This window comes from Gorilla gorilla, chromosome 5 (genome assembly GCF_029281585.2).
Source record: "Gorilla gorilla gorilla isolate KB3781 chromosome 5, NHGRI_mGorGor1-v2.1_pri, whole genome shotgun sequence".
NCBI lineage: Eukaryota > Metazoa > Chordata > Mammalia > Primates > Hominidae > Gorilla > Gorilla gorilla.
The window spans coordinates 51,602,153-51,663,100 of record NC_073229.2 but is presented as its reverse complement, the minus strand read 5'-3'; the positions used below and the strand labels follow the sequence as shown (position 1 = coordinate 51,663,100).

The 60,948-nt window shown below is 51.1% G+C and overlaps 2 long non-coding RNA genes across 3 annotated transcripts; one reads left to right on the top strand and one right to left on the bottom strand.

Annotated features, from left to right (window-relative positions):
* Positions 1–6,631: 6,631 nt before the first annotated feature.
* Positions 6,632–31,678, bottom strand: LOC101128105 (uncharacterized). Its single transcript, XR_008680608.2, has 2 exons — positions 31,585–31,678; positions 6,632–10,740 (listed from the first exon to the last, which is right to left on the bottom strand). It is a non-coding gene; the product is annotated as an uncharacterized lncRNA (long non-coding RNA).
* A 172-nt stretch (positions 31,679–31,850) lies between these two features.
* On the top strand, positions 31,851–35,308 carry LOC101127628 (uncharacterized). Of its 2 annotated transcripts, none has more exons than XR_002006597.3 (2): positions 31,851–32,115; positions 32,372–35,308. It is a non-coding gene; the product is annotated as an uncharacterized lncRNA (long non-coding RNA). The 2 variants fall into 2 exon arrangements; XR_008680607.2 differs by having other exon boundaries at positions 31,851–32,127.
* The last annotated feature ends 25,640 nt before the right edge of the window (positions 35,309–60,948 follow it).

Here is a 60,948-nt window from a genome sequence, read left to right as displayed (position 1 = left end):
GAGGACTGGGTTGGGGGGCTCCTGGGGTAGTGGGCAGGCCCAAATCATGGCTGTCAGGTTCTGCTGCCCGAGCTCCTGGGAAGGCTCTGCCTGTCAGCCCTGCACTAATGAGTCCTCCCCAGGCTCTGTCCTCATGCCTCTGTCCTAGCCACCTTCATTGCCTTGTTCCCGGGTGTCCTCGTCCTTTTCAAATCACCTCCAGCGGCCTGTGTGTCCCTCCTCTATCCTCTCTGCATAGTAGGTCTTCGTTGGCACTGGGAGGGAAGGGAGAGGAGGAGGCAGGGTCGTGGTGCTGTGTGTTAGGATCAGGTTTGCTGCACGAGAATGACGGTGGCTCCCATAAGACGTTTCTCTCTCTCCTTACCATGGGAAGTCCAGGGCTGGGATTGGTGGTGCCATCGCTATCTGGTTGCTCTGCCATTCTCATAACATGGCTCCCACATCATGGTCCAAGGTGGCAGCCATCGGTCCTGTCTGCCTCCGGCCAGCAAAGCAAAGGAGGAAAGGGCAAGAAGAGGAGCATGCTGGTCCCTTTGAGGCACTTCCTGAAATCCACAGGTGGCAACTATTCTGGCTCTCATGTTCTTGTACCTGAGCTGTGGCCCCCCTGCACTCAGAGAGGAACTTCCTTTGCCTCCAGGTCCAGCCTTTGTCCCAAGAAGGCAGCACTCCACCGGCAGGGGACCCCAGCAAGCCTTGTCCAGGTGCTAGGGGTACACGGCTGTGGGCTCACCTTCCTGCCTGTGGCCCAGGAAGCACTCCCATGTGACCACAGCCTCTGTGGCAGGACCCCGAGGAGCACACCAGATGCTGGAATTGCCGTGGAGCCCACCTCTCCATGGGGGGGACTTTCACATGTGCAGGCTGCCCAGGGCTGGGGGTGTGGAGGGAGCAGGACACAGTGCCCACCATCCCGTGGGCTGGGTCTTGTGCCCTTAGCAGTCAGCCAGATTGTGCCTGGTAAACCATCTCTACTTCTTTGCTTTCTTCTTTCTAATTTCCTCCAGGAAACTCTCTGAGTGTTTGCTGGGCTAAAACTTGAGGAACTGGGGAGGTGATTAGAAGAGTTTCAGGAGCCAGGCACCCAGGCAGGCAGGGCAGATGGTGACCTCCTTACAAGGCCAACAAGACTCCCCCACCTTCTAGGGCTGGGACTCAGCATGGTTCTCCCCAGCTCTGCAGATCTCGGGAGCATCCACTCAGGAGCCGGCCCACCCAGGGTTAGCCCTCCCAGTGGCTCGGCCTCTCGTGTGACTCTTTTTTTTTTTTTTTTTTTTTTTTGAGAGAGGGAGTCTTGCTCTGTCACCCAGGCTGGAGTAAAGTGGAGCAATCTCGGCTCACTGCAACCTCTGCCTACTGGGTTCAAGCAATTCTCCTGCTTCAGCCTCACGAGTAGCTGGGATAACAGGCGCCCGCCACCAGGCCCAGCTAATTTTTGTATTTTGGTAGAGGTGGGGTTTCACTATGTAGGTCAAGCTGGTCTCAAACTCCTGACCTCAAATGATCCGCCCACCTGGGCCTCCCAAAGTGCTGGGATTACAGGCATGAGCCACCGTGCCCAGCCGAGACTCTTCTTCAGGCCCCATTTCTACCTCCCCCAGCTACCCTTTCTCTTCCCTCCCAAGTAGCCCTTGCCAGCCATCAGGGCTGGTGTCAGGGGCCTCTGTGGATTAGGAATGAGGGCAGCAGCGGGATCATGTCTCTGGGACCCCAGGTGGGCTCACATAGGCTCCCTGGCCTCCTGCTGCTTTTTTGCTTCCTCCACCTCCGCTCCCCAGGCTCGGCTCTACGGGGGCTCAGTAGGCAGTTCAAGGAGGGATGCCACCAGGACTGTGCCTCCACCCCGGTCCCAGTGGGGGTTGTGTCTCTGGGCAGAGAGCTTCCCCAGTGGCTGTCCCCATGGGCCCACCAAGCTGTCTCATTCAGAGAGGCTGAGAACTGGCAAGGAGGAGACAGGCTGTCACTTCTCACCGGTTGGAGAAGGCACACAGTAGGCATTAAATAAATGCTATTCTTCCCAGCTTTCTCTTCCCCTGCATAACATGAAGTGCTTCATGAAAATTTCTGGTTACTCATAAAAATCTTAAATAGCTCTCACTTTATAAGTGTTTAAACAACTTAAAAATGTAACTACCCCATCACCCAGTTTCCTTTTCGTGTGCTAGTTGGGGCTGTGTTTATATACACGGTTATGCCGCTGAAAGAAAGGGTCTCGGTGGCCAAGACGCTACAAAGCCGGATGCCTGGGGTTTTGGTAATTGTCTTAGTGTATTTTGTGTTGCTTATAATACAATACCTGAAACTGGGTAATTTATAAAGATAAAGAATGTATTTCTTACAGTTATGGCAGCTGGGAAGTCCCAGGTCAAGGGGCCACATCTGCTGAGGGCCTTCCTGGGGCAGGGCCTCTGCAGAGTTCCCAGGCAGGCCGGCTCAGGTCTCTCTCCCTTTTATTATAAAGCCACCAATCCCACTCCAGTGAAAACCCATTCATCTACTAACCCATTAATCTGTTAATACATGAGTGGATCGATCCTTTCATAAGGGCAGAGACCTCATGACCCAATCACCTCTTAAAAGCCCACCTCCCGATACTGCAGCACTGGGGATTCAGTTTCAACAGGAGTTTCGGCGGTGATCAACATTCCAGCTATAGCAGTAAGGGTAGCTGGTGCAGTGATGTGCTTCCTCTCTTCTTGGGCTGGCCTCCATGTCAACCCCCACTGCTGAGGCCACTCCCTGGGGCTCCTCCACTCCCTGATTCTGTCCCACCAGAAAGCGACCCACATCCACCCTTCCTCCTGGGTCCTTCCTCTTTCTCTTGACTGGGGCTCCTGACCTCGCTCTGGTCCTCTGTGCTTCGGGCTGTTGGGCCTGCCTCACCTCCACCCCGCTTGGCCATAGCCCCACATCCATCACCTCCATAGTCCGGCTACCCAATGAGCTGCCTCCATGGCCCGTTCCCATAGCTGCTGGGCACATAACATATCCTAGCTGGAGCAGGCCTATGGGCACCTAGCTGTCCTCTTGTTAGCCCCTTCTCATCCTCAGAGCCCTCTGCCTCTTGGCAGAAACCACACCTCCTATTTCACAGATAAAGAGAAGCTACAGGAGAGGAACCCTGACCTCCCTCCCATTATTGCCCCTCTTCCTCTCCCCCACCTGCCGTTCCCACCAGCATTTAAACACCTGAGGCCTCCCTTCCAAATGGGAGCACCTCTCCCAGCCCTCACAGGGCCTAGACGTCAGGGCCGTACTGAAGTCTAATTCTGCCATCTCCCCCACCTCCTCAGGGCCCATGCGACCGAGGCAGCGAGGCCTTGGCTGGCCGTGCCTCTGCTCTGCTGGGATTTCCCCCCTTCGTACCCACACGGCTCCCTCTTCCTCATGGTCCAGCTCAGCTCTGCCTCCTCCTGCTTCCTTCTGCAGCTCTGTCCAATTTTCCTCTGGTTTAATTTCCTTTGCTGCACCTGCAGCTCTTGGACATAATTTTAACTTGTCGTGCGTTTGTTTTGGGTCTCACCCTTTCAGCAGAACATCAGGTCCAGGAAGGCGAGTGCCTGTCTGTCTTGTACACAGATGTATTCCCAAGGCCTTGGGTGCGTGATTGTGCATCACAAAAGACTTACTCCACGAATGAATGCATGAATAAGTGAATGATCATTATTCTGATTCTATAGGTAAGGAAACTAAAACAGCCCCTCCCTGGCCACTCAAGCCTTCCTGCTTCTACCTGGCACACCCTTCTTCCATCCTGGGCTGCTCTCCTGCCTCTGTCTGCACTCCAGCCCTGGGAAGCCCTGCCCGCACTGGGCTTATCTCCTTTCACTGAGCTCTTCATCCATAGGCTAGCTGGGATTCTTCCTCTGCACAGTCCCTGTTACCGGGCACGGTTCATACCAAAGCTCCTTGAGTTGGTGAAAGAGAAAAGGGGATTTATTAAAACAAACCCCAGTAGCTCACCTGCCTTCAGGAACAGGCCAGAGGTGTCTCAAATGGGCTTGTGAGGTGTCTCAGGACAAGCCATGTGCTGCACCCACCCAGAAGCAGGGCTTAACCCTGCCCCTCTCCTCTCTTGGTACCTGGGACAACCCAGGCTGAACTCCTAAAACTCTTAATGGCCGCCTCTCAATGATTCAAAGGTCCTGCATTTTCTGATTCCTCCACCCAGTTCTGCAGGAGCCCAGTGAGAGAGTTTTCTGGGTTAGCCCTGGGGGTGGCTGAACTCATGTGGGAAATGATCCCTAGAGGGGGATGTGTCTGTGATGGGTCAGGGCACTGCCCCAAGCTCATTATTGAGGAGAGCCTGAAAGGGTCCAAGATTCCATCACCTCCTTCCCTGCTAGCCTCAAAACCTCCCAACCAGAGTCTGCTCACAATGAAGCCAGGATGGGCTGGGAGTCAGGAAGGTGCAGGGGGTCAAGGAGATGGGATGGGGCCAAGGAGGCGGTTCCTAGGGAGGGGCTCCAGACAGCCACCTGCCACTGGACTCTACCAGGGCCGGAAGGTGTCTCAAAGGAGAGCTGAGACTCATTTTGCATATTCCTTGCCTTTCACCCGTCTTCCTGGTTCCCAGTGGCAGGATGGTTTCCTCCCTTGCAATGGCCCCTGTACAAACAGCATAACTAGGCGGTGGCTGGATCTTCAGGGACCCTTCCATGCTTTTGGGCCAGATACCCACATCTTCCATCTCTCTTCCTCAGGGGCCTCCAGGGTCTTGCACGCAATCTTTGCAAATGGACATGGCCTCTTCTGCCTATAATTTGCCCCCTTCTTCCATCCTCTCCCTCCACACAAGCTACCACTGTGCACCTGGCTGCCCCAGGCTTGCATTCTCTCTGTCTCTGTCCATCTCTCTCCCTATGTCTGTCTGTCTGTCTGTCTTTCACTAGCCACCTCTACCCCTTCATCAGTCTTTAAGCCTTGTGTTTTCCAAGTCTCTGTCTCCATCAGTTTCCCGAGCCCAGCTTCTGTCATCCCTGCTTTATAACCGAAATGGTCTCCTAAACAGCCCTCTGCCTCCAGCCTGGCCTGTGCCACCTGCAGGCCAAGGCCTTTCTCCAGCCCACACCAGATCCTGCCTCTGGTCACTCCTCTTTGCTGGGCCCACAGAGCCCTGTGTACACTGGCCTACCTGCCCCCAACTTCTTCAGGCAACACCCCAGCTAGTTCCTCCCAGCTCCTAATGTCATCCGCTGCCCTCCCAGATCCTTTCACTTGGCTTGCTCCTGTCCACCCTTGAGGTCTTAGTTTAGACATCTCTACTTCCTGGAAGCTCCCTCTGCCTGTTGCCCCCTCTAGGCTGGGATTTGCTCCTCTCCTTTGTGCTTTCCAATGCTCTGTGTGGCCCCATCCTGAAACACTGCACTGCAGGGCCCTCTCGTAATGGCAGGGACCATCCTTCTTACCCTCCACCGACTCTGCAGTAACAGCCCAATCGGCAGGAAGGTTGGTGAAGCCACGACTCTGCTCTCAACATGAGGGGCCTTTTCAGGGAGGTAGGAGGGGACAAGGAGGCCTGGGGAAAAGCTGATGGCAGAGGCAGCTATGTCAAGACATGGTCAGGATGCTGTGCCCAGGACCCCTCCTCCCTGGCCATCAGTAGTGACTGCGCTCAGGGAATGTCCAAGGTGGCACTGCTGGAGGAGATGTGAGCAAAAGGTGTGAGGCCTAAACAGGCCCAGCCTGCCTTTTGGTCTCTATCTCTTTCCTCTGGGCATGGGGCCTTGAGGAACATCAGCACTTGTGACCATGAAGATGGAGGTGACACACTAAGGATAGCAGAAAGATGGATGGGGTCCCGATGGCCTGGGCCCCAGCCCTGGACTGCCTACCTCCACATAGCAGTGGGCATGGCTGCTATGCCTGGCCCATGGAGCAAGTCCCAGGGGAGATTTTCCACTCTCCTGGGATGTCGTGGCTCCTCACTGCGGACATGAGGCATCTCCTCCCCACCGCCCCCACCCCCCAACCTGTGCCATCATCCCTGCTCTGGAGACCCCACTCTAGGCACAGTCCTAGGCCGGGAGCACAGTCAGGAGGTCCCCAGGCTCTATCAGTGTCTGTTAATTTATGGTGTAACCTTCAGTCTGGGTTGAGGCTCCCTTAGTTCTCCCCAGCCCTGGAGGAGGGGTTAGTGTGTGATCGCTGACTCTTGTCTGGCCCTACTCCCCTTGGTTGTGGGCTGCCATGGAAACCCACTGACCACAAGGCTTGTCCCCTGACCCTGAGGAGGCAGTCCCCTGACCCAGCCTCCTGAGGTCATCTGGAACCCGAGCTGGGGGCCGTGAGCTGGGGGGTGTGAGCTGGTGGTCGTGAGCCAGGCTCAGCCTCTGAAGTCCAAGCCCAAAGGTGCACATTTGGCTGATCCACCAGACTGTTGGGTCCTAGCCTGTCTGGCAGGACACGGGACTTACAGCCCAAGGCCTGGCTGGGGCTGGGCCCCGTTTTTCAATGTCAGCAATTTGCTCCCTGTTTCTCAACACTAAAGACCCTGTCAACACCTTGGAAAAGACCAGGGGATGCTGGCAGCCAAGGAAGCCTCTTGGAGCTTGAAGAGCTACATCCCCTGATAATGATGGTGGGCACGGGGCAGCCAGGTCTGCAACCTTTAACCAACACAATGACTGGGTAAAGAAAATGGCATTCCTTTATTTGGTTGACTGCTTTTAAAAAATTGCTCACATGCCCAGTCTGGCTTAAAGTTCATTTGGAATCAGGAAGAGTCTCCCCAGACCCCAGGTGTGGCTGGCTCCTGTCTGCAGAGAGGGGCTCATTGTCCTCCTGGGTGTGGGTCGTGGCTCCTCCTTCTGGCCGGAACAGCACTCTGGCTGGTGCTCTGAGCTGGTTGTAGTTCCACGCGGTCCAGTCTAGTGTCCACACTGAAGTGACCCCCACCATGCTGGGCACCTCTGTAGCCACACAGCCTCCTGGGTCCTGCTTACAGCACATGGAATCAGGGCAGGTCAGGAAAACCAAGCCTTAGTGACCTCCTCAGCCTGCCTATGCAAGGTGGCCAAGGGGCAGGTGTGTGCCCAGGTGGCCATAGGGCCACTCGCCCTTCATTGACTTTACTTAGCTTGTGATGGTTCTCCTGCTCTGAAGCAGAAACATGAAGAAGGGTTTTTCTCTTTATTCTCCTTCCCAGAATCCTTTGGTGCAGGCTGGGTCAAGTTTTTCCCTTCTCTTTTCCTACCCAGACCTCACTTAAATAAAAATTCTTTACAGAGTCCAACTCACCAAGCCTGGCCATCAGCAGACTCCTAAAAATGATTCAGGAAGGTAGACTCTCTTCTTTCAGAACCAAAGCCTAGGTTGCTACCTCCTGGGATTGCAGCAAAAGCCTTGCTACAGAACCAGGAGCTGATGATTACCTGCACCACCTCTTTCATTTTTTCTAGAACAAACCAGAATGCTTCCATATCAACTTAGCCATAATGTCAGGCCACCTCTCTCTCCACTTGTGTTGTGGGAAGTCAGGAACCCCAAATGGAGGGACCGGCTGAAGCCATGGCAGAATAATTGTGGATTGTGAAGATTTCATGGACATTTATTAGTTCCCCAAATTAATACTTTTATAATTTCTTATGCCTGTCTTTACTGCAATCTCTGAACATAAATTGTGAAGATTTCATGGACACTTATCACTTCCCCAATCAATACCCTTGTGATTTCCTATGCCTGTCTTTACTTTAATCTCTTAATCCCATCATCTTTGTAAGCTGAGGAGGATGTATGCCGCCTCAGGACCCTGTGATGATTGAGTTAACTGCACAAATTGTTTGTAGAGCATGTGTGTTTGAACAATATGAAATCTGGGCACCTTGAAAAAAGAACAGGATAACAGCAATGTTCAGGGAGCAAGAGAGATAGCCTTAAACTCTGACCGCCAGTGAGCCAGGCGGAACAGAACCATATTTCTCTTCTTTCAAAAGCAAATGGGAGAAATATCACTAAATTTTTTTTCTCAGCAAGGAACATCCCTGAGAAAGAGAATGCGTCCCTGAGGGTAGGCCTCCGAAATGGCCACTTTGGGGGGCGGCCGTCTTTTATGGTCAAAGCTGTAGGGATGAAATAAGCCCCAGTCTCCCATAGTGCTCCCAGGCTTATTAGGACGAGGAAATTCCCGCCTAATAAATTTTGGTCAGACCGGTTGTCTGCTCTCAGACCCTGTCTCCTGATAAGATGTTATCAATGAAAATGCATGCCCGAAACTTCATTAATTTTAATTTCGCCCCGGTCCTGTGGTCCTGTGATCTCGCCCTGCCTCCATTTGCCTTGTGATATCTTATTATCTTGTGAAGCATGTGATCTCTGTGACCCACACCCTATTCATACACTCCCCCTCCCCTTTTGAAAATCACTAATAGAAACTTGCTGGTTTTACGGCTCGGGGGGCATCACGGAACCTGCCGACATGTGATGTCTCCCCCAGACACCCAGCTTTAAAATTTCTCTCTTTTGTACTCTGTCCCTTTATTTCTCAGACCGGCCGACACTTACGGAAAATAGAAAAGAACCTACGTGAAATATTGGGGGTGAATTTTGCCCTATATCTGGCTGAATTTCCCCCAATACAGTTGTATTCCTGGGTTTGTTCCCTTGCTCCCAGATGGCTTTTTCACATGGAAACTGGCTGGTCCGAGACCTTTGTGTGAATTCTCCTCTGTGGAATTCACCATGGTGGTGAATGTTACCCTAAGTCCATGAAGACATCAAAGCCCTATCCCACCTTGAAACCACTGGTCCTTGCTCTTGTGTATGGATTCAGAGCCCTGCCACCAGCTCCTCTATACCTCCACACTCTTCAGCCAGGGACAGCATTTTAGTCCCCTTCCTGTTCCCAGCCCAGTCTCCTGGGAAGCAATTCTTGCCCTCTCTGTTACCCCATTCTGCTAATAGGGTGCCCAAGTCCCCACAGTTACTCCTCTGCCTTCCCCACTGTCAGGGTCCCAAGTGCCTGGGTTTCTGCATTGGTGACTATTTTGAGCTAATTCTTAGTTCCCATCCCCCTTAACTTCACCTGCTCTAACTTCCTAGGTCTATGTATCCCCAGAAACCTAAACAGCTTAAGGATGCTTTAACCCCTTAACAAGGATGTTTTGCATCTCAGAAAACCCAATCCCTGATTCTTACAAAAGTGGCATTTCTGAAAACTTTTGAAGTCAGACACCTTAGCTTGGATTCCATTACCCCACCCAGGGGAACCTGTGAACCAGACCATAAAGAGGCAGGATTGTCCCAAGCAGGGCCCTCCTTTGAAGGCCTTTTTTGTTGGCATTCCTGCTCAGAAAACTCCCTCCTGCATCACCCACTGAGGTTTGCATAAGGCCCTCCACCAGCTCTTCTCTGACCTGTGGGAGTCGAGTCCTGAGGCTGCTGGGGAGTCTGAATGACCAATACATGGACCCTGTCACTGCCTCCACCCATCCCCAGCTCTACACCCCAGCTTCCAACTGGGACAGCTGGCCTCACTTTCAATGGGGCCCAGCTGTGCTGCTTGAGTCTCTGATTTTGGCTCCCGTCCAGCCCCACTGACTTCTTGCAGCTTGTGACTCCACATACAATATTCAGGACCAACAAGATTTCAGGTAACCTTCAGGAGACTCCAGAAAATCCAAAGTGAAAACAGAGCCTGAAGACCCATGAAGAATTCAGCTAGAGGAAATGCCCTTCTCACCCATCGATGTTTCTGGTTGGTCAGAGACAAATGTTTTGTGATCACTTTTGAGATTTCTTGAATCTTTTGAATATCCTTATGCTGTCCCCTTCTCTGTTCTTAGCTGAGAAGCATTTAAATTGCACAGGGACTCTGCACTTGACTGGGAGATAGTGAAAACGCAGGGAGCCAGAGCTCCCATCAGCAGCCACTGTGGAGGGGCAGGGAGAGGAACCGCAGAAGGTTGAGTAGGCGGTTGCAGCTGTGAACAGAAGAGGAAGCTGTGATGCAAGGGCAGGCGAGCCCCAAAACTGGGGCTTAGCCCAGGGAGGTTCTTGAGTTCGCTCAGGAAATAATTTGAAGGTGAGCCGGTGGTAGAAGAAAACAGCTTCATTAGGCAGCAGTTTTTCAGCTCCGTGACTGTCCCTGCAGAGCCGGGCTACCCTGTAACCAGCATGTCAAGAGTAGCAGCTCAGGGACAGTTCCACAGTCATTTTGACACCCACTTTTGATCACATGCCAATTGAGGGGTAGATTATGCAGAAATGTCTGGAAAAGGGGTGAGAACTTCTGGGCATTGCCATAGCAATGGTAAACTGCCGTGGCACTGGTGGGCATGTCTTATGGAGAGAGAGGTGCTTTTGGTGCCTCTTCTGTGTCAGCCAGTCTTCAATCTGGTCTGAAGTTGAGTCCTGCCTCCTACTTCAACAGGCCTGAGATCCCAAGGCACAAGCAAGAAAGGGACCATGGGGAATGGACCCAAGATCAGAAACAGGGACAGGACCTAACTGGCAAGAGTCCTGTCACTCAGGGGGACAGGGGACAAGGAGTGAGAAGTGACTGCGATGGGGAGCTGGGGTGACATGGGGGCAGATTTGGAGAATGGCTGGTCCATGCAGAGGAAATGTCCAATGGGGCACCTTGTTCCGTTGGAGACGGTAATGTGGGAGATGCTCACCAATTCCGAGCCTGATGGTCAAGGGTGAAGCATCCAAAGTCACGGCTCATTCTCCATTTCCTGGATCTAGACACCAAGTCCCAGAGGCTCCTTGAGGCTCAGACTTGAATGTTCTTTGGGGATGCTATAGGATGAGGATGGAAATTCCATTAGTGTTGTGGGGCCCAGCTAAGGCTGGGCAGGCAAAGAAGACGCAGAGGTAGGTGAAGGGCAATCTGCCCTCCTCCACCCTTTCTCTCCTTTGTGGAATTTTGCTCAGCATTGCCCAGCAGACACATTTTCAAGGGAAGGACTTCAGCCCCAAATTTTCCCACTCAGACCAGTGTCAGCTTGAGGCTCCTCTTTCCCAAGCCCAGAAATTTTCTCTCTTAAAAAGAAAAGATTCAAGCTCCCTAGCAAGCATAGAAAAAGGATAGGCACCCCTTAGAAGAAAGACACCAGTGTCATCAGCTAATTCCATGGTGAAGTTCTTAAGATCTTCCCCCGAGGATCCCTGCCCCACTCCTGCCTCCATTTACCAATACTTCCTGAACTCTGAGGTGGGGGAACCATGTGGGCTGGCGGGTAGAGGGGGATCTCAAGGTAGCCTCTTTTCCTTTAACTCCTCATTGTATTGGGGGCCCTGATGTGGCAGTGATGGTGTAGTTAGCTAGGAAAGAAAATGGGGCTGGGACTCTCGTGCTAAAGCTGGAAAGAGGTCAGGGTGAGCCTCCATCCAAAATCCCCAAAATGCTCGGGGGCCGGGGCAGACAGGTGTGACAGCCCTGCCTGTGCCTGGGCACCTAACTAAAGGCCTGTCTGGAAACCCTGCTCTCTCCCTGCTGCCCATTGCTAGACTGGCCGCTGTCTAGTAAACCCCATAGGTTCACTGTGCACAGCACCACACTTCCCACTCCATCAGAGGCCGGGGACCACGCCTCTCTCTCCCCGACCCTCAGAGTCCCCTCTGCACTGTCTGGCCCTCGAGGGCAGCAGGCCTGTGCCTGGGTAGGGGAGCAGGACTACACATTTTTGGTTCTTCTCCCTGCCTCTGGGGGTTCAGGCTCAAATGAAACTTGTGTTGCATCCCATTTCACAGATTGCTTAGCATACCATCTGTCAGGGGGCAAGCAGTGGCCGGCCCAGGCCCAGAATGGATTTTCTACCAGGGCCCAACAGGCCCTCTCCCCAGTGAGCAGCTCCCCGACAGGACAGCTCTATTCTGTCCTGGATGAGAGACAAGGAGGTTTGCTAGGACCCCACCCCAATCCCACCCCACTCGAGACTTGGTGCCTTCCCAAGTGCTGTCATCCACCCACTCATCCATTCAACAAATACTCACTGGCCACTGTCTATGTGGGCCCTGTTCCAGAAGCTGGGGCACAACATGGTCGAGAATGACCACAACCCTGCATGGAGCTTCCCTTCTAAGGAAGCAAGAGAGATACCCAACAAAGAGAAGAGGTGGATGAGATAAATTCAGACAATGATAAGTGCTGTGAAGAAAATACGGGGACCAGTGTGACGGGGCAGCCTTGGGCATGGGCCCAGGAGCCACAGGAACTCAGAGAAGACTTTTTCCAGGGGGATGTCTAAGCTGAGCTGGAGGCATGAGGATTAGCCAGTAGTGCACAGGAGAAAAAGTGTTTCAGGAGCAGCCAGACAGTTTTTGTTCTGGGAATGGATCTATACCTCCTGTGGCTGGAGTAGCAGAAGATCTCACAGGGAGAAAGGGAGAGAGGCCCAGGGGAGGAGGAATGGAGGGTGGAGCAGAGGCCTCCTCCTTAAGGAGAAGCAGCTGGCTGTCCTGGCCTCCTGAGAGGCCTCTCTGGACAGTGTCTGCCTGGCTTGTCTCTGATGGGATCCCTGCCCACGTCCTCTCACCAGGAGCAGCCCCTGCTGCCCTTGGCTCAAACTAGTATCACAAGAGAAGAAGCACAACAGCTTAAACCAAGCCCTGGCTAAAATCACATCTGAGTTCCTGTCCCCTACTTCCTACTCTGTTCTGTTCCCTCCTTAAACCATAAGACAATTTTAAGAAGAATCTATTAATCCCTCATTGTTCAGTTCAATCCCACGTGTCTTTACCGACCACCTGGGATGTGCCCTGTTTTCAGGCATGCCAGAGCCTGGCTGTGGGCCCCAGCTCTAGGCCCTGGAGGGGACGTCCTACCTTCTCTCCCTGTACCCTAAACCTGACCACTTCCCTCCTCAGTTCTGACCTCTGAGCTGAGCTGGCAGGGATAATGACGGATTCTATGTCCCCATGGTCTCGTATGCAAAGCAGTGACTCCAAAGCTCTCAGCCCATCCAATTTAGACAAGAGGTCTGACTTAGGAAGCCTCTTGGATCTGTCTCCTACAGTGTCCGAGCCTACACCCTTCCTGAGCGGACTTTCTCTTCCTGGTCCCCTCACCCCTGACCCTGGGTTGCCTGAGGCTTCTCTACATTCCCTTGAGGTCCCTTGAGGGCCCTAAGCACCCAGTCTAACCCCTTCATCACCCCTGGAGAACTCATCGCTTCCACCCAGAGATGCCTGCCATCAATCACCCTGTCATCTGCTGTGAGAGCAAATGTCATCGCTGCCTCCAGCAGGTGCCAGGCTTATTCAGTATCCATTAATATTGAACCATCAGCCACCATTACATACACAGGCAAGCAGCATGTAGGCCAGCTTCCCTGATTGCTACCAAAACCCTTCATTTATCCCCCCAGGTCAGGAGGGGGGTGGTGGGGCAGAAGGCCTTGTCCTCAAGAAGTTTATCATCTTGCTAGAAAGAAAAAGAATGCCTAGGGAACTCTTAGAGAGTAAAACAGAGTGACGCCTAAACAGAGCATAATAAAGGCTAAATGAATCTGGGCTGCAAAAAAAGTGGACTGGGGAGACTGTGTGGGCTGGAGTGGACAAAAGGGGTTTCGTGAAGGGGAAGGGCTCCAGCCAGGCCTTAAAGAGTGGACAGAGAACGAGAAAGAAAAGTGGGAAGTCGCAGATTCCTAGATACCAAAGAATAAAAAATGTCGCAGCACTCTTGAATGACACCATGGAATCCCTAGCACCGGGCAGAGGACAATCCTGCGGGAAATGAGGCTCTGCCTCTGGGGTCCTCTGTGTGCCTCCAAAGCCTGTGGTGGTTGGCCTGTGAGTCCACACCAGCTGAGAGCTGCTGGGATAAGGAACAGGTCAGGAGAGGCTCTGGCTGCAGGAGCTCAGGTCACTGGATTTGGGGACAGGCAGAGGGAGACAGGCAGTGTGTGTCCACCTTAGTTTCCAGGGAAGAGGTGCTTACCGCCTGCCTGGGAATGGGCTGACATGGACTGTGGTTGGTGCAGGCAGGCAGGCAGCAGGTAGGGAGGGGAGGGCAGGAGTTGGAGCCACAGCCAGAGACAAGGCCCCCAGAGTAGGCAGCCTGCAGAGCTACAAAACAGTGGCTGCAGAAGACAGGTTTCTACTGGATTGCTGATCCTTTGGTCACATGTGGTCCAAAAGTGTGGCCTCATCTCCCAGGCATCCTTCCCCGCTGCCCCCCAGGCCCAATGCCTGTCCCTCAGCCTCCCTGAGCTGGCCTGAACCGCCATGGAGGTCTGCATCTTCTCAGGCTGCTTCTCTCGGCCTCCCCCTCGCTATCTCCTTAGCCCCTTTATTCACTTGCTCCTGGATTCCAGGATCTCCAGCTCCAAATCAATCCATACTTAGCAAGCGTCCACTGCCGCCCTCTCCACAGGCCTGAGGCTGTTTCAGGTCACACAGCAGTTCCATTCTATCCCTCCCACCCCATGCCTGGAGATGTGCATTTCAGCCCCAGTGTTTTCATCCTACTCTCCTGTACATCCTCATTTCCATTGCAAGCTGCAAGACACAGTGGGGCTCTGAGACCAAACGCAAAGGCTGGACGAATGGCTCTAAGCTGCTGGGAGTGAAGCGTGAATCAGGGCAGTTTTTCAACCAAAATAGGAAAAAAATACAAATCAGCATCAAACTGCATGAGATTCTGATGGCCACCAACCCTGTGACAATCAGTGATCAGGAAGACATGGAAAGGCATTCAAAAAGAGGGAGGCAACAACAAAATTGATCTGCCTAATCTGACAACTGACAGGCCTGGGGCGTGGCAGAAAAGCCAAGTATGTAATAATCTCTCCACAAGTGCCACCAGACTAGAAAAGCGAGTGTTGACACGGAGTGGTTGGCGTGGAGTATCGATGAAGGCGAGTGGAAGAACTCAGGCGTTGGCCTTGGTGAGTGGTGAGGGGCCACGACAGAGTAAAAACTCTGCAGCAAGATAAGAGACTAGGAGGTGCCCACGGGTCGGTTAAACACACAGTTCTACTGTACGTAGATAAGCAAACAGCTGCAGCAAAGCTGTGTCCTCCTTAATCACGATATCCCATCTTATTAATTGCCCTGAAATGTCCCCAAAGCTTCCTAGAAGGCTGCCCTTCCAGGGGCATCACTTTTCTGGGTGATTAGTTCAATGCGTCGTCCCTGAGCATGGCCACTCCCACCCACCCTCGGGATGAAATGTCCTTCTCTTGGCTCCGACTGCCAACTCTCTCATCTGGATGAGACACCGAGGTGCGGCTCTTTGTTAAGACACCTGGCAGCGTCCTCAAATATAGAGTTTTCAAATCCACAGAGAGAGGAAAGGAACTGGGCTCATTCTCCAAAGTGACAGACCCTGGAGTAGGTGGGCTCTGTGATGGGGCATTGAGGCTCCCGATACCCACATAATAATATTTAATGCTGTGGTGGCAGAGTGGGCCCCAAATATACCCCTAAAATACCTCATTTCAGGAAGAGGAATGATGATGAAATGTGGTCATTGGTAAGGAAAAATATCAAAAGGAACTGTTTAAAGAGCAAAAACTCCACAGGAAGCCTTGGAGAATATTTGAAAATGAAAAAAACAAAACAAAGCAAAACAAAACAAAAAGCGTCCTGCAGAACAAAAAGACTAGGCCCATAACTGGATGTCACAGGCAGCTAAATGCAGAGCCTTAGAGGCCACTGGGAGCAGGGAGCCTGCTGGGAAAGAGGGCTGGAGAGGGGGCCTCATTCCCCACCCACACCTGAGGGGCTCCTCACAGACCTCAGAAGCAGGAATTAAAGAATGTTCAGGGCTACAGAAGAGTTCCATCAGCCTAGAATGAGAGCGGGACACACAGAACCCCAGACACACACATTTTGCAAATGAATGACAGACGTCCATCCAGTCTGCCGATGACACACAGAGGTGAGGGAGAAGCAACATGGAGCACCCTGTCCAAATCGGCCTTCTCACATCCAGAGCCTGGCCACCCCGGGTTGTCTTCCAGAAACCTTAGACACTTTAGCCAGGAGTGATGCCTCTACCCTTCTTGCCAGAACTTGGGCAAAGCCCTGGTCACAGATGATGTACACCCAAGAACTTTGAGCACTAGAACCCTCTTTACCCACCATAGGCACTGTGACTATTGTTAATTTAACACTGTTATGAAAGCCTCAGAATCCTTTTTCTGGTCCAGACATTGCAAGGCCTCAGGAACATTTGCCCCCAAAACCCACAGCAGGGCTGTTTTGAATCCACTGCACATCTCTGCGTATATTACAAAAAGGTATCCCCCTCTGGGTGGATCCAGGGCAGCTGGCACCCTGCTCAGCCTGCTGCTTGGGGCTGGGTCTCTGCCCCACAGATGAGCCCCCCAGTGCAGGGTGCAACTTGCAGAGCCATGGGTGGAGAGCAGAGGCTTCCGGAAGGGAAATGGCCTTCCATGTTTACGGTGTGGTTGACCATCTGGATGGAGGGCAGGGGACCGGGACAGAGGCGGAGGCTCTTTCCCCTGAGCAGGGGACAGGAAGGATCACCACCACTTTGACAGTTGCCGTTTCTGGCTGACCACAGGGTGGACCAACATCTATTACAGGTAACTGCAGAAGTGACTGGCCTTGAACCCCAGTGGAATTGCTTCATGTTAGTCTTTTTGGTTTTAAGTCAATTTTTGATGCAAGTAGAACAAACACACAGAAAAATGCACACACGTGTCATAAATTTCCAGGCCAGTGCATTTCAACGACTGACTGGACCCATGTGACTAGCATCTAGGTCAGCAATCAGAATAGTACCAGCCTCCCTCCCTGGACTTTCCTGTGACCTCCCTCCCCAAACATAATCATTAACCTGGAATCTAACCCCACAGATTATGTTTGCCTGTTTTTTGAACCTTACACAAATGATTGCTAATAATATTTAGCCCTTTTATGTGAGACAGTTAGGTTTGGAAGCCGTGTCATGCAGTTGTATTCCATTGTAGAAATACACAATTTATTTATCCATTATACTGTTAACGGGCATTCAGGCAGTTTGACTTTTCAACTTTTTTTTTCTGATTACAAAGATAATCAAATAGTCATTGTAAAAAAAAAAAAAAGAAAAAAGTTCCCATTTTCCAACCTCATGGAGGGCTCCAGGGTCTCTCTGGATTCTCAACATCCAGGCTTCCCTTCCTTCTTTCACTTCTTGGAGCTACTCTCGCCAGCATCCACATCGCTGGGCCTTTGTCCCTACAGCTCAGCTCAGCCTCCTTACAATCCCCAACCCAGGCTAGTGTCCGCTCTGCCTTCCCACCCCAGCTCCACAGGCACTCAGGCTGCAGGAAAGCTGCTTCCGCACAGCCACAGCGCCAAGAACCTCTGCCTCCCTCTCCAGCTGGGCCTCGGGGCCTACCCTTCCACTTGCTTTGATCAGCTGCCTCACCTCTTGCAACCTCCTCTGGGGTTTTTGCAACCACTAGCCAGACACTCAGAAAATATCCTCAGCAGCTATTTCACTGAGGAAAGTAGGGCCCAGAGCCCAGCGGCCTTCGCCTGCCTCCTGACCTTCCCATGTACCAGTTGACAGGGCCTCCTCTCTCCCAAGGTCTGGCCCTGGACCCTCCTCCCCAGCCTCTCCAGGATTTCAGCCCTGCAGTCTTCTCCCTCGATCCAGAAATCCTCAACCCCTCTCCTCTCTAGGGCATCTTCCACTAAGGCTGCTAGTGGGCCACTCCTTCCTTCCCTCCTGGGGGCAACAATGTGCCCTCCACTCACCCCACAGCAGCAGCTTGTGCTGAGCTCACCAGCAGCCTTGCTAAATCCACGGGACACTGCTCAGGCCTCCAGCACATAATATTTAGGTGGCATTTGACATTGCCACCCATGCTGTCTGTTGAGACTTGTCCCTTAACTTCCTGGAGTGCCACTTTTCCTAATTGCTCCCTTTCTACACCCGACCCCACCATTTTTTTACCCTTTTTTAACCAGTCCCTCCACCTGCCTCTTAATGACAACTTTCTCCAAAATTCTGGGTTAATCTCTTTCCTTCTGGGGCTTCTCTCTTAAGACAGAATGTGGGAAACTCTCACACCTCTCCCATCCCTGGTCCCACTCTTCTCCCAGAATTCAGGCCTCCTATCCAGCCATTCTACCTAGAGGTCTCAGAAGGGCCTCAGAATCTCAGGGAGTTTCCTTTTGAATCAAAGCATATTAGAATTTTGCATTTAGGAAATAAGCCAACAAGTGTTTTCGCAATACAAGCTACCCAACGTAGAGCTCGGCAAAACCTTGGCAGACGGGCTGCAGAGCAAACAGTCTGTCCTTCCCGAGCCTCCAGGGCGCGAGTCATCCTAGGTGAGGTGCGCTTCCCAAAGTGCCTGAAAGGTGCATTAGAATTGCTGGCAGAGCATGAGGTTTTTCCATTTACGGAGAGGAAACCTGGATTTAAGAGGTTGAGAAACGACACTGGAGAGAAGGACTGTATCCGCCAGGGAGCCAGCAGGAGCCGAAACCCTACCAAACCAGGTATTTTCGGCAGAGCTCAGTGATCTGACTCTTTATCATGACAAAAGTTTGGACCTTCTGCCGTGAGTAGAAGACAACCTGAAAGAGCAAGGGTGTGCAAGGTGGGTAAAGAAGGTTCCATATACAATGAACAGACTCAGAGAGGGCAGCCAGGCCAGAGCCATGCCTTCCCCTGAGGGATGCAGGCAGCCCACGCTAGCCAGCAGGGAGATGCCTGAAGAGATGTCTCTCCGACTTCATTTTCCTGGCGCAGCCAGTGCCTCTCCAATGCAAATGCAAGATATTGGGCACAGGGATCTTGCTGGGAACAGGCCCTGGAGAAGAATGTGAGAAAGAGCAGAAACAGGGGGACTACATCAGCACCATTCAAGACATCCAAGACAGACTGAGGATCGTCATGGACACTGCAGTAGGGACCAGGAAGTAAACTAGAAGGACCCAGTGACCTTCCTGGAGCCTTCGTCCCTTCCCCTTATTGACTCTCCTTTTGTATTGTCTGGACGAATTGCCAATGAAGCCCTCACTTGAAAGGGTCTGTGTGTTTGTACCACTGCAGGGAAGGCTAAGGGAAAGGCAGGGGTGGGCAGGATCCAGACAGCCTGCCTTCCTCCCACCTCAGTGCCGTCCCTAAACTGTCTGAAAAGTGTCACCTGGCTAAGCAAGAAAGCCACTAGAGGCATGGGGTAAAGATGAAACAGGCAGGTCCCTGGGGGCTGGGTTTTTAAGGAGGAAGAAATCTGAGACAGAAAGATGATGTTTCAAAAATTTGTAAGGATAAGAGAAATGGTTTACCAAAAGCAAAACCCCAAAGCAGGGCTGAGCATGTGTGTTTCTGAGTGCAGAACTGTTACCAGTGGGGTGGTCAGAGGAGGCATGCTGGAACCTGTCTTATTGAATGCTATTTTCAATGGGGAAATGGGATACACAAAAGAGAAATGACAACAGTGGGTGGTTAGATTTTCAACCACAGGGAGAGAAGCTGCAGAAGGACCAGCCCAGGGCGCAGGGAAGTAGATGACAGATTCCGAGTGGACAAGTGTAAGGTGTGGCCCTGAGATAAGGAGGAGGATCCGGGTGCCGCTGAGCACAGGAGGCCAATAGAACGATGGAGGACGAACAACCAAGCAAAATATAGCCTCATCTGACACTTCACCCAAGCAAGGTGTTTCCTCACAGGAAACCCACTCACTCTGTTGTCGGTGAAGCAAGATGTTACAAGGCTTTTTCTAGTCCAGAGAAGGGTGTCAGGCAGCTGGGGATGGGGGTGTTCTAGAAAGAAGAGGGCTGGGCTGAGCTGTGTGTAGCATCTATCCAGTCTTTTAAGGATATGTCAGCAGGGATCATGAATCAGCCTACGAATACTACGATATCAGGGCTAATGCATCCCTTGGGCTGCAAGAACCCATTGAATAAAGCAGGTAAGCTCTTCTGTCTGTAGAGTATTCTATGCTAAAAATAAATTTGAAGAAGGGTTTAGATCCACTCAGAGAGAGCCCTATAAGGATAATGGAGGGAGCAGTGGGACCCTGCTGGGAGCTCAGCAGCAGAGAGGCCTAGTCCTGTGGCTGAACTGCAAGTCTGTCCTTAGTGCCCCTGCCCTGGCAGAAGCTCTAGCTATGGCCTTTCTTACAGTTCAGGCCACACAGTGTGCATAGCATTGCTAGCTGCAGGCTCTTCCTGTGTGTGGTGAATGAAAGGCAGGCAAAGGTTTGTGAAAAACCAGAATGGTTTCCAGGCAACTGTGAGACTGCTGGTCCCAGCAGAAAGCAGTGTGCACTCATGAGCTGAGCCCAAGGCTCCAGAATGGGCTGTGACCAAGGCCAAGCCCCGGGAGGGGTGGCTGGGGGGTGTGGCCAGGCAAAAAGTCACCCCACACTTCCAGTTCATGGCCCAGCCTCAAGACACACCTCCCAACCCCCAATAAACCACTGGTGCTCTCTGCGAGGCCCTTCTGAGAACCCTAACTACTCAAACCTCCAGCATTTGCGCAGTGGGGAGGTGGGGAGGAAAAAGGAAGGAGCCCTATTCTCCGCAACGGTGTCCCTTCTTTCCCCTCAAAGGAGCCCCTTGGAGTTGAACTGCAGGTGAGGTGAGCACACGTCCACGTTCCCACTCCCGACCTTGGAAGCAGATCCACTTCCAGGACTTTCTGCTTTCCACCCTTCCACCCTGGACCCTCTTCTAAGCAGCTTTGCACTTTCCCCGCCTGTAATTCTCCCCTACCATGACCTACTGCGGCTCCTCGGGGGCCACCTGCAGACTGGAAGAGTAGATCCTCCTTCCAGCGTCCTCTTTTCCCACCATTGTCTCACTCCCATGCCTCACTTCGTGTTCTCCTTCTCTCCCCTTCCCTGCTGGGAGAAGAAAGGGGCAACACCCCATCACCTTCTGGCTGGCTTTCACCCAGCCTTGAGGGCATCCCAAAGGCTTTCCAGGACAAAAGGAGGAAAATATTTCCACCAGTGACTTTCCACACCCCCACAAATGGCTCCTGCCTCTAGCCATTCCAAAAAGACCATTCCAGACTCAGAGCAGCCCACCTGCCCAAGCGGATGTTAGGCGGACAAGCCAAAGGCTCTAGGTCATCTCCAGCTTCCTTCGGAACCTAAAAAGCAGAACTTGATTGCAATCGTCATGCTGATGGACATGAGTGCATAGGGGACCTGCCACACCCACACCTCAAGGGACAGGGAATGAAGACCAGAATAGTCAAGCCAAATGACGAAGACCAGGATACTCAAGTCAAATGACAAGGTTGGTGGTAGAGGGAATGGGACTGGTGAAAAAGCAGGTGACACTAAAAAGTGGAGCTCAATCTGAAAAGTAAAATGTGGGAGAGGGGCAGTGTGTCGAGGTGGAAGGAAAGGCAGCCTCCCTGAGAGCCACAGAGTGAGCCCAGGCCATCACCACCCACCTCCACCCAGGCTCTTCTGCACCGCTGAACCACCATTGCCCCCTGGACCTCTTCTTTCTCATGCTTCAGAGTGGCCCAACGACAGGAAGGAGCCATCAGAGGGACTGCTGCCGTCTAACGGGATCCCCTAAGACTTGGTGGAACCAGATGTGTCTAGTGATTGCCCTGCAGTAGCCCTGACTTCTTTGGGGGTCACATTTTCCTCGGGGTATGACTGTCTTCCAGCCCTGCCACTGTGTTCATCTACCTCTTCCCTCAGAAATGTCCTGGGGCTTCTGCTCCTCTGTGTTCACCATGTCTGGCTCCTCACGGAACCCTGTCTCTTGGCACTGTATCTGCTCCACCCGTTCCTCTTTAGCCTTCTTGTTTCTTTGTACTTGCATTCAGTGGGCGAGGGCCAAAATCCAGAGCTGGTCACAAAGGAGAGTGCCATAATCCTGGGGATAGAGCCTTGTGATATCTGAGGACAGATGTCCCCTGCTCTTTCCCCTGCCCTTCCCCTTGGCTGGGTAGCAGCCTGTGAGCCCAGAGGGGATTGGGAAGGCAGGCCACGTTGCATGAGGAAGCCGCAGACACTCGCTTCCTGGCGTCTCTTCCCCTTATCCAAAACCTGTCTTTCCCTGAGGGTGGCTCCTCTTCCAAGTCTTCTGAAATTTACAGTAAGGCTCTTCTCTTTTCTATCTTCCCTCAGGCAAGGCCTCCAGGACTGTGCCTTACTGGCTTCTTTGCTCTCGCTCCTGACCATTCTAACCCCTCTTGCTGATGCTTCCCTCTTCCTCTTGGAGCCCTCTCATGCCACATGACCATCTCCTTCCCATCTTCATCTATCAACAACCCGATGTACTTCCACATTTACATCCCCACAGGAGCTTATTAGAAGAATGCCTAGCACATAGTAGATGCTCAATAAATATTTGTTGAATGAATGAATGGAGAGCTCTGGCCTCAGACTCACCAGTTTTATCTCTGCCCCATACGGCTCAGCCTAAACAATTGTATCAACCCCCAACGGGACTTGTTGCTCATCTCCAATTCTGCAACCCATCCCCACAGCCAAACCTTGAACCCAGCATTACCTGTGGATCCCCCGCCTTGGCTTCCCACCACTCCCTTCTCTGGAAACACGTTATGGCTGCTCATCCCAACTTGAAGCTCTTCAGTTACATATCATGTTTTTCTCTACCTCATGGTCAATCTGTTTGAAACCCTTGGTTCCCTTTTCTTTATGCTGGGCTTGCCTTGCTGGTCTCCAGCCTTGGAACAGTGGAACCTTTCATTTTCTCAAGTCTTATACTTTAGCTCTGCTAAGAGAAAAATGCGTAACTACCAGTTTCTTCCATCACAAATATATAGTTCACAGCTCAGCAGGGCAGGGCCCCCTCTGCTGCTGCCTACCAGTCAGTTTTGCTAATTCCCGCTGGCCCTTTTCCTCCCATTCCCAGAGTTTATCATTACCCTCAAACTCTCGTCCCTATCAGTTGACAACATCCACTCTTAGTTCACTGATAAACACCTCGGCCATCAATTGTGAACTCCCCCCTAGCCCTCCAGCCTCATGTCATCTGTCCATGTCTCCCATTACCTCCAATGTGCTCCTTGCCCTTTTGTAGGGTTATGCCTTTCCCTGGGCTTTGGGACATGCCAGCCTTTCTGCTCACCCCAGGCTGGCCCGGCAGCCAAGTATCCCTCTCCCCTGATTTATGTTAAGTTCCTTCTGCCCTCACCTCCCTCCCCCACAGCCTACCTCCCATTAGATTTAAACCTTCCCTCCACTACCCCCCTTCCTTAAGCTAGCGTCCTCTTTCAAAATTGCCATTTATCAGAATTATCGGAGGATCTTCCCAATCTATGGAAGGCCCGCCCACCCTTCCTGTCCATTTCATCTGGCATAATTGGCCTCCTCTCCCACCAGCTCATGGGTCTCATCCCCCAGAGACTCAGTCCCCTCTTCGTTGCCACATCCTACAACCTTTCCTTTTCCTTTTTATTACAGAAGAAATCCATGTTTATTTCAAGAACACTGAAGAGTCAAATGTGTGAGTTCCTCTCACCCTGCCCTGAATGGTGTTAAAGGTGGAGCATGTGTCCTTCCAGAGTTTACTACACGCAAACATAATGTAGTTTTATGCACATAAGTAGGAGTTGGTTTCAAAAACATATATGAGATCCCAGTACACATATTATTCTGCAGCTTGCTTCATTTCAAGCCATGTACCAACATGGTTCCACATCAGATCAGTGTACCTGCCCAGCCACACTCTGTGAGACTGCACTGCACCCCATTCTGTGGATGTGCCATGAGTGTAAGGGCTCCCCATTTAGCAGGCACTCAGGTTGTTCCCCATGTTTTTAAACACTGCCAGGCTGCCACAACTATCCCTTTATGCTTATCCTCACGGCGTTCTGTATTATTTCTGTTGGAGAGAGTCTCAAAAACGGCTCTGCTTTTTATTTCTATTTAAATATTTTTTGTTAGATGGCCCTCCAGAAAGGCTGCACCAGCTTTAAAACCCTCGGTTCCCTTTTCTTTATGCTGGGTGTGCACTTTACCTCAGCCCTCGAGGGTGCCTCTGCCCACACCTGGGCCAGCACCCAATAACGTTTCCCTCGTGGCATCTGCAGCAACAGCCCTGCCCGCCCCTTCCAACTCTGCCCCCAGCCCCCAGCAATGGCACAGACATTTCTCGTTACGTTACTCCTTTGGTCTTCTTCTCGAACCTCCTCTCACTCCCCCTCCCCCTGATACTGGGCCATCTTCCTCTGCCAGCCCTTCACTGTTGTTCTGTAAGTTTCTCTGGGTTTCCTCCCCCATCACCTTTATGCCCATGACAGTCAGACGGGCCTCCCACTCCCTCTGCGCCTCACCCCTCTTCTCTCCCTGGGCCACCTCGCCTCGTGGTACAGGGCAGCCAAGTCATCCAAACCAACTGCCCAATGAACGAGGGCTACACAGGTGAGTGTGCGGAAAAGGAGAGAACTCACATCGACCCTGGCATTCATGCATTCTACAAATATTTATTGAGTACCTATTAAGTGCCAGAGGCCGGGAAAGATATTCAGCTCAATTAGGTGAGGTCTGTCTTGGAGGCGAGGGAGACATTAATCAAATAATCACACAAATCAATGTTGGGTTTCAAATTGTGCTGGGTGCTATGAGGGAGTGGCTCACAGACATGTCCCTGGCAGCTGCCTTGCCTGAAGGAAACGTGTTATCCAGGGAATGGCATTGGAACTGAGACCTGAACAGAGGGCAGGGTTTGATCAGATGAAGCAGAGGATGAAGAGCTCTCCATGTTGCTACAGCAGGCCTGGGCCAGAGGGCCGTGAGGCACTTCATAGAGGCCTTGAGAAGAGGCCTGGGAAGCCCGGGGTAGGATGGCAGGCGGTGGGGGAGAGGAATGTGTATTTATGAGACACGTGCTCTTGGCCCTGCCTGCATTTCTAGCCAATCTAGAAATAACAACAGGAAAGCACTCACTCCCAGCACTGGCCCCTCTGAGACCAGGAGACCTTGGGTTCAGCATGCACTGATGGAGAAGAAGCAGGATGCAGAGGCCTTTACCCCCTCTCTCACTGATTACATGGTTATAGCCCTACACTCTGCCTTTGCAGATGCCATGCTTACCCTTAGCTGGACACTCAGATGCCTCCTACCAGTAACTGGAGAGAGAAAGTAAGCCTCTGGGTCGCAGCAAGGGGGACAGGCAAGGGTCAGGACAGCTTGGCTTTTGACCAATCCACACTTGCCTAGCTAAGCCCACCTCTGGCTTCCAGAGGCATGCCCCCACCATGTCCGGGAATGTGTGCCAGGCAATGCTTTCTTGCTGGATGCATGGGGAAGGGTTCTAGTTTTTCATTCACTTCATGTGTTCTGCTCTTGGAGTAAGGGCACCTCTCAATAGAGGCTAAGAAATGCTGATCCCTGTGGATAAGAGAGCCACTTAACTTGGCCATCGGCCACTGAGCCCATCATCCATCTAAAGTCTCTCCAAATACTGGTCAGATGGAGGTTTCCACAGCTGCCATTCTAAATGACAGGACATGTGACCGAGTCTGGAGCCCCATCCCAGCTACCCCTCAGCCTTCCTTCCAGCCAAGGACAACCCACTCTGCCCAGAGAGGCCACATTGCCCTCCAGCCAAGGGACCCCCTCCTTTCCACCCTAGGAAAGAAGTTCTGTCCTCTATCCCCAAGGAGACTGCATATCCTTCACCACCTCCACTGAAGTTTCTAATGTTAGATGGTCCTTCTCTTCACAGCACCTGCCCAAGTCTGTGTTTAGATGCCTCGAGCCTGATCCTTCCAACTAACATAGAAATGCCAAGGCCCGGCATACTTCCCTGGCCATCCTACACCCTTGTTGAAAGCCAGAGTCTCATGGACTTAAAAGTTCTTCAAAAATGAAGCCAGCTAGCTTCTACCCCCATGCCACAGCAGCCCTGCACAGATTAGTAAGCCCACTGTGACTCTGCTTAGTCCACCCTCCTGCCCATCCGCACTGATCACCAACCACTAAGCCCTGCCTGCAGGAGTCCAAGGAACTCACTAGGTCTCTGACTCAACCTCTAGTGAAGAGGGGGTTTCCCAGGAGTGAAGTACCTATGAGGGTTACTGCCCCTTCTTTCTGGATTTTGGCTCTGAAAGTGTGGAATAAGAGAGCGCACAGTGACTCTTCCACTTCTCAATCCAAGAGAACTCCATACAGTTCTGTTCTATTCCAATGACCTCTGATCAGAAGGAAAATGGCTATTGCAAAACACAGCACTGAGAGATTCTGAAAGAATCAAGCCAGGCCCTTTTGGAGATCAAAGCTTTCAGGAATTAATGCTCAGTTAATTCACGGAGAAAATGATGTGTGGGTAATTTCTGGAATCTTTTCACCTGGGCAGACACATGACTCCCACCAGAGCTCTCCCACCTGTTGCTTTGGGTGCCAGCCAGAAAGCATTGTCCCAGCCCGGGCTGGGTTCTAGCCTTGGGTCAAACGGGCTACAATGCCAATGAAGATGGTACTCAGCGACCTTGGTTCACCAGCAGAACCTGAGAAACCCTCTTCTACCTGAAAGGAGGAGCAGCCCCTTGAGGGCAGCACCTGCCAGTGAGTGTGGAGCCAGGCCACCCTGTCCTTACAAAACTCTTGCAATGTTTGATAGAGAGTAGACATCCGAGGGTATAAAGTACTTTTCCTGTGCATCTTCTCAATTCCCAGGTAGTCTCAGTGAGCTCGAACTATTCACCCAGAGAAGACAGTATGAACTAGATTTACCCTGGGCCCCTGACCAGGCCTGGTGGTGGCAGCTCCAACTCCATGCAGACAGGTGCTGGGCTGCCCTACCTGGAGAAGCTAGCCACCTACTCTGCCCAGGAATATCTTGGGTGTCCCCAGAAGCCCTGCTCCTTCCAAAGTTGAAAGCAATGGTGATATGCTGAAGACACTAGAACTCCACAGGAAACTGCTGAACAAAGGAGGCAAGGAAAAGGATATTCTTGGAATATCCAGAAAACCAAGTCGGGAGGGAGATGCTTAAGGGAAGAGAAGGGGCTATCTCCTAGGGAGTGGTCTAGAATCTTCCCATCACTGACACCCAACTTCTGCCCATTATCGGAGGTGCATCTGTCCCTTGGTGAGGGACAGGTAAGGAGGACTCCAGCAGAGCCTCAGCAAACAAGAGCTGTCTGCCTGCTGCAGGGGAGGGTGTATGTGTGACAGGGAGGGTTGGAGAAGGGGCTGCCTTCCACCACTTGTAGTCCTAGGAATCCATGGACACCCTTATTGTGGCTGTGGGCCAGTGTTCCAGGGGCACTTGTCCTGGGGTGGGAGGAAGGAGCTGTGAAGATGCCAGCCTACTAGGGACAGGGGTAGGACCAGGTGTGCAGCCTGGAACAAGGGACAGAAGGAGGAAGCAGCACCATCAGCACTTTTTCCTTAACACCTGGGTGTGGGTTTGGGTGTGCATTTCTTAGGCAAAGAGGCATCTCAGTGCATGTTTTAAGCTGCCATCTCCTCCTTTTAAGCCTCCTAGTTAATATCTGCTATGTGAATTATTTACTGGGAACAGATGTTAGAGTTTAAAGAGCACTGAGCAGAGATCTTTGGCTAATCAATTTGTTTTAACAGGTTTAAGTCTTTGTTACACACCCAATTGGAGATTTCCCCGCCACTGGAAGCCTGTGCTCCTACAAGCCTGTGTTACACATATTTCCAGCTCGCCCCAAGCTTGTTTCCTGCTCTTTAGCCCCTCCCCATCCTGGCCAAAGTGCCTCCTTCTCTTGATATTCTATTTGATCTGCAGAAGTCTAATTTGACCTGGAGAAAGAATTTTTCCTTCTAACATCAGTCCTCAGGTTGGACTAAATGGTCACTCAGTGAGATCTGGCCATGTCCTTCTAGGCTTTGAGTCATGTTTGCTGAAGCCATGCCAGTAAAATATTTCTGGGATTGAGAAGAAGTCAGCCTGACATTTTAAACAAACAAGGGCTGCAAGACTAAAAGACCCATCTCTGCCTCTCCCCAGGGGCGTTTCTCACTGGGTGGGTAGGGAGGGCTTCGAAGCAGCCTGTGAAGTGTGGGCAGCTTGAAACACACGAGGCAGCAAATCCAAACAGGCAAAGGCCTCACTCTCCAGTGCAATCTGGGAGGACTGATCAGGGAAGAACAGATCAGGGTGAAGAACAGAAAGGTGAGCTCTGATCCTGGAACTTCTTCCCTGCGCTCTGCCAGCTCCCACCTCGCCACCACCCTGGGTTCTGGAACCACGCCAAGCAGGGCAGAAACCGAAGTGCTTTTGGAAGTCCACAGGGATTCCCACACCCACCACAGCCCAATTTCATCTGCCCACAGTTGCTCCCTGAACTCAGTGGCTCTGCTGCAGCAGGGAGATGGTCTGAAGGACAGGCGTGGGGGCAGAAGGAGGTGAGTCATAGTGGGGTGATGCGCCTCACTACTAATCTATCTTCCCAACATCAATTCCACCCAGGGCCGTGGGCGAGGATCCCCTGGTGGTTCCGTACCATGAGGTTCTGTAGTTGCAGGGTGTGGTCTCCTCCTGCAAGTCCATCTTTACGCAGAAGGCTAAGGGAGGAGGTGGCCAAGAGGCTTGCTTCTGTTTTTGCCTGACCCCCCTGGGGTTTCACTGTCCCAGGACCGCTTTTGACATAGCTATCTTATGTTTGGGGCTGAGGTTCGTCTGTGGGTCCCACTGTAAACATTTATTGGAGACAAGTATCCAAGGAAGGAAGAAAACAGCAATAACTGAATATGTGGGTTTGTCACCCACAGGATGAGGCCAGGGAGGGTTTCTGTACAGGAACAGGTAGCTTGGGCTTGCAAGAGTCATACAAGGAGTGATGCCTTCAGACAGCTGACTCCCAAGTTCCATTTTCCCTGCACAGGTAAGGAACCATCACATACTTGACTTTGCCTCCCCAGAGGCCAACTGATGGGGAGGAATGGGCTTCCCTCGCTTCTTCCCAGGCAGAGCTGAGGTGACTGCATGGAGCTGGGGGCTCTGCCTCTCGCTGAAGTCCAGAAGAAAACATGCCTATGGCCTCAGACATGACAGAGTCTCCCTTGGCCTCGGCCAGTATTTGACAGTCTTAACCCCACCTGCAGAGGTGCCTGTGAGAGGGGTTCTTGTTCCCAGCCCCTAACACAGATGCCATCAGGGACCACTGTCCAGAATTCTCTGATAGTTCTGGAGGGTTTTTGGAGCCCTAATCCCACTGTTTCTTTTCTGTTCTGCTTGTAACAGAGCTCATCTTTTGGGGACTTCTTTCAGTGGGCAAAGCAAGGGGTCATTGTCTGAGTGGGAGCCTGGGCCTCTGCCACATGGGCCAGGAAAAGCTCCCTAGGGTCCTTCTGCCCAGAGGGAATTTGGCCAGGCAGGTGAGGGAGAGTCTGCCTCCGAAGAGCGTCTGAGAAGCAGTCATATTGACCCAACCTTTGCGTGTGGCTTATTGACAGCATCAGCACCCATAGCCCTGATCCACGTCAGAGACTCCCCACTTCAAAGCTCTTAAAGCCCTCACAGCACACATGAGTTCCTGTGGTCCTGGGGCACCCAGTTGCCTCAGGTCTTTGCTAGGGTCTGTTTCCTGGGCCTTGTTGGGACCAAAGTTTCTGCCACAGCCAATGAAACAAGACCAAGAGGAGAACAGCACAGCATCCAGGGAAGGAGGGGGCCTGGAGGCCAACAAGGGCCATTGCCCCTGGTGGGCGGGCAGCTCCAGAGAGCACCAATGGCTGAGAGGCTCAAGTCCCCAGCAAGGCGGCAAGGCCCTTCACTTCTTTCCAAACCTAAGGCTGTATGCACCATCAGGACCATTTGATCCATGCAATTGGTTTCCACCTCAAAGACGTTTCCCTTTCAACTCTAAACTCGGCAGGGCAGGCAGGCTCAGGGCCCCTTTACTTTATGAAATTAACCAAGGCTGACTAGACAGGCAAGGATATGTAGTCTCCATACATTTTTTTTTTAGGGAGCAAGAAGATACTTTTGTTGCCGGGGGGTCGGGGGGTGGGGGTCTTACGCCATGGCCCATAGACAATCGATGCCCACCCAGAAATCCTTTGTGGTTCAGGAGGAGGGGAATTTCCTGCCGGCTCTTGCATTCCTCAAAGGTATATACAATTAGCTATAAGTGTGAACAAATGGGGCCTGCTCAGGGGCCATTCTCCAGTAGTTAAAGCTCAAATTGATCTACTTCCTTGGATGCATTCTAAGATTTCACTTAGTTTCCCACCCTTTCTCTAACCCACTGCTGATACAGATCCTATTTATGTGCCTCTGGTTCTGGTTCTGGACTTCTTTAACATCTAGTAAGTATGTGCATGTGCATTGCCAGTGCCAACTATGTGTCAGTTCCATGCCAGGAGCTGCAGGAGGGCCCAGTGGGTAATGAGGCATTCGCTACCCTTTAGGGAGTCTGCCTTTGGGTTGAGAAAGCAGATAAACTTTAGGGCACAGCACTGCCTCAGCAACCTTGCACGTATCCACATGTGCCACACAGGCAGTCTTGAACCACAGCTAATTTGAATCAAGGCCACAGGAGCAAGGCGTTGACATCCTGTGATCCTCCCAGACCACCAGAGGATGGGAGGCTGGAAGTCCCTGCTCTGAGGCCATCTCCTACTAGCACCTTCTCCCCTGGGAGGCTACCATGAGGCAGTTTCTTATCCTCTCTGGGTTCTAGCTAGAGAATATCACAATGGAAAGAATGACTTTCCAAATTTCAGGATGAAAAAACTGAGGCACGAATAGTCACACTGCTGGATTCAAGCCCTGGTACCCAGAACCTTTGGAACTCAGGGGCAGACTCAAATTTTCCTCTGGTTTATTATGCAAATGAAGGCATTCCTCTGGGTATCTTAGTAAACAGCCAGTTAAGACCCCAAACTTCCCCTCTTCCCTTTGCTGACAGATTGCAGCACCCCTTTGCTGACAGATTGCCTGGTCAGGAACTGTCCCCCAAATGTAGTTGAGGACTGATAGCAAAAAGCTAATGAGACCACTGGTGCTGGGTGGCTTCTTGCAGCACGTCCCCTTCCTCTTCCCCTCCCCACCCTCCCCCATCCTGTCATCCTATGGCAGCCCCTCCTATTATTATTTAATAGCCCTGGCTGGCACCTGCCCCCCAACTGGAGTTCATCAGTGTTGAAATCTGATAGAAGCCCATCCATTTTTTTGCTTTTCTCAACCCCCAGGCCCCTCTCTGGTGAGCAGCCGCTGACTTCTGCTCTGTAAGAGCACGCTTTAATGCATTCTGAGTATCACACATTCTCCTTTTTGCCTCTTGCCACAGACCCCAAGGCATCTCCCCAAGATGACCACAGTTGTCCCTGAAGAAGCAGTCACAGCAAGCTCACTTCACAGGAACCAAGCTGTGGGCTGATCCTACAGACTTGAAAAGACAACTCAAAAAGGTATAAAGTTGCCAGATCCTCACCCCCAAAGTGTGGCACAATATTAACGCCTCTAGGCAGGCACGACTGCGTGCCTTCCATTTGGGGCGTGAGTCCTGCCTCCCTGGGCTGAGTGGCCTCCATGCCAACATGCTCTGACTAACGTGATGCCCCTGCAATGCCTGCGACCCTGCTGAGGCACAGCCCACCTCCTCTCCCTCTGGGACCAAGGGGTCGGCGAACTGAGAAGTTTTGGGGGTCTCCCTCCAGGTTTCCCAGCCTCCAGGAAAGCATCTCCCGGCCCCGCATCATCCCGCGTCCCCGTCCGAGGGCCCTTCTGGCAACCAAGGCCCTTATTCACCCTCAGAGAGGGAGTTACGGTTCTGCCAGCTCCAACCCTCTAAAGGCCGCGCGGCAGGACGGAGGCAGCCTTTAAGAACAGCAGTTACTCCAAGGCCGCAGCGCGTGGACAGCGGGCGTGTGGGGAGGGACCTGGTGGCCCTCTACGCCCCGGCCCCGCCCCCTCGCCCCGGCCCCGCCCCGGCCCCTCTCCCCACCCCGCGCCAGGCTGCCCCTGCCAACCCCGAGGGGGGAAGACTGTGCTCTGAGGTCCTCGGGGATGAATGTTGCGGGCCTCGGCCTCCCTAGATTCCTTCCCATCTCCCCAACAGCAATCCTCCCAGGGCCATGGGCCAGGAACCCCTGGTGGTTCTGTATTCTGAGGTTCTGCAGACGCAGGGTGTAGTCTCCTGCGAGTCCATCTTGATTTGGAAGGCTGCGGGAGGAGGTGGCCGAGACCCCTTCCCTAGACCGCGAGGCAGGACGGAGGCAGCCGTTAGGAACGGCCCCACTCCACCAGCCGGGCCCGCGGGACGGTTACTCTGTTCCTGAGGTACCCCCCGCGGTGGGTGTATGGGGACCTCCGCCTCCCTAGATTTCTAGGCCAGTGGCGAGGATCACCTTAGAGGGTTTCCCCAGACGTCCCTGATTTCACATGTCCTGTCCTGCTGGCAGGCTGCGCCTTCTTTCTGCGCTTTGGGGAATGGTGCCTTCACGCACTTTGTAAAGGGTCTGGAACTGAGCTGAAGAGAAGTGATTGAGGGCTATTGTGGAAAGTCTCCGCTAATTCAGGTTTCTTTACCCACCAGATTGTCTGTGGGGTCAGAAACAGCTCTGGAGGGGCCTGCAGAAATTACTTTCCCAAGTCTTTGGGCTGGAAGGAACGAACAGTGCCTGACCAAGGACTTTGAGCAGGAGAGAGATGGGAGCAGAGAGGAGCCAAGGTCTACTATTTTCACTTCTGTCAATTAGATCAAAGCCCTGCCCAGAAGCTTTGAGCGCCGCTGTCAAGTCCCATTCCTCCCCTAAACCATCCAGGTTCCATCTGCCTTGAAGCCAAAGGATCTTCTTAGATTCCTCAAGAAAAATTCAGGCCCCGAGTTTCTCCACCAGCACTCTCCTCTCCCCGAAGGAGTGGGTGGGCTGCATTTCTCTTCATATTCTATTCCATTCCAGACCGTCTTGGACTACCAGCCTGTCCGCCACCCCTCGGGGCCCTCCCTCCTACTGTGCCCTTGCCCGCTGAGGTCCCAAGCTGAGGAGATGAGCAGAGCAGTAAAAAGAGAGGAGGTTTGGAAAAGCAATGTCCTCTCAGTCTTTAACAGGTGGCCCCCCTAGGAACCTGCTGGAAGTGGAAGTTAATAAGCTGAAGGTGGTCACAACTAATCTCTGCCACACTCGCACCCTCCCCCACCCCAAATCATTCCTTTTAATTAATAGTGGAAGACCTTTTTAAAAATGTAACATGAATTGGCTATTTCTTGAGGCAAACAAAAGGTGGCTCTGAAGCGATATATTTGTACTTATATAAATTCATTAAAATAGAAAGCTTATAACCATCCAGGTTTCACTGACAGCCCAGTCCATCTACATGCAGAAATGGTCCCTCCAAAGCCCTCTATGACAATTATTCTCACAGATCTTCATGATAAACTGTAAGGGAATATACTAAGAAAGAGGGAAGAAGAGAGGAGGAGTCCATTTTCAATTAGTGGTTGGAAATAGAGCAAAAATTAGAGGGCCTTAGGTTTAAAACACAGATGTGCATTGTGATCGTCTGAAGGAAGAGCTGTTGACAGAGAAAACAAGGTGGTGAACTATGCCCTTGGCCTGTGACAGTTAGGTGAGGGTTGCTCACCGCAGAAGACAGACCGGTAGAGCCCAGCAGGAAAGAGGGTATCAGGCTGGAAGAAGTGCAGTTTGGCCCTGGCGGAGTGGTGGAGTGGCTGGAGCGACTGCAGGAGGAGGATAGATCTGGAAGCAGGTCTGGGCTATACTTTGGCCTCAGCCAGGGAGCCAGAGAAGGAAGGCTTGGGTTCGAGGGGGGAAATCATTCTCCCAAATTGCTTTCTCAGAAGCGCCAATTCAGATCACCTGAAGACAGGATCTGGGCCCCATTACAGCCTGGTTCCCAAATGGGGGTGTGCTTGGAAGCCTTGGTGATTAAAGGGTGCTGACTAAAAGAGTCAAACTCTGTAAAATATTTGAAGAGATTTATTCTGAGCCAAATATAAGTGACCATGGCCCATGACACAGCCCTCAGGAGACCCTGAGAACATGTGTTCAAGGTGGTCGGGGTACAGCTTGGTTTTATATGTTTTAGGAAGGCATGAGACTCAATCAAAGACATTTAAAAAATACATTGGTTTGGTTCAGAAAGGTGAGACAACTCAAAGTGGGGGCTTCCAGGCTATAGGTAAATTTAAACATTTTCTGATTGACAATTGGTTGGGTTTATCTGGAGACCTGGGATTAATGGAAAGGAAGGTTCATGTTAAGATACAGAACTGTGGAAACCAAGTTTTATTGTGCAGAGGAATCTCTCAGATAGCAGACTTCAGAGAGAGAGAGAGCAGGTTGTAAAATGTTTCTTATCGGACCTAAAAGGGTACCTGGCTCTTAGTTGATTATCTCCTGGATCTGGGAAGGAAGGAAGGAAAACAAAGGGGAAAGGAAATATTTCCTATAGAATATGGATTTTTCCCACAAGAGACTTTGCAGGACAATTTCGAGATATGGCAAGGAGATTTATTTTGGGGTAAAACATTTTGATTTTCTTCCTTGTTATGCCACAGTCAGATTGGAAAGTCAGTCATGATATACAGGGTCAGATAAAACCTGTCTGATGAGAATGTATGGTTGGTAGGGCATGACTCCCCAGACCCCTTAGATAGGAATCTGGGCAAGATAAAAAATCGGAGCTTAGTCCTCAAGGGAAGGGGCAGCAGCGCTGTTGGAGGGCTCACCAAGCATCAGTACTGGATCACCAGGCTTGGGAGAGTAGGGGTGTCAAGGCCCCAAGAGCAGGGAGGGCCTTGGCCCCACCAGGAGGGCATCAGAAAGCAGGGAGCACTTGTAGTTCACCATGATTCCCCTCAAAGCCCTGGGCCAGCCTCCTGCAGGGAAGGCGGGCAGGAAGTCTTCCCCATAGGGGCAGGCTTGCTTTTTTGGCCAGCCATCCTCTTCATATGAAAAACAGCATCTTGTCATTTCTAGATGTTTCTACTTTGGTTGACTCTTTAATTTTTCTGCAGTTAAAAGCCTTAAAACAGCAAGGAAGCAGGGGACAGGAGGGGAGCCCAGATCTCTCCCAAAGAAAAGGAGAAAGACTGAATCCTTGAGGCCTGCCGTACAAAGGAGTGGTGGGTTGGAGGAGGGTAGGCAGAGACTAGGGTGGTCTGGGACTTTAAGTACAAGGCCCCGTGGATTTCGTGGGGGGCAAGCCATGTGCAACAGGGAAGCTCAGGAACCAGGGGGTTTCGCACAGAGGTCTGGTGCTGTGAGGTACAGGGAAAGAATTAGTGGATCTGCACCAGTGGAACATTGGTTTAGTTTAATCTCTGATTTGTGTTGAGTGAATTTGAGTATAGTCCAACCACCACCCCCCTACCCCAACTAAACCATGTGCCCCTCAGGAGCTGGGACTCTTTTATTTTCTATTCCTTATAGCAGGCTCAGTGCCTGACACACTACGTTGAATTTTATTTTAAACATTTCATTTACATTAAATGGTATATTTGCAAGTTCATTCTTCCAGACCTCAGTTTATTCTTTTATCTAGTCATTTTAAAGGGATTCTCTCAGACCCTCCACTAGCTAAGAGAACCAAACTTTTCTTCCAGAATTGTCAGGAAATGGGACTTACTGACTTAGTGAGCTACTTATTTTATCTAGAATTAACTGTGTCTAATAAAATATATATGCACTTTGGGAATGGATGAGGTGCTACACAAATGAAAGATGGTATTATTCATCACACAGTGTTTTTGATTATAATAGATTATTCTCTGCCAAAACCCAGAAGGGCCAAGTCGAGGTAGGTTGCTGAAAGGGGAGGAAGTCTAAATAGCAGAATCAGACTTTTCCGTAAGTTTGCAGTGGCGTATGGACAACACTCAGGCAACCAGCCCTCGGCACAGCAACAGGGGACCCACCTCCTAAGTTGGGGCTGAGTAAAGACATATTCCCAGGGCAAGGCTTTGCCAAGGCAGGCCTCTTCTGAAACATAAGTCCCATTTTTCTCCCGGCCCCGCCACCCCACCTCAGATGTGCTGTCTAGAAGCTGCACATCTGGGGCCGTTCAAACTCCTGGCTCGAATCACTGGAATCATCTGAGCAGGATAATTTTACATTAATGATTAAAAATTGCTCTTCTAGATATAGCCTTGCCTCAGGGTAGCCATTAAGAACATTACTTCCTAATTTAAGAAGCTCAATGTAGGGCGCTTTGGGCATTTACAAAGAGGGAACTGTACTCATATCTTGATAAATTGCAAAATGTCTCCCACCATCTTCTTGTTCTGTATCTCCTCTTCTGCCTTCTGCCATTGCACTCTCTGGCATATAATCCTTTTAAAGAATAAGAACAAAAACAAAAAAAAAAGGAAGATAATGAAAAGCCTATTGTTTCTTAGTGTCCACTGATGTTAAACACGCACACGCATGCATAATTATGAATTCTGTGTATTTCTTCCGGGGGATGGAGCCATAAAGGGTTACACTTTGGTATGTGATTTTGGAGCCTACACTTGAAATGGGAATTTGAATGTAGTTGAACAGACTTTTAACATTGCCCCGAGAAGAATTATACTGGCATTTGCTCGTCTGCGGTGTCACACCCCGGAGTGTGGAGGATCCTCACCGGCTCTGTGACTCACCCTGGAAGTTGCACCTTTCTCGGGGGGCAGGGTGGGGAGTTACTTTTTATAAGTAAACCCCAGAGAGCAGTGTTTCCATATCAATCAGTTTCTCAACAAGTTTGAGAGCAGATTGTGCTTCAATCCCTATCGTTGGGGGTGCTCTCCAAGCTCTCCGGGGTACCGCCAAGCCAGGATCTCCCATTCTGATGCATCCTGGGTCTCCTCTTCCCTTGCCCCTCTTCCTTGTTCTCCACTCTGAGCCAGCTAGACAGGTGAAGCAGAGAACCTGTCTAGTCCAAACTCCTTATTTTACAGATCAGGAGCGTGAGGCCCAGAGAGGGATTGCCCTTACCCCATCCTGCATCCCCTCTCCTCCTCTTCTGCCTTCACCCCAATACCTTCCAGCGTGAATGATGCCCACCCTGTCTCTCTTCTAGCCCCGCATCCTGCATTACTCTTTTCACAATATTTTTGAGTAAGTGGCCTGCTGCAATCTTATATTTGGCATGGCAAAGGCAGACCCCTTTCCCTCCCTCCAGACCCCCAACTCAGCCACTGTGAGTGCTGTAAGGCCAGTCCCCACCTGTGTCCTTCTATTCATCACAAACTAAGCACATGCTACTTTATCTTTTACCTCCTCGTGTCCACAAAACAGGCCACAACCAAGGTCATGCTGCCAAACGGATCTGGGAGAATGGTAATTGACAATTCACGCTAAAAATTGTGTTGAACAAAAATTCTCTTCTATTAGAAAAATGACAGGAGAGACAACTTTGCCATTATGTTGCTTTCTCCTCAATCGGGACACACAAAAAATCTCAATAAAAATGTTATATCAAAGGCTCGCAAACATCATTCAAATCTTCCCTAACCCATTGCTTTCATTTGAAAAACAAGCATTTCATTAAAGACACTTGACAGGATGTTAATTTGTTGTGGGAATCTGTCAGTGTGCAAACAAATACTTGCATGTTTTGTGCAGATGAGGTAACCGCTTGTAGAATGGCAAAACCAGAAGGCATTTGGGTGACCTGCTTTGGCCTTTTGACTTTACAGAAGAAGAAACCGATGCCTGGTGAGAGAAAGGGACTTGCCCAGGGCCACTCACTGGTAGTAGAACTGGGACTAGAACGAGAGCCTCCCAACCCCCAGGCAGGGCCCTTCCTTCTCACAATGGCAGAACCACAAGATATTGACAACGGAAAGGATCTTGGAGGTCTCCCTAACACTTCTAAATACTGAAAGGTTGGACCAACCACATCAAGAGAGAGCCAACTACGCTGAAGAACTTGTCGTCACCTCCTGAGAGCTGCCCGAATTGGAGATGCAGGTCCCAGGAAGTAGTGACTCCTCTTCAGAAGCTGGGTCTGCAAGCCCGTGCAAATGTGAGGTTTCCGGATCCCTCCCTCCACTGGTGGAAGCTGCTAGAGGGCAGACACTACGCATCTCGATTCTTTGCTGTCACCTTTCAGCTGTCAGCTCTGATGTTTCTTCATACAACGGGTGCTTATGGAAGCTCCCCAGCTGCTGGGTCAGTCGCCAGCCATCTGAGGTGTCGACAGAGAAAGAGAAAGACCAGGAAACCATTTCTAACATAGTTGGCCCAGAGCAGAGAGTGAATCACCAGAAACAGCCTGGAAGAGGCTATAAAACGAAAATAAAACAGGATGGTAATTTATGATGAGCGGCAAAAAGGCCTGGGACGCTGAGCAGCTAGTGAAGGTTCATTTCCCTCTACTCTGTGGATCTTTAACCATGCTGAGCATTTCCCTGTCTAGCCTGGCAGCCCCTAAAATTTGGAAAGCCCTCTGTCCCCCATATCAAGGTGAGAAAGTAAGGCTGTCTTGATAGCCCTTGGTATACTGGTTCTCCTCTGCAAAAGCACCTGCCCACAGGGCCCCAAAACCCTTACGATAAAATCCATTTCCATTGTGCAACACCATATAGATGGTGAGGCACATTCCCACCCATTATCTCATTTGATCCTTACAGAAACTCTGGGAGGGGACTTCCTTTTTTCATTTTTTTAAGAGAAGGAGGCTTGCTCTGTCGTTAGGCTGGAGTGCAGTGGTACCATCTTGGCTCACTGCAACCTCCGCCTCCCAGGTTCAAGTAATTCCCCTGCCTCAGCCTCCTGAATAGCTGGGACTACAGGTGTGTGCCACCACACCTGGCTAATTTTGGGAGGGGCCTTTTATGAAGATATAAGGGTACTGAAAATCACTCACAGCAAATCAAAGACCCAAGACCTGACAAACCCGACCTGGACTCAGGACGACCCAACAACCTATTTCAAGATCAAAGTCTTTCTCAAACCTACCCCATGAGCCTTGCTAGGAGCAGAAGACTTTGAAATTTAAGATATTAAGTGTAGGCTGTTCCCCTACTTCTACACTCCTCCCATCCACGAAGCCCCAAAGGCTGGAGCCCAGGTCCAGGACAAAGGGCACCCACAGAGAGCCTAAAGAGCCTCAAGGTGGAGTGAGCCAACTTGAGAGGGAGGCCAGCAAACCTCTCTGATGTCAGAGCCTTCAGGCAGTGATTAGGGCAGGCTACCTCTCTGCCTCTCCCTGGCCCTATCAGGGTGGTCACCCATGAGTCACTGAAGTTTATGGAGCCCATGGGCTGTCCCTGCTCTGAGGAGCCCAGCTGGGTCTCCACAAGGCCTGGCCAGGTATCCCAAAGGGCTAAGCCAGCCTCTTCCCCACTTACTGGTGGGTGTGAATTGCTCCTAGCTGCCTGTACCTCTCGACCTCTCGTCCTGTGCAGAGGGGGTGGTGTGTGCCCTCAAGCTCCCAATCTACAAAGTTCAAAAGTGAGGGCATGCAGCAACTGGTGAGAGGGCATCCTTCCAAGCTGGGTTTAGAAGGTGTCTGAATGAGGAGGGAGGTGCCTGGAAGCAGAGCGGCTCTGGACACCCTCACATTCGTGTGGCTGTTTCTTGGGTTGACCTGGGGGTCTTCCTATGGGACTGTCCCTCTGTAGTATGGTGGAGTAGGAGGGAAGAGGGCCAGAGCTGAGAGCTCTGGGGTGGAGTCCAGTGCCGGTCCTACCACTGACTCATCATGTGAGTCACCTCTCTTGAGACCCAGTCACCTCTACTTGTACCCTTGGAAAGCTCCCATGAGTTAATAGGTATGGAAGGACCTGGTAAATAAATCAAGTGCCCCTGAGTTGTAGGGTGCTATAACTATCATTAGCTGAGCAAGGAGGTCACCAACAGCCCCATCCCATTCCTGATGCATCTTGGGGCTATTTATGGCGAGTCCCCAGGCCTGCTACCGCCATCGTGTCCTCAGAACATCAGGGCTTGCATGTTCACATACTCCTCCCTGTGTACAAGCCTGAAACTCAGGGAAAGCAAATGCAACTCCACATCAAGCCAAGGTAGAGGACCCGAGGGTCACTGATCCCGAATATTCCCAAGCCCACTCCCTACCCCCACAGACATCCTTTCTTTTTACTCATCCTCTCCCCATGATTCCTCAGAGGAAGGAGGAGGCCACCCAGCTCAGAGCCCTGTTCTGCTCTCTGCTCATCTACCTGAAGCTCAAACTGTCCTGATCTCCATGCTTTTCAAGAACAGGTGTCAGCAAAGACCTCAGGCATCCTCAGCAGAAGGCCTGAGAGCTATGGTCTCTAATTGAGGCTGTTCACCGGACGCTGACTTACCGCTCTGAAGACCTCAAGACCCAGAAGACCACTTCTGGTTACTAGGCTGGGCAGCAGCTGCCCTAAGCCTCTCTTTGGTATTAATTTCCTAATCTGCCCCAAGAACCCCAGGTTCTTCTTAGGACAGTTTCTGCTGGCTGTTCCCTTTTATTTAACCCAGAGTACCCCTTGGGTCACTTGATACTTGAGAGGAGAATTCTTTGTTAAGCTAGAGCACAGATTTTCAAAAGTGATTTTTCAGGGGCATGGATGCCACCACCAGGATCTTAGGGGATGGCCTTCCCTTGCTCCCCAAATGCCCAAATTCTGAACTCTTGGGTGTCTAACCCCACCCAGCCAGTCCCCAAAAACTGCTTCTCCTTCCTCTCTCTTGCTCTGCAACACCTCCTGGCTCCAACAACGCCACTATTCCTTGAGTGGTTTGACATAAGTGAAGTAACAGGTATAAAATTGAGTTTTGAAGTAATTGACGCAAGAATTTGGACTCTGGAGAACTTCCCAGAGGAATGAAAATCAGCAACGTGGTGGCCTCTTTGGAAAAGACCTGCCATGATGAACAAACCCTAACAATGCTAAGCAGGTCTGTCTGCTCCTTCCAATTCCTTTTTTTTTTTTACATCTATTGTGCACTTTATTTCTATTATTACTACATTGTAATACATAATGAAATAATTACACAACTCATCATAATGTAGAATGAATGGGAGTCCTGAGCTTGTTTTTCTGCCACTAGATGGTCCCATCATGAAGAGATAGGAGACAATGACATATCATCAGGCATTAGAGTCTCATAAGGAGCATGTGACCTAGATCCCTTGAACGTGCATTTCACAATAGGATTTTCACTTCTATGAGAATCTAATGCCTTTGCTGATCTGACAGGAGGCAGAGCTCAGGTGATAATGTGAGCAACGGGGAGTGGCTGGAAATACAGACGAAGCTTCACTCGCTTGCCTGCCACTCACCTCCTGCTGTGCAGCCTGGTTCCTAATAGGTCATGGACCTGTCCATGGTTTGCAGGCTGGGGACCCCTGCAAGGATCCAGATTTAAATTCAGAAGAAGCTTCATCTACTTCTGTAGTTCCATTTTCTTGCAATACCTGCTGCAGCAAACTTGAACATTGCAGGATTTTCTCAAGCCGCTCAATTTGGTCATCTTGCTTTTTAATAGTTTTTCTTATCAAGGCATTTTCCACTTCAAGCCTTATTTTGTGTGCTGCTTCACATTGTATTTTTGTGCATGGCCTTCCGTCTCCATAGTACATCTTATAGTTGCTGTAAGTTGATCCTGTATTTCTTGAAAATTTTATTCTTAGCCTCAATTGCATAATCTTCTGCAGTCTTTCCATATGCATCTTGAGAAAACACATCAGTATTGTGCTGCAGAAGAAGAACGACTATATCTTTTTCTCCAAGATTAACAGCAAGTATGAGGGCTGATCTGCTAAGATAATCAATTGCATTTACATTTGCGTTTTTCTTTAATAAAACTTCCACCATTTTCAGTTTTCTTTGACTCACAGCAAGTAAAAGTGGTTGATATTCATATGAAGGACATTTTCCGGGGTGTCCATGGCCAGAGGACGCTGGCCGGCAGCCGCCAAACTTGAACCGCAAACTAGAAGCCACCGCCGATTCAAATCCCAATTCCTTTTTAAAAACACTATCAAAGAATGTGTGACAGAGAATCCACCCAGATTTGATGATCTGCACCTCTTCAGGGTAGCTGTGCCATAGAAACTGGCAAACTGCTGGCCAGGTGCGGTGGCTCATGCCTGTAATCCTAACACTTTGGGAGGCCGAGGCGGGCAGATCACCTGAGGTCAGGAGTTACAGACTAGCCTGGCCAACATGGTGAAACCCTGTCTCTACTAAAAATACAAAAATTAGCCGGGCATGTTGGTGCATGCCTATAATCCGAGCTACTCAGGAGGCTGAGGCAGGAGAATCACTTGAACCCAGGTGGCAGAGGTTGCAGTGAGCTGAAATTGAGCCATTGCACTCCAGCCTGGGCTACAGAGCGAGACTCCGTGTCAAACAAAACAAAACAAAACAAAACTAAACTAAACTAAACAAAACCTGCAAACTGCTTCTTGGTCTTGGTCTGGGCATATTCTCCCAAATTCGCTAAAGGAAAGGATAGAAGTTTCTGTGGCCCAGAGTCCAGAACTGAGCATCCTGGAGCCCCTGCCAGAGGGTGCTGGCATCCTGCTAAGCATTCTTCTCCACCCTCCTCCCCAAAGTTCTGCAAAGGAGACCTCATCCAGGTGCTCCCCACGCTGGCTGTGGGTGCCAGGCTGATGGCCCTCCAGAACGGATGCCTTTGGAGGTTTACTGAGGCTGAGTGAAGCCAGAGTTAGTTCCCATCACTTGTGTCGACATGGATAGTTGGACTGCTGCCCTTGCTTAGAGGCCTTTCATTCTTCACTGGAATCCAAGTTACGCTTTCACTTCTTCGCTAGTTGGCTGCTGCATATCTAAGCTGCTCAGAGTCCGGCCACGGCGGTTCCTCCTGCACTTGCCAGGTGTTTGTGGCTCAAAGGCACCATGCTTGTCTCAGGGGGCTCCCACTCCCAGTACTTATAGAGCCCCAAGAAAGGAATGGCTAGGAATCCCACCCACAATGCTCCTGTAAGGCCAAGATAGAAAAGGCTGCCTTCAGGTGAGCCAGCTCGCCAGTCCTAGAACGAAGGCAGAATTCAGCCTAGGCCAATCTGAAGGCAGTTCTTTTTTTTTCTTTGAGACGGAGTCTCACTCTGTCACCCTAGCTGGAGTGCAGTGGTGCTATCTCGGCTCACTGCAATCTCTGCCTCCTGGGTTCAAGCAATTCTCCTGCCTCAGCCTCCCATGATGGTGATCCTTAATTAGCAGGGCCTGAAGTAATGAGTCTCTCTCCCTTCTTTAACAATGCAGGTGAGACACTCCCAGGAGCACGGATCCCGATGGGGCTGTCTGGCTTTTCTCTTTGCAGAATGCATTTATCCCCTGCCCCTGTTCCCCTCAACTTCCCTCTGTTTATGTTCAAGCTGATGTTTCTATTGATGTATTGATCTCTGCTAGCTGAGGAACATTTCTGCTGAACACACTTACTTGCTCAGTGGGGGGGCCAGAGGGACAGGCTCTGCAGGGGGTGCCAGGGACAGCAGCCTCAAGTCTGGCCTAGGGTGGGAAAGGGTGCCTGGGACAGAGATGTTGATGGGAAACAGAGAAATGATTACTTGTAAAGACAAAAGTGGGCAAAGGAGAGAACTATGATCAACAGCTGTGGCCTCCCATGGATGCCCTGGGGCACGGGGCCACGTGTGGCATGGAGACGGACTGGCCTGGAATCGTTTTACTCCACTTCACTTTTGAGTGGATGCAGATCAGTCTTCCCACCTGCATAGGGAAGCTTTTTTCTCCTTACTCTTCGTCCATGGTTAAGAGACTCAAAATAACGTGGGAATGTGTATTAAAACCTGTGAACTGCCAAAGGAATCAATGTGAGCTAGGATGCCTTGTTGCCACTACCTGAGGACCTGTGAGGTTTTTAGCCAACTGTGATCTTGAGAGCATAGTTCTCCCCTTAGCAGCTGAATTGTTTGAAATGCTTGTTTTCCGGTGCCGTAAAGAAATCGCACTTGAACATAAATTTATTTAGCGAGGCCATTTTTACTTCCTGCAGGAAGGGTACACTCGCCAGCAGTTTTGCCACGAGAGTACACCCAACGAAGGAGACAGGGTCATTCATAACCTGACGCATCCACCCTACTGTTGTATCCGGTTTCCACTGGCTGGAACGGGACCTCACGTTCTGTATTTGTCCTGATTGGCTAGCAACTGAGAACTTTTTAAAAGAGGCAAAGGTAGAGGAGAATAAAGGAAGGAGGAAGTAACTTGTGTAATGCTGAGAAAGGTAAAAACACCTTCAAATAAGGAAGAGGAACAGGCTATGACCTAATGCTTGCTTGGACCAGTATAAGCAACCCAGGACAAATATTTAGGCTAAATTGTGGGAGCTAAGAACATAAAGTATATTGATTTCTTTATTACGGCTAGCAGATATTTAAGAATGTTAGCACAGGTCTTTGAATAAATTTTGCCTCTAAGAGAAGTTACTATTTATTCCTAATTAGACGGGGAGGAAAGTGTTTGATAGAGGAACCTTTACTTTACTTTTTACAGGGACCCAGACAGGTCGGCAGCGACAGGCTCACAAAGAGGGCCCATCTGCTTGTCCAGAAGAGACACGCTTGTCTCAGCTCGACAAAGCAGTTCCATTGCCACGCTCTCACTGCTGGAGCTCCTGCCCATCCTCCACCCAGTGGAATTTGGGGTGATCCCAGCAAATCTCTCATTTTTGCAAAATTCCATCAGGCATTTAACCAAAGGCAGATTCAGGCTGAGGGTAGGGGAGAGTGAGGGTAGGGGAGAGGGTAGGGGAGAGAGGGTAGGGGAGAGGGTAGGAGAGGGTAGGGGCACACAAAAGAGGGCAGCTTCCTTGTCTTTAATGTCATGCGCCTCCCTGTGAAGAGACCACCAAACAGGCTTTGTGTGAGCAATAAAGCTTTTTAATCACCTGGGTGCAGGCGGGCTGAGTCCGAAAAGAGTCAGCAAAGGATGATGGGATTATCATTAGTTCTTCTAGGTTTGGAATACGTGGTGGAGTTAGGAGCAATTTTTTGTGGGCAGGGGGTGGATCTTACAAAGTACATTCTCAAGGGTGGGGAGAATATTACAAAGTACCTTCTTAAGGGCGAGGGAGAATATTACCAAGTACCTTCCTAAGGGTTGGGGAGTATATTACAAAGTACCTTCTCAAGGGTGGGGAGGGTGTATTGTCACAAAGTCAATTGATCAGTTAGGGTGGGGCAGGAACAAATCACAGTGGTGGAATGTCATCAGTTAAGGCAGTAACAGGCTATTTTCACTTCTTTTGTGGATCTTCAGTTGCTTCAGGCCATCTGGATGTATACGTGCAAATCACAGGGCATATGATGATGGCTTAACTTGGGCTCAGAGGCCTGACATTTAACTTGCCTTCCTCCCTCGAAACATTTCCTTGTTTTGACTTCTAGCTCTGGGTACCTGCTCACAGAGCCCCTGCCCTCAACACTGTGGTCTTTCCACTCAAGGAAGCCTCAGTTGGCTTTTTGTGGGGTGGTAAGACATTGCTTGGTCATGATGTGAAATGCAATGAGACATCACCTTAATTCGGACTCAACGCCATCTGGTAGCCTGGTACTTTCACACACATAACCTGGGAAGAGGTTAGCAAATTGCATGTCAGGAAATGCATGTTCTTATCTTTGTGGCATGAGAAGAAGAAGGAGGCAAGGCCTGGGTCCTAGTTTCAACTCTGCCATCACTGAATGGATAAGCAGTTACTTCATGACTCCAACCTTTGGTTTTCTCCAGGGCTGGACTCAAGGCCACTCCCAGAGTCTTTTCTGTGGTTCTGATGTCGGAGGCTTTAAGAGCACTGGGGACCCATTCATCACATTTCAAGTCAACTCCGTGAAGAATCATTTAGTCAGAATTATCCCAGGAGGCTCAGCTCGCCCCCTGAGCAGGTTTCCCAGCAGCACTCCCACTGGGCCCATTGCACATGCCAGCCCAGAGGACTCATGGTTAGTGTCCGGGCAAGAGAAGCTCGGGACGCTTATGGTTGGCAGATTAGCGTTGGGAGGCATGGCAGTGTTGATCAAAGGACAACCTTGGGCTGGGCTCAAAGTGGGAGCAATTGGGAGAAATAATTAGGCAGAGTCAGAAAGAAATGTAAATACACCTGGACCTGCCTCTCCTGTTCATCAGAGTCCTACAGCTGACGCCTGCACATATCTATGACCAGGAGCTAAGTCCCCCATTCACGCTCCTGACCAACATCTGCCTCCTGGGATGGAGTGGGCCCTCCTCCACACACTGGCATCCATTAGGCACACCTTTACATGCTGTACCCCACCCTCTCAGTGTGAGATGTCCTCAAGGTCACCTGATCCAGCAGCCTTGAAAGGAGGCCTCTTCACATGGCATTGTTCCAAACCCCAGCACCTGCAGGCTCATTTTCTCTGAACACTTAATTCCTGGTGGGTATGGTTTAAAGCTACTCAGAGCTCCAGGACAGTGTGTCTGGCCAGCAAGGGGCCAGGAAGCCAGCCTTCCCCTTCCTTATGCCGTGGCCTGCCCTCATTTCCCATATCCCCCCTGCTCTCTAGCCCCTCCTTCCCAGGCCTGGCTTCAGCAGCCCATTTGGGCCCTCTTGCCCTCACCCCACCCCACACCCATCAGCTGCAAGAGAAGCTTATTGGACATGAACGGTGTCATCACAGAGATGAACAGGACTAAAATTCTTGGGAGAAGAGCTCACGGAAGCTGATGCTTGATCTGGGTCAAAGCAGTGGATAGGAAGGGGTGGGTTCCACTTATTGGCTCAGCCAAGGTGCAGTCTGCCTAGGAACCCTCCCAGAGAGCTGTGGTGGGGGTGGACTCATTAAAGTAGACCGCAGGGGAGCACCCCACCCTGGCCAGGGAACAAGACGCAGCTCAAGTTAGCATAGTGCAGTGGCCAGCCTGCCGTGGACGGGTGTAAGGGCTTATCAGATGAGGGAACAATTGATTGTGCCTGAGAAGGCCAGGCAAGGCTTCGTGAAGCTGAGCTCTGGCCCAAGTGAGGCCTGGATAGAGAGGTCAGTGCAAAGCTGGAAAGGAGCAGAGCCAGCAACTGTTTTTGATGTACAGATGACTGTGCCACTCCCCAGCAGCCCCTTCTTTATTCTGGGTACCTGGACGTCACCATGACAACCAAGCCTCCCTCAGCCTGTGGTGTGGGCTGGGGGCCCAGTGAGCTCAGGGTGGGGACCCCCAAGAGGTGGTAGCAGCAGACCTGGGGGAGAGGCAGGAGAAGGGAGGGTTAGAGAGGGCAAGCTGGCTCTGCAGGGGTGGTGGGGCTGGGTGGCTGGGGAGGCTGGAAGAGCAACCCTCTGGTGTGGGGGCAGGGAAGTAGGACTGAGAAACACCCACGAGAGCAAGCAAGTTGTGGGGCTCTCCTCCCAACCACTCCCCACTTTCAGCACTTGTGTGATGTCATTCTGGGAATACCACCATCACCAGCATGGAGAGCAGCCGGGACCCCATGGGCAGGTCCCTAACCTGGTCCTGGTAGTTGGATTCCACCTCTGGAAGTGAGCATATCTCTCTCTCCTTTGCTCCTGCAAGGAAGGCGCAGTCCCAAGCCTTTTCCAGCAGTCCCCAAATTTTACTGACTGCCCCATCCTGACCTTCCTAGCTGTCCTCTACCCTACTGCAGCTTCCACTGCATGCGTGTGCATGCAGCAGTCAGGGCCTCCTGAAGGCAGTTCTGAGGAATGGCTCTGGACAGAAGAGGGAAGGGTACTACATGACTCAATGTGTCCCTGAGCTGTGGCCAGCAGGGGATTGGGGAGGGGGTCTGTCCTGGCCCACCCACGCTGCTCTGTGAAGGTGGCCTTCAGCCTTGCAGTCTGGATTCCTCCCCTCTGGAGGGAATAGATTAGGGAATGGTGCATGATGACGGAAGCCATGTCTGCAGCTGAAAGTCACTTAGGAGAGGGCCCTGCTGTCTGGGTCTCTGTAGCAGGTATAGGGTCAGCGGAAGAGCTCACCTTCCCAGGCACAGACCCAGGTGGTGTGTGGTTCCTGCTCTCCAGCCCCATCAGCCTCCCTGGCCACGTGCTTGAAGAGGTGCTTTCCTCTGACAGGTGAAAGACCAGGTGGGTGGCTCCATTAGGGTCCCGCTGGGATGGAGTGTCCTCAGGTCAGACAGACCCAGTGTTGCCTTGTTCAGCAAAAGCGCCAAGATGCCATTTCATCCTGTGCATGGGAACAAGAGTGCCCATTCATTCCTCAGGCTTTCTGAGTCTCTACTCCTACCTGTCACCACTTTCTCCCCTACTTTCTCACCCATCCCAACCCTACCCTGCCGTGGGGAAGTTGTCCTGGCAATTAACTTTCCATTCTTCTACTGGGGCCCTTCAAGTAACGTTTGGAGCTTTTCCCTAAATCCCAGCTTGGATAAATGATCCCCTCACATGTCCCCAAATTCTTGTTTGGTTTCTGAAGTTGGTCAGTTGCTGCTTTCTGGACCCCGGGTGTGGGAAGATGCATCCACCTCCTGCCTCTATCATTTCAAGCTTGTTTTCCCAGGGCTTGCCCTGAAGATATCTGAGATTGCAGGGAAAGATTTCTGCATAGGGAAGGGTCTGCCAGGGGAAGGAATGCAGGATGCTGAGGGCAGGCAGACGTTGGAGCAGAGGGCCTCCCCTCCTGGCGCACCGGATTCTCTCTCCACTCAGGACTGCAGCTGCTGCCTCAGCCATTCGTTACTCACCTCTTCCTTTTCTTTCCAGTGATCTTTTTAGCTTCAATGCCCAATGCTAATCACTCATGCTCTGAGTACTTCCCAGATCAACCTTCTGAGAAGCAGAACCCATTTGCCCTGTGTCGTTTCTTCATCCCAGACCACATCTCAGGTTGACGTGCCTTGATGGGCTGCCCTTAGGTCAGCTAGGACCAGGCACAGACGGAGACCTGGGGGTCTCCCTGTGGGACAGAGGAGCTATCTTTAGAAGGAGCCATGTGCCTGGCAAATCAGCAAATGGCATGTCTATTACATTTTCATTAACTTGACAGACACCTGTTGAGCTCCCTCATCACATGGCAGGCACTGTTCTAGGCCCTGGGTAAACCAGAGAGGCAAGGACAGGCCCAACAGTGTCCTCCGCTGTTCTTTCCCCAGAGCACAGCCCTTTGGAGTCTAGTGGACTCTTCTCTAAGAAATAGGAGATGGTAGGCCTGGCAGAGCTGGATGACCTCACCCAGCCACTGCCAGATAAGGAGACAGATGCACAGAGAGGAGGTGTGACAGAGCTAGGTGAGCGTGCAGGCAACAGGGGCTTCATGTCTGTGATGCTGGGGCCGGCCTCTGTCGGTTTTCATTTCAGGGAAGTGTCCCTCAGGCTTCTTCCTCTAGTTGGAGAAAGGGAAGCCCTGATCTCTTGATTCTGCAATTCTTCTGCCCTTGCATCTTCCTCCAACCCATTCTCCCTAGCCCTCTTGGATGGCACCCAGCCTTGGCTGACACTGGTGGGTGTGGTGGGGAGGGTGCTTCAGAACTAGGGCCCAGGGAACCCCACCTGCCAGCTGAGAAACCCAGGACCAGCCCTTGGCCCTCTGGGAAGCCAGATGGGCTGTCTACCTGACGGTTCAGCCTCCTCCGCTGTCAGCTGTGGGGCCATTTCTGTCACCACATGCTGATAACTGAGTTTTCAACTCTTGTGGGAGGTTCCCTAAAACAGGACACCCTCTTGCACGGATTTGTATGAAAGACAGCTGTGCTGGAGGCATAGGCTTCTAGAAGTTCCTTAGCTCAGATGGATGTGAGCAGAAGTGCTTTCAAGTGAATCCACTCACTGTATTTTAAGTCCCACATTCCGGGTTTGGCTTCAGCCCAGCAAGTTCCCTCCAAGTTGCTGCTGCTTGTGCTTCCATTACAATTCTTCCTGCTTTCTGTGCTCAGCTCCCCAAAGCTGCCTCTGCCCTCACCGTGCTGCAGGGCTGTCCCTTGCACCCCCAGCACCTCCTGTCCTCCTCACCAGCCTAGACCAGCCAATCCCACTGGCCTCCAGGGTGGGCCAGCAAAGGGAGATGGAGAAAGAATGAGATCCCCTGAAAGCCCAGTCAGCAATGTGGAGACTCAGGTCTGTGTTTCTAACCAGGACTGCAGATCAACCTCACAGGAAACTCTTTTAAAATAAAATACAAACACACACACACACACACTCACATGCCCACACATACACACGTGGGCCACCCCACAGAGATTTAGATCAGTGGCCCATGTTGCGTCTATCTGTTCTAAGTGGTGGATAGAGAAAAAAAAAAGAGAAAGCCCCCTCTCAGCATACAAATGGCAAACACACACACACACACACACACACACAAAAGAGGTGCAGAGAGAAATTGCATTAGGGAACAGTTGCCTGTAATTGTTACCAAACTTTTGGAAAACAAGAAACAACAAAGAAATAAAAGCAGTAGATAATTAAGTACATAATTGTACACACCACTTGTTAATTAAGCTTTTACTCCTAAAACCTGACAGAATCTGCTTACAAGGTGATAACGTGCAGGAACGTGGCATATGGTGAGCCATCTGCAATACAAACGCTTTGTCGATGAAAACTTCCCTGCCTCACAAAAAGAAGGAGATGCTAAATGTAGTTTTCCGGAGCAGAGTGATGTATCTTCATTCCGTGCAGAAAATGAGTTGACGGTACAGTGTGCAGATGAAAGAATGTCAGGAAGGGCCACGCGGCACCCTCTGTCCTCGCTGCGGCTCTGCGTGTTTGGTTTGTGGCCCATGCTAGGGGTTCTGGGAATCGCTCGGTTGGTTTATCTGATGCCTGAGAGCAGTGTCTTAAGAACAAATGAAAAGCAACACTTCTCTTAAATGCTCCTGTTCTGGGTGTGCAGGGAGCCGAAAAAGACCTATGAAGGTCTTGAGAAAAGTGGGTTGAGGAGCAACGACGGTCCCCGTTTCTCAGCTGTAGCCCACTACCCTCTATCCCACCACTGGAGCTGTGGTCTCCAAGCCTCCTAACCTCTTCAAACCTTCCTCGGCTGTAAAATGGAGATAAAGTACTTACCTTGTCAATTGTCCTGGGCTGATGGCAAGCCCTGGTGAGATTGTTCCTGGATCAAACTGAGGGTCGGGCTGCTATTTCTCATGGCCCAATAACGAGATGCAGGTGAACTGGGGAGGAAGAAGTTTTTATTTCTGTAACCGGTTATAGGTAGAAGGCCTGGAAATTATTGCCAGACCAACTCAAAATTACAAAGTTTTTCAGAGCTTGTATATCTTCTAAGCTATATGGCTATGTATAAGTGTGCATTCTTCTAAAGACATAAGTGATTAACTTCTTTTAATCTATAACTAAGGTCTGAGTCCTGAAGGCCTTCTTCTGGAGCCTTAGTAAATTTACTTAATGTAAATGGGTTTAGGTGCTGGGGTGATTACCCTTATCTTGTCTCCTGCTAAATCACGGAGGTTTGGGGAGTTCCTTCAGATCCCCAACAAACTTGTCTGTGGTGGCCTAGGGAGTTTCTTCAAACCCCCCAGTAAAGCTTGTTTAATCCTAAATGGGTCCTGTTAAGAATTCCCATGTCATGCTTTAAGACCCAGGAAAGGCCGCGACAAAACTCTTGATGGGCTTTTTGTTTCATTCCAGCCTTTGTATAAGGGCACTGGCTTTTTTATCTTTTAATATTTCACCACGCAGTCAGTACTCAAAGAGTTGTGATGGAGGCCAGTGTTAGTGAAACCTGGTCTGCCACAAGATGATGTAAAAAGCGTATGTCCGGTGTGAGATTTTACATATGTAGGGAATTATTGTTACTAATAATAAGCCCTTGAACCCTGAGTGAGCATACCTTCACTTCAGCTTGATCTTTGACTTGCACCCAGAGCTACACAGCAGGCAAGCCCAGGGCGACAGTCTCGATCCTTGATCTTCCTGGGCTCCCGGGGTCACTGAGGAGGGCTGATCTTTAGGAGATGTGGGAGGATGGAACACTGGTGCAATGGAAAGGGGCCCTGGGCTCCCACGGTGCCTGCGTCTCCTTCATTCTGAGGTCCTTCCTACTTCTGCTGCTTGTGTTCTAAGAGTCTGACAAAGCAGCCCTGCAGAAACTGTGGCAGCTGCAAGAGGGGAGGGCCACCTGGGGGTTGGGGCTTTGGGGCCCAGTGGGCAGGCTGGCCTCCTGGAGATAGCTAGCTCGGAAAGCAGTGGGGCTGGGGAGGCCCTGCCTGTGGCCACCCCAGTCTCCGGGCCTCTGAGTCTCTGCCTTGCCTCTGTGACTCTGCTTCTCCCTCCACCTGCTTCTTCCAGGTCTTCTGAAGGAGGAGGGGTCTGGCCACACCTGTTAAGAACACATCCTTCCCAGCCCCCACCTGTGGGCCTTGGCCCCTGCCTACCCCAAGAGGGCTGCCTTTGGTCTCACACTCATCCTCATCCCCATCAGTGGGGACACACACTCCAAAGCACAGTGATCCATGTGCGTGGGAGCACTCCTACCCTCCTCTTGCCCTGTGGACCTCCTTGTTCAAAACTGTCCTCTGCTCAGACTCAGGCCAGGACCCCAGCTTTTTGCTTCCTGGATCCAAAAGGGGGGACCCCTGCACCTCTGCTGGGGGGCATCCATCATATTCATTGATGATTTTTTTCTCAAGTATTCCATAAAATCCCCTGTCGGGCTGTGGAGACAGGGCTGCGTTGCTCCTGAGCGCCTCACCTCCGCCCCTACCTGCCTCTCCTGCGGGGCCCACTGCTCTGTGCTCCGTGGAAGGGCCCACTGTCCCTGGCCTGCTACTGCCCTGGCCCTTCCTTCAGTGATTAATGCTCCTACAGGAAGCCCTGGGAAGCCTCCATAGCACCAAGCCTGCTCTTGTCACAAGAGAGGAGCACAGTGCAGACACAGTGTCTACTCCCTGGAAGGCAGGGCCATGTCCTGGTTGTCAGACCCACCAGCTGGATGGAACAGAACAGAGGATAGTCCCGAGGATCTGCATGGGCCTTCCTATGGGCAGGGCATCTGGAGATGGGAGCATCTCATTTCTTCCTCTCAACAGCCCTGGAGGGAGGCCAGGGGGAAGGGAGCAGCAGGGCTATTGGGGGATGGGCAAGGGCAGCCCTGGGTCCCAGGCTGGGATGTGTCTGCACATTGGCACCACTCCCTCAACCAGGGCGCTTTCTCCCTGGAAGTGTGGGTAACAGTGTACATCCCAGAACAGGCAGAGGGAGTGCTCTTGATACTCTATACTTCACACTTCTATGGGTTTCTTAGTCTCCACATCTTGTAAACAAAGGAAACTAGGTCTGCACAATCCCCAACATCATCACAGAAACAGATTCTAAAGCTGGAAGGAATCAGAGATGATGAGGTCCACTCCCCCTCATTTTACAGAAGGAAAACCTGGTCCCCAGGGCAAGAGTGATTTGCTGAATGTCATCAAGGCAATGGGAGGCCTTTCTGCCTTGGGGTCACACTCCTGCTGCTCCAGAACCCCAGTATAGAATAGCAATAGCAGGATGCCTGATGCAATGAACACCAGGCAGGTGGAGAAGGTGGCTTCAGCAAGGAAGTAGAAATGGAAGAAAAGCCAATTTCTGGCCACAGCTGGGAAGGCAATTTACTAGGGCAGAACAAGAGGGTCTCCAGGGATGGACAAATGGCTGCTGTATTTCTAAGAACAGAAGCCTTTTTCTATTGCTAGGGGCAAGAGCTCCTTTTGGGCAAGCTCTTACATGGAATAAAAAGGGTAGAATTAGGGCTTGATGTGGGCTGGGTGGTGAGAAGTGGGTGGGGGGTGGTGGTGTGGCTGAGAGAAGAGCCTGAAGGGAGGCTCAGGTTCTGGCTCAGGCTCCAGAAGGTGGTCCCTGGCCCTGAAGAATGACTGAGCAGAGCCATTGGGGGGCCCCAAAGCCCCGTGCTCAGCTCTAGGCTGGGCAGGGTTTGCAGGCAGTGTCCATCTCAAGGCTCTGCCCAGCTGTGGGGGTGGCATTGAATCAGCACAGATCTTGGGCCGAAGCACCTGGGACGTTCCCAGGAGGCCCCAAGGGCCCCACAAACCCCTCAGAGGGGAGGGGAGGGGGCTTACTTGCTCCAGAACTTGGAGCCTCTTGGCTGAAGGGGCTGGAGGAGAGGAGCCCCTGGTACAGGCTTTCAAGTGAGGGGAGGGGCTGGAGAGGGGAAGGAAAGTGATGTGGGAGGAGGGGTGGGGGCAGCATTCTGGGAAGGTGTCCCCACGCAAGGGAGTGGAGGGACAGACAGGCATGGCCAGGTTCTTGCTCCAGGCCTGGGACCCTCTCCTCACCTTCCAACTCAACTCCTGCAGTTTCAGCCGTCCTCCACAGAGGAGAGGCTGCCTAGTGAAGGCCTGAGTTGGCCAGCAGCAGCACAGAAGTTCCACTGGCCCGTTCACCCTCACCCACACCCCATACTGGGGTAAGCGCAGTTCCCCAGGGCCATCTCACCAGCTAGCCCGGCACTCCTGGGAGGTGCAGACAACCTGCCAGTATCCCTATTTTGAATAGACAGCAGAAGTATTTGGGGCTCACACCCACAACTGCTGCCACTGATGCAGTGGGGGGCTCATCCAACAGAGAGCTGGCCCTCGCCCAGGAGCACTAGGGAGTCAGGTCCCTCTCCCCAGCAGAAGGATATGAGGACATTCTCTTTGGAGCACCTGCTTGCTGCTCTGGGCCTCCTGCCAGGCCCTCTGCCCCTACCCCAAACTCCTCCTCTTGCACTGTCCCAGGGGTCCCTCCAACCCAGGCCTTGATGAGTGGGGAGCTCTGTCCCTAGCAGGACCTCCTGGCCATCCTGCAGCTTTCTCCCTGCACAGGGAGGCACAGGTAGGAGCCGGGGGCCATGTCCAAGAGCTGCTCAGCTGCCAGCCCTTCTCAGCTTCCCACGACTCCCACCCCTAGGTAGTTTCTTTCTCAGGCCGGTTCTAACACAGAGAAACACACTGGCAGGCCTGCGGCTCCTCCTGAGCCCCGCAGCTGGCCACAGCCCACCTGCCCTCTGTTCTGTCTCCCTCCCACTGTCCCACTGTGGCCTCCCTACCCCTCTCCTTCCTCTCCCCCTCCCTTTCCCTCTGCTGCAGGAGAACAGCACAACCTTTGCATTCCAGGCTGCATGCAGGCTCATTCATCCCACGGTCCCTCTTCAAGCTATGGGGCTTCTGCAGGAATTCCTGTTGGGTCTTTGAGCCCGCAGGCCCTCCTTGCTTGTAGCTGCACAGAGTAGAAATGCTGGCCTGGTAGGAAGGATGGGAGGAGACCTGGAACAGGAGTGAAGCAGATGAGGTTGAAATAATGCAACCGTTAGAAGAAACTTCTTGAGTAAATTTGGAGATTAAAAACATTCTCCAGCATAGCCAGTGTACTCACTCGAACCCTGGATGGCAGAGATTAATGAACTATGGGATGGAAAGTTAATCTCCAAAGATCTCGCTCAGGAATAATATAAATTGGTTGCCCTGGGTATAGTAATCAAATGGACAGCTAGCGCTATAGTACAAATACTTGTATCTTTTCTTTGGCGGAAGGAACAACATTTGAAAAAAAGGAGCTTATAAATTTCCCTCTTTTCTCTTCATATATAAAGAAAAAATCATTTGATGCCTTTGTTAGGCCTTTTAAAGCAATGCGCACAGGGCAGGACCGTCCCATCCCCCGCTGCTTTAATCAATTCTGTGTCTGCTCTCCTTGTTTGACTCCAATCTTAAATCTTCAGGCATCTTCAGGAAAAATTCCCACAAAGGGATCCAGGAGATCATCCCATCCACCCCCTATCTGGATTGGCCTCCCAGCCCCACCCCCAGCAAAGGAGCAGTCATCTTGTGCTCAAAAGATTCATTTACCCCTAATCCTCTCCTCACCCAGACTGCTGGACGCCTGTCTTAGGCTAGGAGGACAGGCTCTTCATCCACTTATTCACTCATTCATTCATTTGTCCATCCCACAGTGCAGAACTGGGAGGCGCCCAGCGTTCAGCACGTTAGCACTGAGGAGCCATGGGTTCTGGAAATTCCCAGAGTCCCAATTGAGTAGAATTTCATTGTTTTAAAGTGAAGGTTGATGTTTCAATAAATCCTTTAACGGGATTTTAAGCCTTTCTGTGAGTGAATCCACAGTCTACACGTTCTGATTTCTGCTTCTGCTGCACGGTAGCTAAGGAAGAGCCTGTGGCTGTGTGAATGGAAAGGCACCGACAGCTCATGGTCACGGGCGGTGCCAGCTGGGATCCACGCAGGAATCAGCCTTGGTAAAGGGGAACCTAAATGGCTGGCAGCTCAGAAGAACCTGGGCCTGGGGGCATTGTCCAATGGCTGTAGCCTCATGAGAGACCAATTTCTAAACTCAAAATACCAAGTATGTCTTGTTTATTATTTTTATTTTTTGAGACTGAGTTTCACTCTGTGACCCAGGCTGCAGTGCAGTGGTGCAATCATAGCTCACTGCAGCTTATATTTTTTGTGGAGATAGGGTCTCCTGTGTTTCCCAGGCTGGTTTTGAACTCCTGGCCTCAAGTGATCCCCCAACTGCAGCCTGGGATTACATGTGTGAGCCACCGTGCACGGCCCCAGTTATTTATTTACCCTGAGAAATATAACTGTCATGGGGACCAGAACCCTTAGTGCATTCTTCCTGTAGATTATGGATAGGGGAAGGCGAATCCTAAGTGGAAGCTCAGGGCAGAAGTCAGATTGGATAGAGAGGTGTTTGGAGTTGCACTTGTATAGCTCTTCATTGAGAAGAATGTTGACATTAAACACAACAGCTATGGAGGATCTTTGGCAACCAGGCAGGGAGAGGCCTGTGGCCACAGTGGGGCTGTCTGCCCTTCTTTCTGACTCCAAGCAGCTGAAATCTCTTACGTCTGGGGACCCTTCCCCACGCTGTATTAAGCAGAAAGCCTGCCACCTTTTACAGAAATGCAAAATCCCAAACACTCACTTTTTCTTTTTTCTTTTCTTTTCTTTTCTTTTTTTTTTTTTTTTTTGAGACAGAGTCTCTCTCTGTCACTCAGGCTGGAGTGCAGTGGTGCAATCTCGGCTCACTGCAATCTCTGCTGCCCAGGTTCAAGCGATTCTTCTGCCTCAGCCTCCCGAGTAGCTGGGATTACAGGCACCTGTCACCACGCCTGGCTAATTTTTGTAGTTTTTTAGTAGTTACGGGGTTTCGCCATCTTGGCCAGGCTGGTCTTGAACTCCTGACCTCGTGATCCACCCACCTCGGCCTCCCAAAGTGCTGGGATTACAGGCGTGAGCCACTGCGCCTATCCTGAACTCAGTTTTTCATACTCCTTTGCAGGTTGGCTGTGATAGGTGTCCCTGGCCACGCCAGTGGAGCACCCAGGCCTCAAGCAGCATGCTGGGGAAGGGAAAACCCCCCATTCCGGTGATGGAGGTGGCCATGACCATGTCTGGTTTTCAAAGGCAGCTTTGTAAGAACAGAAACCAGCAGCTTCCCAACATCTGGCCCTATCTGCTGTGCAAACCACAGGGACCAGGACCTTTCCGGGGTGCCAGTGGCATCCTCTGGAACCAGCTTCTCAGTGGAATTTCAGATGCTATTCCTGGTCAATTGCCTTTGCTATGTGGTATCCTTTAATAAATTCTGTTTCTCCTCATATCCACCTGAGTCATTCTCTGTAATCTGCAAATAAGAACTCTGCCTGGTAGATGACCCTAGGCTCTGCCACTTATCAGTTGTCCAGAGTCACACAGCTGGGGAGTTGGGTGGACTGCCCCACCTGCCCCACTGTCTACCCGAGGAGTCCTGGATGAAGCTGGTGAGTGCCACGCTGCCAGGTGTGGCAGCCAGAACAGGGATCTTGGAGTGAGTAGGCCAAAGGGTGAGTAAACTCTAAATGGGCTCAGAGCAAAAAGCATGTTTTTAGGGGGAAGAGATGTTCTACCAAGCCTGACTCTTTGGGCAAGGAGAGCTTGGAATGGTTTCAGGGCCAGGGACCCCAGCCTCTGGCTCTGAGCTGACAGCAATAAGGATCCCAAAAAATGAGCACTTAGCAACAATTAATTGCTAAGATGCAAAGAAAAATTGTTTTGAATATTAAAATTATAGCTATAACACTATTAGAAGCATGATTCAGAGTTTATGGAAACATTATTTATATTGATTTATTCCCAGAGCCATCAAGACTCCTTGAAAATAATTAATGTTGACATTTCCATTGCTGAAGCTAAATGTTGATATCATATAATGAAAATTATATGCTTGGGATGGGCTGTGCTCTAGAAAGCATTAAAACAAACACCAACATCTACAGATCCCTCCCTACCCCCATTACTAATGACCCAGTAACCAATGGGCAGGGCTCTGAGGCTCTTCACCTACAGGCCTCTAGCCCAGCATAGCCATCAACCCATTTGAGGACTCTCAGAAGCAAGGGCCAGCACCCCAGGGTAAGCATGGGGCTCATCCAGGGCCATGAGCCAGGAGGTGGGCCAGGGTCTAGACAGGAAGCCCCTTTGGCCATATCCTGGTAGTGACTGAGCCACTGAATCGCTGCTGGCCTCAAGAAGTGAGGCAAGGAGAAGGACAAGAGGAGGTGAGGGGAGTGATTTGGCTGTGACTCACTCAAAATCTCATCTTGAATTGTAATAATCCCCACATGTCAAGGGCGGGACCAGGTGGAGATAATTGGATCATGGGGGCAGTTTATCTCATGGGGGCAGTTTCCCCCATGCTGTTCTTGTGATAGTGAGTTCTCACAAGATGTGATGGTTTTATAAGGGGCTTCCCCCTTCCCTCACTCTCATTCTCTTTCCTGCCGCCATGTGAAGAAGGACGTGTTTGCTTCCCTTTCTGCCATGTTTGTAAGTTTCCTGAGGCTTTGCCAGCCATGCAAAACTGTGAGTCAATTAAACCTCTTTTCTTTATAAATTACTCAGTCTCAGATATGTCTTTATTAGCACCGTGAGAACAGACTAATACAGGGAGTGAGGAAGAGAGGAAGAATGAAGGGAGTGAGGTCCTCCTCCATGCTTTGGGAAATTCCCTACAATGTGACTACAAAGCTGTGACCCTCAGGCTGGCAGCAGAATGCCAGTCTCCCCTTTTCTTGAGGCAGCCCATGGCCAATCAAGTCTTCATGGGCTGATGCCTTTATAAGAGCTAGTCGTCTCCACTCAGGGAGCTACACCCTCGCTACACTCTCTCATCCTCACCTCTGCACCTCACCTCTGCCCTTGTTCCTCTACCAAGCACACAGAACAGTTGGCTACTCACATTCACTCTTACAAAGCCCTAGGGAGGGGAGATGCTCAAAGATGATGACTTGAACAGCAAGATAAGAACCCATTCATTGGTGTGTAGTGAAATCAATTTCATGGGCTGTGACCAGCGTTACAAAAAAAAAAGAGAGAGAGAGAAACAAGTAGAATATATCCAAGTGTATGAGTGTATGACAAGCTGGGAGGAGTAAATTTCTATGAATCCTCGTTTAAGTTATGTGCATGGACGTATGGGTCCTGTGTAATGTTTATTTTCCCTAACAGTCTGAAGGCTGTTTCTTGCTCTAGAGTTTTGTCTGGATTGTAACATTTCCATATCAATATCTGAAGTAGCAGTGGTTGGTTTCGGGGGACAGAAATGGGTATGTTCAACCCTATTATCCCTGTTAATTTCTATTTTGATTCCAGATATGTTCCCAAGGACCAGGGATGGAGTGGTGTGGAGGGATGGAACCAGGTTAAACGACATATACACACACACACACACACATTCACACCCCCCCACACACACTCACACACATACTCTCTCACACACACTCATCCATACATTCACAACTGATGCAGGATTTTTCTCAGCCCATTTCCCAGACTCACGGAAGAGGTGCCCTGTCTACTTGGCCCGCCATACTCAGCCCCTTGCAGGAGCGAGTGAGTGCAGGATCCAGCCGGCCACTCCAAGCACCAACACAGGAGCAAATTCCGTGTGAGGCCTGTGGCCAGACCAGGCGTGTCACCTCAAGGGGAATGCAGCAGCACCCAGGCAAGGATGCCCATGATCTCAAAGACCCAGAGCAGGTGTTAGTGTGCTAATTAGCTCTTTTAGTTCCACCATCCACAGCCTGATGGATGGTGGCACGTTACTAACTCAGTTGGCCCCTGGCCCCATTGCATGGTGTGGCTGGAGGGCAAAGGACCAGTGTGACAGCCTTTCTGGGTACCTGCAATCAGTGGGTCCCAAGCTCTTGTGCAGCATCCCAGAAGAATGAGGTCATGCTGACAGTTGAAGGGTGATGAGGGCAAAGAATTTTATTGAGTGACAGAATCAGCTCTCAGCAGAGAGGGGAGCTGGAGAGGGGATGGGAAGGGCAGGTTGTCTTCCCCGAAGTCAGCTTGTCTCTGTTCCAGAGTCAGGCTGTCTCTTCCCCGAAGTCAGGGTGTCTCTCTCTGAAGTCAAGTCGTCTCTTCCCTGAAGTCAGGCCATCTCAGTCTCTACCAACTAAGTCTGGGGTCTTTACAGGCACAGGATCGGGGCAGGGCGGGCTGCAGGTAGTATTTGAAAGACAACGTTTGATTGGTAAAAAGGTATTATTAAAAAAAAAAAAAAAGGCATCATTCAAAAAAAAAAAAAAACCAATCAGGAGAGAGCAGGCAAACAGGAGTAGAAGTTCTTACTCTGGGTCTCAGGTTTCAGGCTGTTTTTGGCTTGAATGTGGGGTTTCACCAGGGACCCACCCCTGTCTGCCTAGGATTTCTCTGCCTCTTGCCTCTATCACAACCACACTCACATACCCACCCAGTCACACCCATGCACCCACACATATACCCACACATTCACATACACACACATCACACATTCACACCCACCCACTCAAGCACACATTTGCACACAATCATCCACACACACTCATACACATATATCCTCTCTCACATATTCACCCACACTCACACCCACACACTCACCTACCCCCCCCACACACATTCACACCTACCCATTCACGCACACCTGCACACACACACAGACCAGCAGAGATTCGGAATCTGTGATTTGCCTACACGTTCTTCACGTGCATTTATTTTCCCTGCACAACCTCTGCAGGAAAGATTAGTCAAGAGAACAATCCAGGCACCTGGTTTTGTGCTCATTACAGCCCACAAACAAGATCATTCATAATAGACTTTCTCTGACCCGGGACTTCCATGGGCAGGAAGTGTAAAGCCAGCACCCCATGCTGCTGCTATAGAGTCAAGAAACCCCGTTGCCGTCAAGGGTCTCCTGGAGGGCTTTGGGGTGGAGAGT